The following is a 71542-nucleotide window of genomic DNA, read 5'->3' on the forward strand; positions in this document are numbered from 1 at the left end:
AGGTCACAAAGATCCAAGAAAATCTCAGGCCACCAGGTTTCAGGGACAGTCTCACTCGTGGTTCTGTTGAAGATCTTTCCATTGTCAGCACTGATCACTGCCCAGGTCACCTGATGAGGTTGGTGTGAGTCCCTCTGGGCCGCAGCCAGAGCCAGGAAGAGCAGGACGGCCACCAGCTGGAGTACTGCCATCTGGCATCAGGATAGCACACAATTGCAGCTCATGCAGCCAGGTCCACTCTCACTTCTGCAGTTTGTGCTGCTGAATCTCATGTACTAGTGTGTAGAAAGCATCCTCCACAGTCTGTTGGGTCTTGGCTGATGTTTCAGTGTAGGGGATGCCGTAGCAGCGGGCAAGGTCCTGGGCTTATCGAGACTCAACAGTACAAGCAGCCTGGTCAAATTTGTTCCCCACCATTGGCACATCATCTGAGTCCTTCACCTGCTTAATCTGTTCCCTGTACTCACGGATATCTTCAAAGGACTTGTTGGTGGTGTTGGCAAACACACCGAGGCAACCCTCCCGTGTGCACATGTACTGGTCCCACATGGAACTATACTCCTCTTAATCTGCTGTGTCTAAGATGTCCAGCAGACATGTCTCCCCATCAATGACCACCTGTTTTCAATAGGAGTCCTCTATGGTGGGGTCCCTGCGGGTTGTAGGTGTTATTTTACTGCGCTTTTACCCTGCGAGGAAATGTCACAAAACATGACAGAATCCTCTAATAAGAGTTTCATTAAGATGAAAGGGACAGAATGCCCAGGCCTGTGGGAGATACGTGTGTAGAGAAGAAGAAAGAGCGGGGAATATGGGGCCGGCTTATAAAGGCTGGGCGTGCACAGGTTGACGTAACTACTCCATGCATGCGCGTAGATCACATGGCTATGTTGCGCGCTTGCGTAACCATGTAACGTCATGGATCCTGGTCAAGTGACATGCCTTGACCTGGAAATGGCTATTTTGACCTGGAACTGGTTAGGTGGAAGTGTCCAGGTCCGCCGGGCATATGCAAACATGCCCAACCGTGGGGGCGTGTTGTGAACCCTTCATCCCTGACTCTTTTTAAAAAAAAAAACGTGGTTGAGTGTGTATGGGGCAACGTTTCTCTCAAAGACTGCTTCCAGCTGAATAGTGGGCGTCAGTTGGCTCTTGGTGGGGAATGGGAGGGTAGCTTGTGAAGTCCTGGGATGATGGTGGGGAGGTCCTGGAATGATGTTCTACCGTCCCCTTGTTCTGCAGCTGTCCATCCATGCTGTGGCTGGGAACCTTCTGTTTGACAAGATACTGTTGACATAGAAAAAGCTTAGAGAAAAAAGAATCATTATTTATTTTTTATTTTTTGGAGTTGGCATTTATCTGAGGGGTAGATCTGGCCTGCCCAGATGGATACATGTGACATTTATCTGAGGTAGATCTGGCCTTAGTACTCTGCCTAATTTTTTTCTGAGACAAGCCTTATTAGAGGTAGTTTATTTAAGACACCTGTTTCCCTTATTAGGTTAGCATTTAGGAAATGCAGGTGATCAGTTACTGAGTATTCAACAATGATAGATTGTTGAATTATATTTTTCCTTACCACCTGAATATTTTTGATGGTCCTTTTTGCCTCCGGCTCTGTGTGGCCCTGGTTGCGAAAGGAAGGGGTGATACCTTATTCCTCTGGAATTGGTGACAAGGCAGTGGATCCTGATATCCTCTGGAGTTTGAGAGTGAGAGGCCCTGTTTGTTTCACTGTATATGAAGAGAGATTTTTTTTGGGGGGGATAGGGGTGAGATAAAAGGTTTTAGATGAGACAGATGGACCCAGTGAGGAAAGCCCTTGAGTTTAGCAGCTGTAGGAGTCACAAGAATTACCTTGAAGGGTCCCTGCCACTTAGGGGAAAGGGGTGAAGGGCGCTGGCCTGGAGGGAAGAGAAGAACCTGATCCTCAATGTGGATAGGAGGTGGACAATTATTGTCACACGGCTGAGGTAATAAACAGTCTGCGTAGCTCCACAGAATAGACCTTAGTTGACATAAAAGCAGAGTTAACAGGCTATCTGGAACAGTTGGAGGGTTGGATGAAACACCTGGTGTTAGAACTGGCCTTCCATACATTAGTTCAAACTGAGAAATTGAAAGAGGCTTTTTAGGAAGAGCCCTGAGCCTGAGAAGAGCTAGAGGCAATAATCTTACCCAGTCGAGATGAAGTTCCTGTGACATCTTAGTAAGAATAGTTTTTAAATACCGGTTGGTATGCCCCACCTTTCCTGAGGATTGAGGACGGTATGGGATATGAAAATGCCAAGGAATGTTAAGATCCTTAGCTAGTGTCTGAGAAATCTGAGAGGTGAACTCTGGGCCATTGTCACACTGAAGAACCAGGAACCCCAAACCGAGAAATAATTTTTTGGAGAAGGAGGTCTGCAACTGTCTGAGCCCGCTTATTAGAAACTGGATATCCTTCCACCCAATTTGAAAATGAGTCTACCATCACAAGGAGATATTTAACTTTCCTGATGGTGGCCATATGGGTAAAATCGAGCTGCCAGTCAGTCCCTGGAAGGGAACCTCTAGCCTGGTGGGTGGGAAAAGGCTGACTCTTGTACTTAGTATTGGGATCTGTTTTTTGTCAGATCTCACAAGAGGCAGTAATAGTTCTTAAGAACTGTAAGTCCTCACAGGTGGGCTGCAGGTGAGCTTTTATGAATTGAGACAAAGCAAGATTATTAGGATGAAAGAACTGGTGTAGATAGGAAAGAATTTGTCTAGTGTCTGGTGTTCCCTGTGAGGGTGTAGGCTGTACTGTATGGATTCCCTGTGGTGGGTGAGGTGAGACTTGGCCCTGGAGAGCCACTGTCCTGGCTGCCTGGTCAGCCCGGTTGTTTCCCCTGGAGATGATCGAGCTATCAGTCTGATGAGACCGGCAGTGGACAATTCCTATAGCCTTGGGGAGGTGGGAAGCCTCCAGCATGGCCACCTCCCCAAGGCTATAGGAATTGAGTTAGATATGGATCCCCCTTTTGCTATGAGAAGGCCATGCTCCCTCCAAAAAGCAGCGTGGGACAGGAGGATATGAAAAGCATATTTGGAGTCAGTGTAAACATTTAGAGATTGTCCCTGTGCCAATTGGAAGGCACAGGTGAAAGCTATCAGCTCAGCCTGTTGGTTAGTGGTGTGTGTGGGTAATGCCTGTGCCTCTATTATCTCAGTATCTGACACTATGGCATAACCCACTTTACGAGTCCCTTCATATAAAAAGGAGCTGCCATCTGTCTACCAGGTATAAGTAGCCTGAGGAAATGTGCTCTCCTGTATGTGTGAAGGGGGAGGTAACAGTTCCTCTAAGGTTTCAGTGCAGGATTGAGAAGAATAGTCAGCATTAGGTTGAGGGAGGAGGCTTGAAATATTAAGAGGTGGACAAGTCCAGAAAGTGTGGCATCCTCTAGTAATGCCACCTGGAGAGAAAGAACCTGGGAAGGAGGTAAAGTTTGTAAGCCTTTATAAGTTAAAAGATGAGACAGATTATAATGAGAGAAAACAGTAATGGATGACCCAAAGCTTAGCTTTGATTCCCGAATAAGGAGCTCTGCAGCTGCTAAGGCATGGATGCAAGGTGCCCAGCCCTGACTTGTAAGGTCTAGCTTCTTTGACAGATAGGCTACAGGAGCAAAAGAGGGTTCCAGCTGATGCCCTAGATTTCCCAGGGCAAATCCCTCTTTCTCTGCTATATAGAGGGAGAAGGGACACGTTAAGTCTGGGAGATGGAAGTGCTGGAGCCTGAAGAAGAGCCTGTTGGAGCTTTTGGAAAGGTTTAGTGACAGGATGAAGGAGGGGTTTATGTGGCGAGCCCTGAGCTGCCTCTTATAAGGGGCGAGCAAAGAGAGAAAAAGATGGAACCCAAGACCGTAGGAAGCCAGCTATTCCTACGAAAGACAAAATCTCCGGTTTAGTAGAAGGGACTGTGAGGGACTGGATTAGACGCTTCTATCTACAGTAATAGCCTTGTGAGTTGGAGTAATGGATAGACCCAAATAGGTGACCTGGGGAGTTGACAGCTGAACTTTAGAAGGAGATACCCTGTAACCTCAGCTGGATAAGAAATTTAGGAGAGCAGAGGTGTTAGTTTGACTAACCTGTATGGACGGGCTACAGAGTGAAATACCATCTACATACTGTATTAGTTTAGATCCAGGGAGAGACAGAGAAAGCAGGTCAGAGGCCAGAGCCTGACCAAATAGGTGTGGACTGTCTCTGAATCCCTGTGGCAGAACAGTCTAGGTCAGCTGTGTGGACCGGTGAGTGTCAGGATCAGTCCAGGTGAAAGCAAAGATATTTTGAGACTGAGGACTGAGAGGAATAGAAAAGAAGGCGTCTTTGAGATCTAGAACTGAGAAGTGAGAGGTTCCAGAAGGGACAGTGGACAGGAGAGTATACGGATTAGGCACTACAGGATGGAGGGGGACCACTGCAGAGTTAATGAGCCAGAGGTCTTGGACCAGGTGGTAGGTTCCATTAGACTTTTTAACTGCAAGTATGGGGGTGTTAAAAGGTGAAGAGGTTAGGCGGAGCAGCTTTTTCCTGAGAAGGTCAGAAATGATAGGCTTAAGTCCTCTCAGGCTCTGGAGTGAGAGAGGATACTGAGCTTGGGTGATATACCTGGCAGGATCTTGTAGCTGGATAATAACAGGCTGATGGTGTCTAGCAATAGAAGTGTTTTGGGTATCCCAGACTTTTGGGTCTACCTGAGAGGCTGGTAGGGGAAAAGAATTGTTAGAGTCAGAAGAGTGAGTGGCTAGGAGGAGAAGCAAAGGAGCTGCTGGCGTGTCTGGGATGAGGCAAGTGTGTGGAGCGAAAGAAATGGACGGTCCTACCTTAGCTAGAAGATCGAGGTACAGGGCAGCTTGGCACCCCTAAGAATGTGTGTGTGAGAAGGATGCCTCTGAAAATGCAATTGAGTGGTGGCGTCTGATGAGGTAGGTAAGGCTGCCCCCCAACTCCGACAATAGGGAGATGAGCAGGAGAAGTGGGCCCCCAAAACTCTCTCAGGACTGAGTAGGTAGCTCCGGTGTCCAAAAGGAATGAGATGGGGGTGCCCATTTACTTTTATTATTACCCTTGGTTCCCTGTGTGAGATGGGAGTGGCCGGGGCAGAACCTGGGCAGTGTCAGTCCTCGCCGTAGGCCAAGCCTAGAAAGTCAGCCAGAGGGTGGTCTTTGTCTGGCGTTCCTATGTCACTTGGGACATTAGGACAGTCAGCTGACCAGTGACCCTTTTGGCAACACTTTTCACAAGGCTTTGTTGGTGCCCTTCGTGGGCCAGTGGTGCAAGCCCGGGCCAAATAGCCTTCTTTCCCGCACTTGAAATAGGGACCAGACAGCTTTCGGGGAGCTGGTCGGATGGTGCTTGCCAGCATCAGGCAGTTCCTTTTCTGGGCTTTTTCATCCCTCCCATGGTACCCCTTAAATGCTTTTGCCAGCACATCTGCCTGTGGAGTCAGAGGGCCATTCTCCAAGCGTTTAAGTTTATCCCTAATGTTGCGGAAGCTCTGTGAGACAAAGTGGGTCATTAGGAACCGCCTGCCCTCAGGGCTTTCCGGGTCTAAGCTAGTGAACTGAAATAGAGCCTTGGTGAGCCGCTCTAAGAAGTGAGACGGATTTTCGTCCTTACCCTGAATTATCATCTTTAGTTTTTCATAGTTTACTGGTTTTAGGGCAGCCTTATGGAGACCTGTCAGGAGACAGGTAACAAACCTATCTTTGGCTAGACAGCCACCCTGGGTGTTATAGTCCCAGTGTGGTTCTTGGTCAGGAACCGCCTCAGCTCCTGGGGGGTGTGAAAGGTTAGTCTGATGAATTTCATCTGCATGGGTCCTAGCCTGTTCCCATACCTGCCTGCGCTCCTCAGGAAGTAAATTATTAGAAAGTATTATGTATACATCATGAAACGTGAGACTATAAGATTGACTTATATATTGAAACTGTTTGATAAAGGAAGTAGAATTAGAAGTATAAGAACCCAGCTTACTTTCTATCTGAGAGAGTTCTTCTAGAGAGAATGGAACATGAACTTTAGTCAGTCCATCCACACCGGCCACCTCTCGCAAAGGGAGAACAGTGGAAGGTTTTGGATGGCTGGAATCAGGCAATTTAGCAGTTTGAGAACAGGTGGTAGGAGGAGTAAAGGTCGGAGCCAGGGCAGGACCTTTGGAAACAACCACTGCCGAGGGAGGAGCAGCCGCTGCCGAAGGAAGATCAGCTTTAGAAGGAGAAGAATCCGGAAGAGGAGCTGAAGGAACAGTCGCCCTAGGAGTAGGAGTGGGAACCAGAGGTCGAATAGGTGGAGGTTTTAGAGTCAGAGATTCCGGAGTCAGAGAATCCTTCGGTTTAGCCATAGCTAGGAGCATATGAGCAGGAGAGAAGGAATCCAGAAGAGACAGTTTAGCACTGAGAAAGAAGAAAGCAACTGTTTCCATTTGCCTGCTTGCTGACAGAAATTAGATAACTCCCGTAAAATATCGGGATTTAAGGAGCCGCTCAGCGGCCAGTTTTTGTTGTTTTCTAAAGCATATTTGGACCATTTCTTAGTACAGAGACAGGTCAGCTTAGGAATCTTTATGTAAGGCATTAAGCTGAGAGGTTTTAAAGCTTCAAGAAGACAGCCTAACGGAGAGGAAGGACTAATAGGGTTGGAAGCCTTGTTTGCCATGTCTGCAGCGGAGAGGCAGAAAAATAAAAAAATTAAAAAAAAACCAAACGTGATCTGGAGCCAAGGCCCCAGGTGTCCCCAAGGCCAAGGACAGATACCAGGCACAGGCCACTAATTGGCTTGTCAGCCACAGAAGTGGTGGTGGTGGGGGCCGCCACGTGAGGCAATGATTCCCTCGAATCCGGACAGCATTTGCCGCTTCGTCAAACCGGGTGAACGTGTCAGCCTCACGTGAATCCCAGGATGCACCCAACAGCGGTGGTCCCACTGTGAGAAATATCTCAGGCTGCAGACATGGGAGACGGCTAGAAATTTAGGCCTGTGATAGGGGCCAACTGTAGCCAATAAGGACCATGACCGGGGGTTCCCCTGGTTTCAGGAATACTTGTGAGGCGCCGGGCGCTCAACGGTTGTTCTCACAGATTCAGGAAACCGTTTAAGCTGGCCGAAAAGTGGGGAGACTCACCAATCGGAGAAGCGGTGTTGGATGTAATTTATGTGCAGCCAGGCGAATGGATAGCGGTCTGTCGCGTACAGAGCAGAATACCTGGTTTGTGTGTAGCAGTCGTCCCAGGTTTATGGGTTTCCAGGTGCAGGGTGCCCGGAAGCACCTACTTGGTCTTCGGCACCAGATGTTAGTTATTTTGCTTCACTCTTACCTTGCGAGGAAACGTCACAAAACACGACAGAATCCACTAAGAAGAGTTTTATTAAGATGAAAGGGACAGAGTGCCCAGGCCTCTGGAAGAGACACATGTGTAGAGAAGAAGAAAGAGCGGGGAATATGGCGCCGGCTTATAAAGGCTGGGCGTGTACAGGTCGACGTAACTACTCCACACATGCACGTAGATCACATGGCTATGTTGCACTCTTACGTAACCATGTAACGTCATGGATCCTGGTCACGCGAGACGCCTTGACCCGGAAATGGCTATTTTGACCTGGAACTGGCTAGGTGGAAGTGTCCAGGTCCACCAGGCATATGCAAACATGCCCAACCGTGGGGGCGTGTTGTGAACCCTTTAGCAGGGAATTCTCGTATGTTTTATGTGCCATTGTTCAAACAATTCTGTCTTGGTTTTACTGATGAAGCAAGGCCCATTGTCTTTCTTAGCATGGGTCCTAACAGGGTGGCCAGTATTGGTGAAATTATTAAGGCCACTCCACGTAGTTAAAAGGAGATTTATTTAATGGTGTAACTTACAAATTAAGGGATAGGTAGGTCGTGGGGTCTGGGGAGGTTGTATCGCAGTACAGCGGTGTTCTCTGGACCTCTGCTTGGCCCACCTCCACCGTCCAGGGTCCCGGAACAGAGAGAGTGCTGGCCCATCCAGATCTTGTGTCTCCAGGTGCCTCCGTTGGCCCTTCCTTGTAGGCGTGACAGATGGCCGAAGTCTCAATGGGGGTTGGAACTTCCAGATCAAAGCTGGAATGGCTACCCACTACAGGCCAGGTATTGTTGGCAGAAGGTCGGGCTATTAGCTATTGGTGAAATTATTAAGGCCACTCCATGTAGTAAAAAAAGGAGGTTTATGTTTTCGGGTAACTTACAAGTGAAGGGATTGTTTACAGGGTCTGGGAAAGGTGTGACGCAATCTGGCGGTGTTCTCTGGAGAACTCTGCTTGGTCTACCTCCAGCGTCCAGGGTCCAGGAACAAAGAGAGCTGGCACATCGGGATCTCAGGTCTTCAGGGTCCTCTCTCAGCCCTGCCTTGTAGGCGTGCCTGTACCGAAGCCTCAATGGGGTTTGGAACTTCCAGGTCAAAGCTGGAGTGGCTACCAACTACAATTAGCCATTCTCTGAGGTAATACAGTCAGTCCATTCAAGTCTTTGATCAGGTTGGGAGAAATTAAGGGAAGGAATAGAGAAGGCAAACTTGGCACAATCTGTGGGTTCCTACCCCACCGGGAACTTAGGTCTCCTGAGAAAGGAGACCTGGAACTGTAGCTAGAGTTTTCCTGCCTGGCCCACAGTCAGGACAAATCTCTCTCACCCGCCAGTCCCACAGCCGCTCAGACCCAACCAAGTAAACACAGAGACTTACATTGCTTACAAACTGTATGGCCGTGGCAGGCTTCTTGCTAATTGTTCTTATCTCTTAAATGAGTCCATTTCTATAAATCTATACCTTGCCACGTGGCTCATGACTTACTGGCATCTTCACATGCTGCTTGTCATGGCGGGTGGCTGGCAGTGTCTCTCTTCTGCCTTCCTGTTCTCTCAATTCTCCTCTCTGTTAGTCCCGCCTATACTTCCTGCCTGGCCACTGGCCAATCAGTGATTTATTTATTGACCAATCAGCAACACATTTGACATACTGACCATCCCCAGCATGGAACCGAGAGGTAAGTGCACTGCTCACCTGTTCTCTGGCCTTCCTTTTTCCCAGGAGACAATCGGACGTGGCAGGGAGCCAAGTCAGGCCAGGACTCATTTATTTTAAAACAAGCTCTTGTTAAAGTATAAAGAACAAAAGACCCAGGTTCTGGTGGGGGGGGGCAGCAAATCCCCCATTGGGCCGATCAGCTTAAAGGTTACCTAATCATGTGCCTAGTCTACAGTATTTACAGTGTTGTTATGAGGGAACCATGTACTGACATTTTTCTTTTGTTTTTTGTTTTGTTTTTTGTTTTTGTTTTTTTTTTTTGAGCTGAGGACCGAACCCAGGGCCTTGTGCCTTCTAGGCAAGTGCTCTACCCCTGAGCTAAATCCCCAACCCACTGACATTTTTCTTGACCCGAAGCTCCAATCACATTTTTTTGTAAACTTGGGTTCCAGCATCTACACTTTCCCTTGTGGCAGCTTTACTAGCCCCTGGCTCCATTGGCCCTTCCCCACAGACTCTCCTTTTTATTTTATGCCCACCTTGATTTAGGTTTGGGCACAAGGCACCTCTTAGGAGGTTCGCCCATGGCACCTCGGTTGAGGTTAGCCTTATGTTTTAGGGGGAGTCCTCTGAGTTGACCCTATTGTTATGGAAATGGAGAGACATAAGCTGTATTTCTTGTTTTTCGCATCTTGTGAGCCCAAATATCTTTCTCCAGATGCAATGCCCAAAGTTAAATAATAGAATTAGCAGGACTATTGGACCCAACAATGTGGAGACCAGGGTGGTTAACCAGGGGGACCAGTTGAATATTCGCTGATGCCAAGAATTCTGTTTATCTCTGTGTCTATCCTCAGTTTCCTTATGAATCTCATCTAAATTTTTGGTGACCTTCCCAGAGTGATCGACATAAAAACAGCACTCTTCCCCCAGGGCCTTGCATAGCCCTCCCTGTTGCAAAAACAAAAGGTCTAGCCCCCTATGATTGTGTGAGGCCAATTGTGCTAGCGAATCAAGGAACTTTTGAAGAAACCTAACAGGGGTTTCTAACTTAGCTAAGTTTACATCCATTAATTGTCTTAACTCTTGATATTTTTTGTTGTTGTAACACCATAGAGGGAGCCCCCAGGCCCGCTCTGGTGGCTCCCGTCCCTAAGAGGGTGGTCACTGTCAGGGCTGTCATTGGTTTTCTCTTAACATGAGGGCTCAATCGCGCCATGACCTTCTCATTATCGTGGTACAATACATGAGGAAGCATCAACACCATGACACAAGAATCATTCCATTGTGTTAAGAGTTCAGTGGAAACGCAAATGGACAGCCTGATCTGGCGGCAGAGCCAGAAGACACCTGAATCCTTAGGCCTCAGCCAGAGAGGGGTTGTGGCATTTATCTCCTTGCATCCCCTCCAGTGGACATCCGGAGCCCCCTCTGGTGTAATACAGGTCATAGTTGTAACCGCAGATGGGAAAGATAGCCCCCTGTGGTCCTCCACAGTTGGGTCACCCCACCTGCATCCAATAAGGCTATGCTCTGTCCAAAATTGTCCTTCTCCCTCTGCCTCAAAGAAGGGGGGCCGCCGATGTAATCACATCCAGCAGGAGGCAGTGAGATCTGGCCGGGAATAGTTTTAAGCCCAAAAATGCCATTTGTACTGCTGACAGGCCAAGTCCCTCATCCTTAGGTAGTCCAGGGGGCCTGAGAGGGGCCCTTGTTGCAGGGGAGAAGGAGAGAGAGTTAATTCCTTATGTGGGTCCAATGGGGGAGAAGTGATCAGGGGTAGGATGGGTTGCGTGGGCCCTATTACCGGGGGCTCCTAAATTGGCCAGATGGTTCTCCTTGTGGAGAAGAGTAGCCCCTGGTCATCTCCCTGCCTGTATAAGTGAAGGCCTCACATTTTCCCTGTGTCCCAATCGACCGCTCTCTCTCTCCCATATCTGTAATAGTCATCTGCATGGGATTACTTCTATACTTGGAGCAGTGGCCATACAGGGGTTTGGATGCCAGAGGAGTCTGGGGAGCCCATCGGACCCTGATATTACCTCTTTGTTTTATCCAGTACCCTGGCCAACCTAAAGCCTTTTGTTGGCCGTCAGGAGGCTGTTGCAGAGGACACACTCATTTGAAATACCCCTCCTGTCCACATCTGAACCAGGCCCCCTGGGTCACAGGCTTTGCTGTTCCTTGACTCTGGGTTGCCAGGGCCTGTGAGAAATCCTCAGTCAGGGCAGCCATCTTGGATTGCAATGCTAAGGCCAGTGTTTGGGTCTGGTGATGTTGGGTGCCAAGATCCTAGGTGGTCTCTTTCATGCCTGTGCAGGCATCACGGTGTTCTGAATTCATTCCAGCCCAGCCAGAATTTTTTTAAGTTGGTCCTGGAGGGGTCCAGTCGGTAGTTTGTGATTAATCCTCTGTTGAACCCAGTCTATAAACTCTGCTAGGGTCTCATTGGGCTTCTGCCTGACTCTGGCTATGAGGGATTCTGTAGGTTCCTAATCTAGCTCACCCAGGGCCACTAGCCCCACATGTCGCACCTGGTCTTAGTATGGTGTCAGGACTGCAGTCTGCTGGACCCCCATAGGGTACCCATCAGCATTTCCCACCAACATCCCATAAGTAATCAGGATTGTGTACTAAGCAGCTCGATTGGCCTCTGTTCAGACTCTACATTCCTCCTTATAGTGGGTGCACCATTTGATGTATTGAGTGCTTGAAAGGACAGCCTTAGCCAGGTCCAGCCAATCCTTGGGGACACAGGGATTATATGCAATATCCTGCTGTAGGGTCTGGGACCAAGGGGCATTTGAACCATCCTCTGCCACTGCCTTGTGGAGTTCCTTAAGGTCTTTGGCCTCCCATGGGTACCATTCTTGTGGCCTATTAGGGCTGGGGGCCAGATTAATGGGAAATGACTGGGGGATTGCTCTTGGGGCCCTGTGCCTTGCCTCCCTTGGGGCCCTATCTGGGTAATATAGGCCTCTGTATAATTCAGTTCATTGGCTGTCAGATTCCTGGCTGATCGCCGGTCCCAGGTACCCCAGTCACGTAGGTCCCTTCTAAGGGTAGTGTATGGCAAGCATTCCCCTATTTCTAGGATGTAAGGTGGGGGGCCCTGCTCCTTCGGGGAGCATGGCTCACAAGGCGTGGAGCGGGTGACTGTAACTTGTTCTCTTTACCTTCCTGGTCCTCTTTGCCTTCTTTGGCCTCCCCTGGCTCTTGGGGATTTTTGGAGAGGTTTCATTACCCATACTTAGGGTTTCATTCACTCTGCAAGAATGCTTGGCCTCAGCCAAACGTACTTTCGAGCCCCACTTTGGCCGCCAGCTGTGGGTTCTCACCCCACCAGGAACTTAGATTGCCTCTGAGGAGGTGGTCTGGAACCAAGGAAACATAAGTGTGCTGCTCTCCTGTTTCCAGCCTTCCTCTTGTCTGGAGACAATCGGATGCAGCGGGGAGTCATGTCAAGCAGGAACTCATTTATTAGGCAGTAAGCATCTTTTGAAGCTGGAAACTGCAGAACACAGCAGGTGGGGTAGGGAGGTGGAAGGAACCAACCAGTCGTTTTAAAGGTCACCCTCTACTCATTTTTTTCCTATGAGCTGTTTATGTACTGACATCATACTCATTCCTTTGTCTGATTTTTGCATCCAGTCTAATCTCAGTGTAAACAACTTAGGCTCCTTTTTTGTGGCCCGTGTGCCCCTCATGGGGCCACAAATCTAAGACCAAAATCCTCCTCCTTACCCTTCCTCCTGTCCTCCCCTCCTCCCACTGCTTCCCCATATCTCCCAATGTCTCAACCTACACACACTGGCCTAACACCCCCAAATCTTCGCTGTTTTCTTCTTATAGTTGGTCTCACCAGACTCCTGCCTTCCCACCCATTTCATTTCTTAGCACAAGATGTTAGAAAAAAATTTAAAAGGCTGAGGAATATCCCCAAATTCATCTACAGGAATTGGTGGAAATGGCTTTTACAGTTTTTAATGCTCGAGAATGACAGCCAAGTCAACCTGTTAGACAAGGCTGCAACAGAATATGCTCTAAGCCCAAGCCTTAGCAGCTGCTCTGAGGCCCCCACACTCCCCACAAGGGGTACAAGGGAAGTCGGCCACAAGGCTCCATCCCACTGGAGCTCAGTCCAAGTCAACTCTGCCAAAAATTGCTTCAAATGTGGCAAGCAGGGCCACTGGTCACAGTATTGCCCTGACCCCTAGCTGCCCAGGAGGCCCTGCCGACAGACTGGGCACTGGAAATCGGAATGCACTCGTGCAGGCTCGTCCTCTATGCCATGCCACGGAGGTTGAGACTCACCAACACTGGCAACTGAGAACTCCTAAGCCTGGCAGAGGACTGATGTGGCCTAGACCTGCTGACACCCATTGCCCTCTCTGAGCCTACGGTGATGCTGCAGGTAGTGGGTAAGTCCAATGACTTTTTTTTTTGGACATGGGAGCTACCTATTCTGTTTGGACATCTCAGTTCCCTCACCAGTTTCTGTTGCAGGGGTGGACCAGATCCCTTCCTTCCCACTTAAGACCCTGACACTTCCCTGCATTCTTGCAGGGCGATTCTTCTCTCACTCTTTTGGGGGGCCACTCTCACCTTGGCCCCCACACTCTGCTGAGTATTTCACAGGTCCATAAATGGGTTGCTCCAGATATATGTCAGCCTCTGCACCAGCTTCAAGGACACCAACCAGGTGAGGATTGGCAGGTGGACTTCAATCACATGCGCAAATCTCAGGAATTTCATTACCTCCAATGATTGACACCTTTATCCTCAAGAAAGGTTGAGAAGGCCAATGGACTCATCGAATGACAGCTCACCAAGCTCTTCATTGTACTCAGGTTATCTTGGCCCTCCCTTCTCCCCATTGCGCATACCCACCTCCAGCCCACCCCACACTCTCCTACAGTTTTTAGCCCTTTTGAGCTCCTTTATGGAAGGCTCTTCATCCTCAATCACCACCTCCCAGCCCAAACTCCTCCATTGGCGGGTATCTCCCCTACCTCTCTTTTCTGAGGTCCCTTTTCCATTCATACTGTGATCCTCACCACCCACTCGGCTGCCAAGCTTCTGGGATATCCATGCTGGTATCATCTCTCAAGCTCAAGTGGGCACCTATTCAGGATACATGGTCTGTCCAGCAGCTGGGACCCTCCACCCTCCAGTTTTCTAAGATGTTCCAACAAAGGGCCTATCTGCTCTTCTGCTTTTGTACATTCATCTACAACTAGGGGAGATGTTAATGATCTATTTTTTTTTCCTAAAAACTTGCCGCCTTTGATTCCTCAAGAAACAGATGCTTGAGGTCTCCAGGATGACAGTTAACCAGATGCTCCTCCAATCACACCTCCTGCTGAATGTGAGCTCACCAATTCCTGACTCTTCCCCACGTCGGCCCTTGCCCGCAGGAAGTAGTCAGACTTGAACCAGCGTCCCTATATCTGAAGAATCTGGAATGTTCTGGTGGAAGATCCACCTCAACTCCCCTCCCCCATCTCTTTGCCCAAACCCACTCCTCCTAAGCCCACCAAACACAGCTCCTCCCCCAGAGAGGCTCAAGACCACTCCCACAGTTATATACTGTGCTGCATTCCAGAAAACAAACACGTGGTTCTTCCGGGCTCTTGTCCTGGTCTCCTCTCTGTGGGCCTGGGGAGTCACCCAGGAATGCTTCACCCATTAAACCTGGGCTTTTCCAATTCAGTCTGATTCAGTTTAATTTGGATTGCTGCGTCGCTGAAGAGGCCTTCAGTGTACAGAGACTTATCACCCCTCAAGCTTAGCACCTGTGGGGGTTACAGTAATTACCTAGAAGGGGCCCTGCCATTTAGGGGAAAGTGGTGAGGGACCTGGTCTGGAGAAGAGAGAGGGACATGATCCTCGATGTTGATCAGGAATGGACAGGGGTTGGCGTATGGTCAGAGTAGAGGAACCTCAAACTCTTAAGGACACACATGCTCCATTATCAACAGAAACTACCATTCTACATTCGGACACAACCTTTGACCATTATCCCAAGCCCTCATAACTCATAACCACACTTTGTCCTTTCTATGTAACTTTAGGGGCCAGAGCTACTCTGGAACTGGGTAGGTGTGAGTAACTAATGATAGCCAGCCAGCCCTGATCAAAGTAGGAGCTGAGTCAGAATAAGCCTTGAGAGATGTTTTCCTCACAGAGTAAAGCACAGCATCTCCTACCAGGAAGCAACGTGTCAACAGTCTGATGAACAGGTCGAGCCTGCTTTGAGTGAGCCACCACAGCTGGCTTCACAGCTCCCCTTGCTATGTAGTCATCATGGGTGTTTAGAGGGGAAATACAGACCCGTGAACCCCCACCATAAGCACAGGCTACTCTCCCTCTGCCTCCATGACCATGGCACCTGTTGAAGTGCAGGTCTGGACTCCCAAACCATAGAAGAGCAAGGGCTGGAGACTGTCTTGCCCTGTTTTCATCTACAGCAGGAGTGTGTGCTCACTGCTGATGGATGGGGGGCTTCTTGTGTGATGCAAATGTTCTAACATTGAGCCAGGGTGATACCGGCATCCTGCTGTAAATCTATACTTAACACGAGTGAGTTTTAGACTACAAGCAGTAAAGCTTTTTAAAAGCGTACAACTACACACACACACACCACCTCAAGACTCAGGAACTAACATGGAAGTGGGGTGAAAACATTGTAAAACTCAGGGCATCTGGAAGACTGCAGTGAGACTCTTCTGGACACCACAGGCCTGAATCACGGCACTAATAGACTCAAAGCAGCTATGATTGCCTGCACATAATCAAGCCAGTCAATATTATAACACGGAGAAAGGGGGCTTATGACTTCCCTCCCCTTACTGAGGAGGTTCTGACTGTTAATGGTTCCCAGGGAAGGGAGTCGAAGCTTTCTTTTGAGGGTGTGACCCCTTGGAGGTCAACCACCTATGCCTCATCCTCCAAGATTATAACTTAATTGGCTGAGGGTGGGTTTTGGTGAGTCAGGATCTTCAGTCAGCACCCCAGGTGACTCTAAGCTGCAAACCCCTTCCCAGACCACCTGAGTTGGGTGAAGGAGGATGCTATTGTAGGAAATTAAAAATATATAGATTTTATTTTCTTAGACAAAGTCTCATGTAGCACAAAACTATGTGGCCTTGAAGCAACTATGTTCAAAAATGACTTTGAACCTCTGAAGTGCTCCATGTACCACCATGCCTGATTTATGTGGTTCTGGGGTGTTGAACCATAGTACTAGGCAAGTACTTTGTAAACTAGGCTAACTCCCTCCCATGTAAAATTGATGGGTTTGTGAATGGTCTCTGACTCTCTGTAACATCCACAGTGGAGCAACAGGAATATCTTCTGTTAAAATACTTGATCTTGGTTTCAGAAACCTTTCTGAAGTGTAAGACAAAGATAAGCAGACAAGTCCAGCTACACTTCAACTTGACTTAGGGTGACCACAATACTGAAGGGCTCATTACCACAGGAACCAGCCACGTGTTGAACTTTTCAGTCCCACTTCCACTTGACCTCCACGGAGGGAGGAAGGGCTGTCACTCAAGTGGATCACTGGTGACCAGTGGTACAATCACCCTTGCCCACCTAAAGAAGCCTTCATAGAACCTCCACCCCAAGTATGAAGCTTAGGATTTTCTTGTCTGTGAACTAGAATACTACCATATGCCAAGGGAGTAGAGTACCTCAACTCCTTGAAAATAAGAGACTCTGGCTGGGGGACCCATGTGAATCTTAGCATGCCTCTTATACTGGCCTTCCTCTGGCCGTCATGTGTCCTTGAGTACACCATAACCAGTTGGTAAATGCACACTAATGGGTTTGCTTGAGTTCTGTGAGCCATCTAGCAAACTCTGAGTACAGGAGGGCATTGCAGAAGCTTCCAAATTGCAAGCAACTAGCTAGTCAGAAATAGAGATTGCAGCTTGGATGTGTGGTTGATGCTGGAAGTGGGGGAGATTGCACAGATTCTCTGTTTTCCCAAAGTTCCTTGCATATCCTTTAAAAATAAAATGTTGGCAAGAATGAAGTTGCTTGCAGAAAAATGGATGCAACCAGGCTAACATAAGTGAGTCATTCTCAGAAAGGAAAATAATGAGTTTTCTCCTACTTTGGATCTTTTATAGCTACATAAACTTGTGTACATACTAGTGCCATGAAGTGAGAAGTAGAGCTGTCTGGAGACAAATGCACTGATAGTCGGACATGCAGGCTATGCACCGAGAGCATTTGTATACTTGCATAAAAGTGGCTTTATGTAGTCCTGTACAACAATAATAAACTGTTAATTAAAAACCGTAATACTCATCATGGATTCCAGTAAGCCAAGCTAAAACCCAAACAGAGTCATGCATGATAAGATTTAAATGGACATGATGACACCAAATTGTTCATCAGACTTTTTAAGAAATCAGTGTTGAGAAGAAATTTCTGAAGGGGGGCAAATTGATTTGAGTAATAGTAAGTTTCCCTCTATCTTAATTCTGCCACAAAAGAGATCAACCAAGAACTGGGATTTGACAAAAGACAGCACATCTGCTTGCCCTGCATAAGGCCATACGACTAATTGCTAACACAACAGCAAAAAGTACGAAATTCCCTAAATATAACTGGAAAATTGATAGTGTTTCAACTAATTCATTGAGAAGTTTATGTTCAAAAGCACTGCAGAACTGGACAAAAGTCTCAGAACCAAACTGGTACAAGGAGTCATGCTTTGCATTTAGGAGGCTGAGGCTAGAAGATTGTTATGAATTGGATGTGAGCCTGAGCTATAGGGTGAGTTCAGGTGATGAACATAGACTACAAAATGAGACCATAGCAAAAGCCTATCTAAGGTTTGGATGCATTTGGTCTCAGCACTCAGGCAACAGAGGCAGGTCGATCTGTGTGTGTGTAAGGTCAGCCTGGTCTTGATAGTTCCAGGACAGTGAGGAATGCATAATGTGATGTCTCAAAAAAAAAGTTCTAAGAACTGTCAGAATAAGCAAAATCTGGAACATAGATACTGAAGTTTGTTTTTTTTTAAAAAAAAAAAAAACCAAATCTCTAGTGATGGACTGGATCATGTGCTATAAGGGATTCCTCAGGATTTCCCAGATGAAATTCAGTAGCTTGATAAATAAATGACTTGAAGGATAGTATGACAGTAATAGGACACTTGCTTAGCATGTGTGAAGCCCTAGGTTCCATCACTTTGTCTGTCTGTCCGTCTGTCCATCTGTCCATCTGTCCGTCCCGCACACATCAGAAAGCCAAGACTGACATTTTTAGACAGGGTCTCATTTTGTATCTCCTCTGACCTAAACTTTAAATCAGCTTCATAATGCTTCAATTACAGGTGTGTGTTGATACACTCAACCAGAAGTTCATCTTAAATGTTTGTGTTCACTGGTGTGTGTTCATTTAAATGTAGCTTCCTGGACCAGTAAGATGGGCCAGCAAGTAAAGATGCTTTCCACCAAACCTGATAACCTGAGTTCAATTCCCTCTCCCCAGGACCCACATAATGAAGGAAGATAGCTACTCCCACAGGTTGATGTCTGACTTCCACCTATGTGCAGTCTCTCTCACTGTCTCTGTCTCTGTCTCTCTCTCACTCACACAAACACATAAATGTCATAAAATTTAATCTAGATTCCTATAAGAGAGAAAACACTTGTCATTCTTATTTTTCATTACTGTCTCTTGTCTTTCCCTCTCTTAAGTCCTCTTTGACGTTCATTGCTCTTTAATGTTTGGGAGCAACCTGACCTAAAAACAGACACTTGGGACATTAGCACTGTGAAATAACACCCACCCAACTCCCCACCCTGGAATGGAGAAGTCTAACTGCAATCAAAATTGCAAACCACTGGTGTAGCTAGGAATAGGATGGAGCTGGGGTGGGGGTCAGACTCCAACTATCCCTTTCCTAGATAGAAATTTCTCAGTGATGCGATTGATTCCCAGTGGCCAATCTCAGAGCTTGGGTGGGAAGGCAACCACTTTTAAGAGCACTTTGCCACACCTGTAGCACTATGAGCCTAAGTAGATGCTGGCCTTGGAGAGATGACAACAGTCTGGCTACTCAATCTTGTGGGTGTCTCTGTAGTTCTCTCATCCATTTCTTCGAAGATTTGGATGTCTTGACAGCAAGAATTATGAGGTTTGGATTGGCACTCAAATGTAATTCTTTGAAACTGGGTCTTGTGTAGTCCAGGTTGGTCTTCAACTTGCCCTATAGCTAAGGATGTCTTTGAATTGATCCCCTGCCTCTAGAGTTCTGAGATTACAGGCTTGTTCCTATACTCAATTTACACAGTAGTTTGTGCATTCTAGGCAAGCACCAAACCATATCCCCAGCCCTCAGAACTTCTCTGTGCAAAGGTTGTAGTGAACTTGGAGGAGACATCCCCAATGACTCCTCCTAAGACTTACAGCAGCTTTTCATCTGCTGGAACCCAGGTCCATGATAAAGTTTGGTTCAGAGACTTAGAGAGGCAGGTGTGGTGTTGATCATAGTTAAAGTCTGGTGTCAGGGTCTTTCTGAGGGGATTTAGAGCAGAGATACACAGAACTGCAAACACCTGAGCCTACCAGGTGTCATGCCAAGCCATGGGTTGAGTCTGGAAAATGCTGTGGTTTTCTTCTGAAAAGAGGGCCCCTTCTTCCCTTCTCCCTTTTCCTCACCCCCTTTTTTGGGACAGGATCTTGCTGTAGATCAAGCTAGCCTCAAAACTCAAGGTAATCCTCCTGACTTAACCTTTTTTAAAAAGATATTTTACTATTATTGTGTGAGTCTCTCCCTACCCCGTGTGTGTGTGTGTGTGTGAACACAAGTGTGGAAGCAGAGGACAACTTTGGGGAGTGGGCTCTGGGGATCTACCATGTGGGCTCTGAGGCTCTTAACTCAGGGCATCAGGATGAGTGGCAAGTGCCTTTACATACTGAGCCATCTCACAGGTCCAACAACTTCTTAAGTCATGGTTTCAAGGCCTCTCTCCAAATATAGTCTTAGAAATTGGGGGAGGGGACACACACCTCAGTCCATAAGATATTGTCACCAGTTCCTAAGCACAGTTCTCTGGTCAAGTTGCATAAAAATACTAATGGCAAAAAGAAATGGTTTTGTGTCTTTTGCATATAACCCCCTTTAAAGGCTAATTGATCATTTTTTAAAATGAAAAGTTGGACTAGCTGAGGGGATCCCACTGATAGTAGCTTTTGCTATAAGAGCTTCAAGCCAAGTTGCTGATTGAAGGCCTGTGTGCACAGGGTGGGGAAGTCGTCAGGTGGTAGAGCACTCATCTAATAGGCCAGAGCTGCGGTGCCTGCCTTCCCCAGAGCTTGCCCCACGCCACCCTTGTCTGTGTTGCTTTTGCTTTGCAAGCTTTTAACAAACCACAGCAGCCAAACCTAATACCTGTCCAGTCCTGTGAGTAGAATAGTAGGATTGGTAGAGGTGGTTCCCAGGACCCAGCAGCAGTCACGGGGGACTTCTGGTGTGTTGGTAGTGCCTTCTTTTTCAGTCTGTATACTCTTTATACAGTATGTGTCCAGCTAGAGGAAACTCAACATGTGTAATTATAACCAGACCATTTTTCTATAAACACACCATATTTCAATGAAAAGTTTAAATAAGCCAAGAGTGGTGACATACTCCTGTAATATCAGCATATAGAGTCTAAAGCAGGACTGCTAAGTCCAAAGCCTATCTAGGCAGCTTAGAACATTTTTTATTATTAAATTATTAAAAAATAAGTTAATTAAAAATTTAAAGAGTGGGGATTGCTGGAAAGATGGCTCAGCAGACAGGGCACCTGCTATGAGTTGGAATCCCCAGAAGCCACTTCAAAGCCAGAAGAAGGTGCTAGATCCTCACAGAACAATGAGGCACAGGTGAACCACATGAGCACTGTGTGACTGAGAAGAAGAAACCAGGACCAAATCTGGTCAGGCTTACAATCTCTGCGTATCCAATTAGTTCTTGGTTTCCCAGGCTATCCCATGAGCATTCAATGCTCAAGTCCCAACCCTGCAAGTTTCTTGCTCACAAGATACAGGTTTTAAAAGGAGCTGCACCATTAGAGCACTCACATGATGCAGAGTGCTGGGTGGCTTCCATTTTAAATCTCCGTGGCCAATCAACAATGTGCAGGCCTTTGAAAGATTCCCAGCGCCTTGTTTGAATTCGAGGGGGAGCAGAGCAAGTTTAGGAGCATGAAGACAGCAGCCAAAGCTGGAAAGCTGGCTCCAGCACCAGCTGACCTCTGGAAAGCCAGGGTCCAGGGAGATGCAGGTCCCAGTGCCCCAGTGGCCACCCCACTGTTGAAAAAGATTCCAGAGGTCTTAGTGGACAAAGGCAGCAGGCGCCTTTATGTAAGGGGACGCTTTCTGAGTAAAGCAGGCTTTGTCAAATGCTTTGAGATCTCAGACCAAAACACAAAGGAGGTGTTCGCAGCCAAGATCGTGCCTAAGTCTTTGCTCACACCCTCCCAGAAGGAGAAGCTGTCCAAAGAGATTTCCATTCACCGCAGCCTCTCACATCAACATGTTGTAGGCTTCCACAGCGTTTTTGAGGACAGCGAATTTGTGTTTGTGATTTTGGAGCTTTGTCGGGAGAGGGTGTTTCTGCTGCGGGGCTGGGGTGTTCATACAGGGAATTTGCTGGCAAAGAGCTACTGATGCCTTGGAGTAGCCTAGAGGAGTGCTTGGGTTTCAGGACTCTGGGTAAGGGCACGCATTAACAGAAGAGGGTCCTGTGAATGATAATGACCAGTGTATGGGCAGAATCATTAGGAGTCTGCCAAGACCTCCCTTTAATCCCGAGAGCTTAGTCCTGGTCCCATCCAGCTGGTCACCCTTTCCGTGGGCTTCAGTAACTTCTTCCTTCTTCCTCAGTCCCTCCTGGAGCTGCACAAGAGGAGGAAAGCCCTGACCCATCTGGAGGTGCGCTACTACCTAAGGCAGATAATCCTGGGCTGCCAGTACCTGCACCACAATCAGGTCATTCACAGGAACCTTAGGTTGAGCAGCGTCTTCCTGAACCAGGATCTGGAGGTGAAAATAGGTGAGGTGCTGTTAGCAGGCTATTAGCAGCATCAACCCATTCCTTGTTCTTGCAGCCTTCAGAAGTAAATGTATTCTATTCAAAACAATTCTTTTCAGGGTAAGGGCATGCCTCAGGGTTGGAGCACAGGCCTAGGGTCCCCCAGTGAGAGACTTGGGGCATGGCTAAGGGTAGATCCCCCACCTAGAATCCCCCTGTGAGGGGCTGGGGTTGTGGCTCAGGGGTAGAGCCTCTGCCTAGAATCCCCCAGCATCACCCAGGTGTAGACTTTTATCAATTTCCAGACATTACTCTCAAGCTATTATTTCCTAACTCCCCGACTCTTCCCTTATCAATGATACAAAACTCCTTTCAGGAAAGAAAACCTGACTTCTGAGAAGAAAGGATCAATGCTCCAATACATCCCAAGCTCCCTAGCAAGGATGAATCACATCAGTGCTGTACTGTAGAAAATTGGGACATCAGCTCCGGAGCATGCACAGAGGACCTGAAAAAGAGTCCAGGCCTCCAGTCTGGGAGGGGTTCAGGGAGTTGCTCTAAGGACCCCATTTCTCTGGCTCGGATGCCTGTCAGCCCAGGCTCTAGCCTTGACCAGCCCTCGAGGGTGCCCCTAAATTTTGCCCTGCTGAAACCGCAACTCACCCCACGCCCCACTCGGAGGAGCATGCCAATTTTCTGCAAGGTTCTCAGGGCCTAGGAGGCAGAGAGGACCATGTATTGTCACAACTGGAGGGTGTTTCTGCAGGCAGCATGCCGGGTGAGTACCAAGCTCGCACTTGGTATCTTCCAGCAAAGGGCGGTGTAAGGGGGCGTGCCTTTGAGACTTCTCTCAGAGGCTCAGGCTTCCAGCCCCACTTGGAAAGCACTAAATGCTAGCAGGAGGGGGGCCAGGGCTACCTTAGCGCCCCACCTCTCTCAGCTCTATGGAGCTGGGAAATGGGAAAGCACCAACCACAGGAGGTGTCTGTGGTATGCCCTCAGATGGGGTGTGGCCTCAATACTAGAGGCAATCCTCCTGACTTAACCTCTTGGGGACTGGAATTCTAGACATGATCCACCATGGCTGGTTAAACATCTCCCCTTAACAGAGGATATCAAATTTTCTTTATAGAGATGATGTAACATTTTAAAGTCATTTAAGTTGAGTTTCACGATCAAATCTATGATGATCTTTCCCAGTTACTGTCCGCACGTGATTTACATTTGTCTCCTGGACGCATGTGTTAGCCTCTCTGTCATTCAATGTCTTTCCAGATCAGGCATTTTCAGTGCCTCCTAAACACCCCGAGTTCCTCATATTGTGGTGATCCCCGACCATAAAATTGTTTTCATTGCTACTTCATAACTGTAATTTTGGTACTGTTTTGAATTGTAATGTAAAAATTTTGGAACTAGAGGTTCATAAAGGGGTCAAGGCCCAAAGGTTCAGAACTGCTTCTTGAACTCCAGCAAAGTACTGTGGCCTTGAGCTTCACCCACTACCTTATTCCAGCATAGACTACGGTTAGTGTGAGTTCTTTCTGTTGTCTTTCCTCCCAGAATCTGCATGCAGTGGGTAACATTAATATGTTGAAATTGGTCTTGTTATTGCCACTGAAATATAAATGTAAGTTAAATTGACCTTTGCCAAACAAGAACAATATCAAATAAGGTACTTTAGGAAATACCTTGTGCTATTCACAGTGTTAGAAGTAAGAATAGCTATGTCAAAGTAATGAGCAAGTCTATCACCTAAAATTGGTATCTAAACCCTTTGCTAAATTCAAAGGATATTTTCTGACCTGTTTCCATGGTGTTGTTGAACCACTACTCTTTAGACACAATCTCACCATGTAGCCCATGCTGACCTCAAATTTGCACAAAAACTCATATTAAAAATTAAAGGGTTTTATCTAAATTTCATATTCCTCCCAGGGACTAGAAGTGTAGCATGCATGAGGCTCTGGGTTCAATCCTCAGCACCCACATAAACTTGGTACCTTCTACATGCCTGTAATCTCCTACATCAGTCTCCCAAACCCTGATAACCAGGTGTGAGGCAACAGACCCAGGGAACTGTAACTACTGCTGTTCTGGCGTATGTAACTTGTTCCATACACGATTCACCTGGCTGTTAAGTTGTAGCGAGGTCACACATGGACATTTCTTCCTCTGTAATTATTCATCCAGCAAGTCCCTAATGACCATCAACCGGGAAAACCCATTCAGTCTCATTTTCTTCTGCTCATGGTGTCTCCCAGCTTGCATGCTTTATTCAATTAATCAGTTCATTCATTCGGGTCCATTATGAGCACTGAAATCACAGGTTCTGCAGATTAAGAAATGGACATCAGCACCTAGTGAAAATTGTAGCTTTGTTAACCTTTGGATCTCCAGCTTTTAAAGGACCAGCCTTACAAAACCTCCTCATTGACTCTTTCAAGGTCTGCTTCATTCACAGCTAAGCCTCTTACTGCACTGGCATGTAAATGACATGGGGACAGTATCCTTACCAACATCCTTTTATCTTTGTTTCATTTTTAATTAGCTTACAAAGACTGGATGGTCAAAAGGCTTCCTCCAACATCTTTAGTTTTTGTTAACTAACCCTTGCACAGTTTACCCTCCCCGCCCCACTCTCCCCTACCAGCCTGCTGCCAGCCGCACTTATGCCTTTAACCTGGAGTGTTCTCCCCCATTCTTTCATGCAACCTGTGTTTACCATCCCTTCTGATTATATTTTTTACTTTGGCCGCAAGATGTAGGTTTTCTTATAGCTTTTTCATATGCCCTTCATTCTAGTTAAGTCTTTTCCAGTGCGTCACTTTCCCATCCATGTTTGAACCTTCCCACTCCAAGCAACCCCCTCTCTACCTTGACTTTTTAACTATATTTTACTAAATCCACCTGCCCTCATGAATCCATCCCCAATGGCCTGTCTCTAATTACCTGGCTTCCACATGTACTCCAAAAACACACAAAAGAAAATTTTCAAAGCAAGGATACCTGTGTGAGAGACAGTACATTTGTCTTAATGAGGCAGGGTCTCGTGTACTCCTGGTTGGCCTTTTACTCACTGTGTAGCAAGGATGTCCTTCAATTACAGGCAGGCAGCACCATGCCCTATTTGTGTGAGTGTTGAGGATGGAGCCCAGGACCAATTGACCTACATCCCTAGACTAGGGAAGAAACATACAATAGGAAGAAAAAAATTATGTGAACACTAAGTTTATCTTGTGTATTTTTTGAGGCTGATCTTTACTATGATGCCCAGGATGATCTTAAAACCCCAAGTTCAAGTGTTACACCTGCCTGGGCCTCCTGAGTAAATGACACTGTGGGTATGCACCTCTACATGAAATATGTTTCTTGAGCAGATTCTTGGCATGGCTCCTCTGCACATGCATCTTTGTGAGCATTCATGGAAAATGCTTCTGTGTATAGAAAAGAGCAGATGAATGGGCCCCTGCTGGAAAGGTGGCAACAACTTCCCACTGACCTATGAACCCAATCTAGACCCTTCATTTAACCTGAAACTGCCTCCAGGAGCTGACAATGTTTGACCCTTGGTGCTGTGCTGTTCCATGCACACCTCGGCTTCATTTTTGTTTTGTGGTTTTTTTTTATATTTAGCATAGAACTGAGCTTCTCTGACATTTTTTATATGTTATGTTTTCATTTATGCTCTCACTACCTTTCCCACTCCTTCAATTAGACCTTCCCTCTCTCCACCCCAAACAGATTGACTTTCTGCGTTCATCTCATATACACCATTATCCTCTTTGCCTCCCTCCTCCCGTTAGGTCTCCTCCTCCTGTCTCATAGTCACCTTTCTAGATGTGCACGTGTGTGTGTGTGTGTGTGTGTGTGTGTGTGTGTGTGTGTGTGTGTGTGAGTGTGGGCGGGGGGCAACCCCTAGATGGCACACTTTGTCACATCCTTCCACTGTCTGCCTCACTGTGGTCACTTAATCCTTTACATGACAGACAATATATAATTTACTGTCTCTTGAAACTATGAGAGAAAAGGGAGTTCCTAAAGATTTTAGTTCCCAGTTTCAACTAGTCATGACAGGCTAAGGCTAGAGGTTATCTTCCTGATACCTGAGTCAATTCGCAATATAATGGTAAACAGATCTAATAATACACCTACTTTATAACTAAGCAGTCTGATGCTAAGATGGAAAAAAATCAGTCTTGATCTTAACTCCCAGCACAATCTCTTCATACCACATTTAATCCACGATACAATTTCAGAAATGAACAAACAGATGCCAAGTTCTCCTTTCACAACCTACTTCCTGTTACGCCCACATCATGAGCCTCAGAGACCACCAGGAGTCCAAGTTCATATGCAAAAGCAAAGAACCTTTCATGCAAGATCCAGCTTGGGCTCTTCATCCATTCCGACACAGTGGTTGGATCAGGGAGAGCATCGACCTCAGTTGAGGCAGAGTTTTTAAGGAGTAAAGGATGGGGGTTAGGGGAATGCTGGATTCAGATGGGGGTTGAACTCCTGATTGGGCAGGAGTGAGGTAACAGAAGTTTTGTCAAACAGTGGTTGGTACTGGCTGCAAGGAAATTGGCAATCTATATACAAAGTAAGTAAGCTATCTTTAATGTTCTAGAGCACTTAGTACTTGTTTATCTCAATTCTGATTGGTCTCCTGCAGGGTACATTTGTAGCTTTTCCTGGTTATTGTAATGGTGAGACCTAGTTCTAATATTGTTAGTTTGCAGCCTGTCATGGCTGCCCTAATGTTAAGTTAGGCCTCTTCGCTTCTCTATAAAGAAAGTAACATTCAGAGGTTCCCTTGCCTAGCAGCACTAATAGACTTTCAAAGCAGCAGCCAAGGTCTGGAGGAGTTGCATGTGTTTACAAGGGAAGCTGTCAGGAGGTGTTTAGGAAGGCATTTAGGAATCAGAATACAGATGCTTTAGCATCAAAGGAGCATTGGAAGGAAATTAGCAGCTCTAGTGTTTGTCTGGCTTTTCAGCTTGCTACCCCAAGATTGAACTACCAGCTCCTCCCCAGCCTCCTCTCTACTTGGCAAAATAGAACACTTTTTAGATTGAAGGTATTGATTTGTTATAACATGGTGTCTTTCTTTCCCTTATTTAGTTTCTACTCCTAATAATAATCTTTTTTTTTTTATTTTTATTTTGCAATACAATTCATTTCTACATATCAGCCACGGATTCCCTTGTTCTCCCCCCTCCCGTCCCCCTCACCTTCCCCCCAACCCCCCCCCCCCATTCCCATCTCTTCCAGGGCAAAGCCTTCCCCACAGACTGAGATCAACCTGGTAGACTCAGTCCAGGTAGGTTCAGTCCCCTCCTCCCAGGCCGAGCCAAGCAATCCTGCATAGGCCCCAGGTTTCAAACAGCCAACTCATGCAATGAACACAGGACCCGGTCCCACTGCCTGGATGCCTCCCAAACAGATCAAGCCAATCAACTGTCTCACCCATTCAGAGGGCCTGATCCAGTGGGGACCCCTCAGCCATTGGTTCATAGTTCATGTGTTTCCATTCATTTGGCTATTTGTCCCTGTGCTTTATCCAACCTTGGTCTCAACCATTCTCGCTCATATAAACCCTCCTCATTTTCGCTAATTGGACTCCCAGAGATCCACCCAGGGCCTCGTCATGGATCTCTGCATCATCCAGATCCCTCAGTAGTTGGATGAGGTTTCTAGCACGACAATTATGGTGTTTGGCCATCCCATCACCAGAGTAGGTCAGTTCGGGATGTATCTCGTCCATTGCCAGCAGTCTGTTGTGTGGGTATCTTTGTGGATTTCTGTGGGCCTCTCTAGCACTTTGCTTCTTCCTATTCTCGTGTGGTCTTCATTTACCATGGTCTCCTATTCCTTGTTCTCCCTCTCTGTTGTTGATCCAGCTGGGATCTCCCGCTCCCCCAAGCTCTCTTTCCCTCGACCCTCGCCTTTCATTACCCCCACTCATGTCCAGGCTGTTCATGTAGATCTCATTCCATTTCTCTGTCATTGGGCGATCCCCGTGTCTTTCTTGGGGTCCTGTTTTCCAGGTAGCCTCCCTGGTGATGTGAGTAGCAGACAAGTCATCCTTGTTCCACATCTACTATCCTGCTATGAGTGAGTACATACCATGTTTGTCTTTCTGAGTCTGGGTTACCTCACTCAGGATGATTTTTTCTAGATCCATCCATTTGTCTGCAAACCTCATGATGTCATTGTTTTTCTCTGCTGAGTAGTATTCCATTGTGTATATGTACCACATTTTGTTTATCCATTCTTCAGTTGAAGGGCATCTAGGTTGTTTCCATGTTCTGGCTATTACAAACAATGCTGACATGAACATAGCTGAACAAGTGCTCTTATGGTGTGATTGAGCATTCCTTGGGTTGTCAGAATGGCTAAGATCAAAAACACTGAAGACACCTTATGCTGGAGAGGATGTGGAGCTAGGGGAACTCTCCTCCACTGCTGGTGGGAATGCAAGCTTGTACAACCACTTTGGAAATCAATATGTTGCTTTCTTAGAAAATTGGGAATCCATCTCCCCCAAGATCCAGCTATACCTAATAGTAATCTTAACTATGCAATCCAGCTCAACTTCAGGGGAATGAGAAAATTACAAACCCAAAGCAAAGCAGCGGGACTCAAGGACAATAAGATATTAATGCAGAAGGATGGGTGCCACAGTTGGATGGGTGTCCTAGGAGCTGCAGATGGGAGGGTCTGGTGTTTAAGGTGTATGTCAGTCGGAACTGTCACAGCTGTCCCATAGTTGGCAGTGGTGAGCTTCTTGCTGAACTTGCTCTTCTTGGACCCAAGGTGCTCATGGCTTCAACAATGCTCGTGTCTTCTTTAGCATTCCCAAGGACCATGTGTTTGCCACAAAAACACTGAGTCTCTGCAGTGCAGATGAAAACTGGAAATTGTTTGTCTTGGTTCATCATTTGCCATGGACAAAATACCAGGACCTGAACGTTCAGGATGACATTCGCATCCTTAAATTTCACCCCATGGATTTACTTCAAATGAGTGACTATGGCACATAATGTCACCACCCAGACATGAATCCTGGAATAATTCAGTTTAAGGAGAAACACTCGTAACCAAATACTTCCTTTCAAATGCTCAGAGCAGCAAAGTTTTCTTCTACCTTGTGAACTTTGCAAATAGCTAGAGGAAGACTCAGCTGAAGGGTGGCTGTCTATACTGAGGTTGAAGACCACTGTGGACTTGAGCATAGATCTGGTGGCCACAGGGCACATGGGCAATCTGCAAATGATCTTTTTTAAAAAGTTAACAGAGAGGCACTGTTCACCAAAGGATGGAAACTGATGCAAACTCACAGCCAAATACTAGAAGGAGTTCAGTGAATCCTAGAGAACAGGAGGAGAAAGGATTGTAGGAGCCAGAGGGGTCAAGGACACCACAAGAAGACTAACAGAATCAACTAACCTGTATCCAATTAGTTCTTGGTTTCCCAGGCTATCCCACGTGCATTCAGTCCTCAAGTCCCCGCCCATCAAGTTTCTTGCTCACAAGATACAGGTTTTAAAAGGAGCTGCACCATTAGAGCACTCACATGATGCAGAGTGCTGGGTGGCTTCCATTTTAAATCCCCGTGGCCAATCAACAATGTGCAGGCCTTTGAAAGATTCCCAGCGCCTTGTTTGAATTCAAGGGGGAGCAGAGCAAGTTTAGGAGCATGAAGGCAACAGCCAAAGCTGGAAAGCTGGCTCCAGCACCAGCTGACCTCTGGAAAGCCAGAGTCCAGGAAGATGCAGGTCCCAGTGCCCCAGTGGCCGCCCCACTGTTGAAAAAGATTCCAGAGGTCTTAGTGGACAAAGGCAGCAGGCGCCTTTATGTAAGGGGACGCTTTCTGAGTAAAGTAGGCTTTGTGAAATGCTTTGAGATCTCAGACCAAAACACAAAGGAGGTGTTCGCAGCCAAGATCGTGCCTAAGTCTTTGCTCACACCCTCCCAGAAGGAGAAGCTGTCCAAAGAGATTTCCATTCACCGCAGCCTCTCACATCAACATGTCGTAGGCTTCCACAGCATTTTCGAAGACAGCGAATTTGTGTTTGTGATTTTGGAGCTTTGTCGGGAGAGGGTGAGTGTTTCTGCTGTGGGACTGGGGTGCCCATACCGTGAATTTGCTGGCAAAGAGCTACTGATGCCTTGGAGTACCTTAGAGGAGTGCTTGGGTTTCAAGCAATTATGAAAAGGCTTCTAGTGAGGGTGCTGAGTGGGGTTGAGAAAAGACTCTCGGTAAGAGCACGCATTAACAGGAGAGGGTCCTGTGAGTGATAATGACCAGTGTATGGGCAGAATCATCAGGAGTCTGCCAAGACCTCCCTTTAATCCCGAGAGCTTAGTCCTGGTCCCATCCAGCTGGCCACCCTTTTCGGTGGGCTTCAGTAACTTCTTCCTTCTTTCTCAGTCCCTCCTGGAGCTGCACAAGAGGAGGAAAGCCCTGACCCATCTGGAAGTGCGCTGCTACCTAAGGCAGATAATCCTGGGCTGCCAGTACCTGCACCACAATCAGGTCATTCACAGGAACCTTAGGTTGAGCAACATCTTCCTGAACGAGGATCTGGAGGTGAAAATAGGTGAGGTGCTGGACCTTCAGGTGCCTGGTGCCAGTACAAGAGGAGGCAAGGAGAGGAAATCTGGGAGAATGGGAGCCAGAGAAATGGAGGGACGGTGGGACATGGAGGTGCTGCCCTCCAGAATGCCCTCTAGTTTAGAAATGGAGGGTGAGGGGCCCACACGCCAGTGTCTTGCCTTTAGATGCATTTGCTCTTTTTGTTTTTGTGTTTGCTGTTGCTGTCTAGTATACCTCAATACAGTAGTTCTAAAAATAGTTTACTTGGGGGTGCCTCCCCCAATTACTACCCTATCTCATAGCACTGAGCCAGGTGCTCCTCAGTCAGTTTCCTTTTTAAACTGGAGGTCTAGACGTATGCCATGTAGCAAGGCTGGCAGCATTCCCTCAGCTCTTTACTGAGCTGAAAAGTCCTGTTCCCTTGAGACTCTGATTTGCCTCAGTCCCTATTCCCATGTCACCTTTCTTACCTTGTCCATCAGCAGTCACGAAGAGTATTTACTTGGTTCCCTAGTGCCTCCAATTCTGTTTCTCATGTGGTTTAAATTTCATTTATTTATGTGAGGGGTGGGGATAGAAGGTAACTTTCAGGAGTCAGTTGTTTCCTTGCACTGTGTGGGTCCCAGGGTCAACTCAAGCCATCTGTCTTAGAGGCATGCACCTTTACCTACAGAGCCATCTTGCCACCCTAGCCCTGCTATCTAAAAGAGCAGTGTAAAGGGCAGTGGGAAGCCAGCCATCACCAGCAAAGTAGGAAGGTTCCTGGAACAGAGACTTTGGAGTCTGATTCTCAATGGTCAGACCTCAGGCAGCTGTCTGCAACCACAGATGACCCAGACCTAGCAGCTGAGCATCCTCTCTTCTTTCCTCTGTCCCAGGGGGTTTCGGGCTGGCAACCAAAGTGGAATATGAAGAGGAACAAATGAAGACCTTTTGTAGCCCCCAAAACTTCACAGCTCTCGAAGCGGTGAGACTGGGAAGTTTTGAGGAGGATGTATGGTCCATCGGGTGCATCATGTAAGTTGGGAACGGACTCAGGAGCTATGGGCCTCAATGGGGCTTTCTGAGGCACTTCACCCAGTTGACCTTACCCTCTGGATCCTTCTTCCTTATAGAAAGGCTATTTCAGGGAGCAGGTTGCCCACATGAAGCCCTATTTCCTTATTAATCTGGTGTAGGATGTAGGATTTCCTGTAGCTTGGACTTATGGTCCAGAGAAGGGACGAGAAAGTCTCTACAATTCTTCCTCCTGCTCTTTGCTGTTTACTAAAAGCATGCACAGACCCAAGCCATCAACACCTGAGGGCTTGTTAGGACTATGGAATCTCAGTTCTGAACCTGGGTTTAATTGTGTCCTTGGCTGACTTTCAAGAAATCTTTGGAAGCACTGATGAGCACTGATGGGAGAATCACATCACCAGAAAGGCTGATGGTAGGCAGAAGTCCCATCATGGTGGCCTGTGGTGGATAGCAGTGGCCTCTGGGGTCCTTGGAGTCCTCTATTACTGCAGCCCAGAGCTGGGGAATTCCTGGCCCCTTAGTATCCAGGTGTTATCAGCTACATTCTTCTGAGGGCTTGTCCTAGCCAAGGTTACCGTGGCACTAGGCAGACTTGGAGACCATCCCCATCTCTTCCTAGTCAGTGAATCCAACACAGCCCCCTTCCCCTAGACAATGACTTATGCATTTGGACTTTCCTGGGAGTTTGAGCAAAATTCTTCCTTGTACCTCCAGGTACACCTTGCTAGTGGGCAAGCCACCTTTTGAGACCTCATTCGAAAAAGAAACCTACCTCCGGATGAAACCAAATGAATACAGTGTTCCCAAGGTGACAGCAACACAATTTTATTTTGTTTCACCCAAAAGCTATTCACTGAGCCCAGCTATATCCTGAGGACAGAGCCTTGCCTCTAGTATAGCCACAGAGAATGTATGTGTGAAGGCTGGCCTTGAACTCGCTGCATGTTGAGTTTGAATGTCAAAGTCTCCTGCCTCTACCTCCCAAGTGTTGAGATTATAGGCATGCAGCACCATGCTGGCTTTATGGGGTATACTGGGAACTGAACTGGGTTTTGTGCTTATAGGCAAGCACTCTGCCAACTGAGTCCCATGCCCAGCTTCCTGAATGGATGTAAAGTGCAGGGAGAAAATGGAGAAGAGGCAGATGTGCTTAAGCTTGGGACATGGACCATCTCCACCTAGCTGAGCTGTGTTTAGCAGATGATGGCTTGACTCTTGTGAACCAGGTTTCCCATCTACAAAGTATAAGTTTCCCCAAGGGCTTCCAGTGACAAAATGACATCTTTTTTTTCCACAACCAATGGCATACATCCGTTTGAAGGGATAACCCATTTCTGGGGACTAGGTCTACCTGGGACATATGACCACTTTCAAATTGGTGTCCTTGACTTGTATATAGAGCAGCTATGTCACAGAGAATCAGCTCACTGCAGACAGCATGGACTGGCTTGAGCCAGCTGGACTGCTGTGGTATAAGTTCTGGCTTTATCACCTAGGCTGTGTGTATTCTCAGACAGGGGCACTTTCTCAATTCTGAGCCTGCTTCTTCATCTAAAGTGAGGCATAGTAGTGGAGTGAGTAGTCTTTACTTTTGTGAGGCTGAGGCAGGGGAACCTTAAGTTCCAGGCTAGCCTGAGCTACATAGGGAGATCCTGTCTCAAACTATATAGGGGGAGGGAGTCTTTTAGGAGTTTTTGTGAGGCCCAAATGAATTAATATACAAGACTGCATTCCTGATATATGAAGCCTAGAGTTAATGCTCTGACTGACAGGCCTGTTCTAGGTTTTATCCCATATACCAAGTGTCCCATGTGGTGGGGTCCCAGGTATGGTACCGTTCCCCCATTCTACAGATACGCCTTGGTGGGCCCAGAAAGCCCAGGCTATTTGTCAGAGCTGGAATCATGGGGGTGGAACTGGGATTTAAACACAGGTCTGGGGACCTGGAGGCCCCTCTGGTGGTAAATAATTAAATGTGCTTTGCAAGGGCAAGCTGGGGAAATCGTCCCAAGTTAATGTTGAGTGCCTAGTGGCAGGAAATGATCCTTCTCACAAGCAGGGTGACACTGGTCCTTGCTAAAGCTGGGGTGGAGGACCTGCTGGTGGAGCTTACGGCCACTGAACTATGGTATATTTGCGATAGGAGCAGCCACATGTCAGGTGGGGTCCCTGTCTCATCTCACTTAGGCTCTGCTTCTCCCCTCCAGCACATCAATCCCATTGCTGCCTCCCTCATCCAGAAGATGCTTCAGGCAAAACCCGCTGCCCGCCCCACCATTGAGGAGTTGCTCAAAGATGAGTTCTTCACTTCTGGCTATATCCCTGCCCATCTGCCCATCACCTGCCTCACCATCCCACCAAGGTTGTCAGTAGGTCCCAGTGGCCTGGACCCCAGCAGCAGGAAGTCTCTCATGGTCCTCGAGAAAGGTGAAGCTTGGTCTTGGTAGGGTAGACTGCAGAGAGCCTATATTTCCAGGGTGCATTTCAGGGTGCATGTACCTTACTCTGCCCCCAGAGGTGGGTCCTATCCTTGAGGTCTGGTCCCTGGGTTCTTCTGACTCTTGGGCTTGGCAGGAAGAACAGACTGAATCAACACATTTGATCTGATAAGGAAAAAAATGGACTGAACACCAAGCCCAGGAAATTCTTTTTGATTATGTTTATAAGTCTCTATCGTCTCCTTTGCATGTTTTTGTTGAATGCTGGAACTTGTCAGGTATAGACATGGAGTATAACACGGCACCCATCCTCATTCTCATTCTCAGCCATGGTTCACTCTGCACCTTTCACCCCTTTGAGTGCTTGTGCTTTGTCTGTCAGGAGAAGGTCTCTCACTGTCACCAGGCTGCTCTGGAGTCAGTCCTCCTGCCTAGGGCTCTGGATTACAAGTTTGTCAGCACATCTCACTTTTGAAATGTCACTACAGCCAACTCCAGCAGTCTGCCATTTTACACTTAAAGTACATCTGTGAGTTCGAGGCCCGCCTGGTCTACAGAGCAAGTATCAGGACAGCCAGAGCTGTTATAGAAACTGTCTGAAAAAGAAAACAAAGGATTAAGTAGGTAGAAGAATGAACAGGAAGCATCTGACCCTCTTTTCCCAGTCTGTTTACATTTCTTTTGATGTTTTCATCATCAATCCTCTATGTGTTTCTCTTAACTGATTAAGAGCAAACTTTGTTTTTTTTAAATTTATTTATTTATTATGAGGACACCAGATTTCATTACAGGTGGCTATGAGCCACCATGTGGTTGCTGGGAATTGAACTCAGAACCTCTGGAAGAGCAGTCAGTGCTCTTAACCTCTGAGCCATCTCTCTTGCCCCAAGAGCAAACTTTCTTCTGTTAATGCTTCTGTGTATACTTCTTGAAAACAGACATGACAGACATCAGCACAACCTTCAGGACTGTGAGCATTAATCCAACCCCATATTGTCTTCACAATTTCTTTTTCTTTTTTGTTTTCTTTCTTTATTCCTTCCTTCCTTTCTTTTTTTTGAGACAAGATCTCACTATGTAGCTCAAGCTGGCCTCCAGCTCACAGAGATCAACCTGTTTCTGCCTTCCAAGTGCTAGGATCAAAGTCGTGAGCCACCTCACCTGGTAGCATTCTTTTTTTTTGACTCCCTCCCTCCCTCCCTCCCTCCTTCCTTTTATTTATTTGTTTGTTTATTTATTTATTTATTTATTTATTGAAACAGACTATGAAGCCAAGACTGGCCTCAGGTTTGTAATCTCTGGCCTCACTACCCCCTCTCCCCCCAGATGCTGGGCTTATAGGAGTGTGCCACTGTATTTAGAATTACTATTTTTTTCTTGCAGTTTTATTTGACCTTCACATATTTCATTAAGGGTTGTAGTCTTTGAGAAGTAACTTGAAGGACTTTGTTTCTCTGTGTGGCTATACCACCAATTTATATAAAGTTCTCAGTTTGTCTGCTCAATTAGATTTACATTTTTAGGCAAATGACTTGCGATGATTTAGTTTCAGTTTTGGTGCTTTGAGACAGAGTCTCATGTTGTTCAGGCTAGCCTTGAACTGCCAAATGCTGGGGTTACCAATGTGTGCCTCACCCTGACTCAGTGACTTGGATTTTTTGGAATAATTTTAGGGCTATACAAAGTGTTATAAACAAAATAGAGCTGACTTCCTATGTGCCCTTCCCCCAGCTTCCTACACTATCAGCATCTCTCTACCACAGAGTAATTACTAAAACTAAAACGTTAACCACAAGATGATCCTGTCAACAAACTCCAGTCCTCATGTCAATCACACAGATTCCCCATTAACATCACCTTGTTCTGTACCAGGGTGCAAGTCAGTACCGCACATGGCATTTAGAGGCCTCAGCTTCTTAGTTTCCTCTAGCCTGTGACAGTCTCTGGGTTTTTCCTTGTGTCTTGTGACCTTGACACTTTCAGAGGGTGCTGATGAGTGTCTTTCCTGTTGGGTTTGTTGCTTCCTCGTGAATTAGTGGAGATTCTCCATTCTGAGCAGGAATGCTGCAGAGGGGATGTGCTCTTTTCAGTGTGTCGGGGAGACAAGGCTGTCTCTGCTACAGATACTGTTTTTTCGGTCATTGATAAGTATCTTGCAGGAAGTTGTTTGAAAAACTGCTGCCTATCAATTTTGGCACCCACATGTGGGTCTTGGTGTAGTAATTATTGCTGTAATTATTTTCCCCTTTAAATTTTTGAGGCAGTGTCTCATGTGGCCCAGTCTGCTTAGAATTCCCAGTAGCCAAGGATGACCTTGAGCTTCTGTTCCTTCTGCCTCTGTCTCCTGAGTGCTAGGATTACAGGCGTGGACCACCATGGCCAGTTTATAAGGAGCTGAGAATGTTAATTCAGGGCTTCACACTAGACAAGCACTCTGTTAATTGAGCTATTGCTGAGCCCCCTTTTCTGTTCCCCTTTCCTGTAGTGCTGGACTTGTGGATCCTATCTTATGGGGAGGTATTAAAATACTGCTCCTTTAGGATTCTTTTCTTAGTAAAGTAGCAATAAATGAAAATGTTTTATAGACATTTTCTAGATTATCCAAAGGTAGAGAATTGTATCATGTGATATGTGATCCTGGAGTAGTCGTCCTCCATTTTCAATAGTTTTATTTGGACAAGTTTGATTTTACATATTCTGTAAACAGTCTCATTTTGTTTTTCCTGTGAATGGGTGTTTTACATGCATATGTGAATGCCTGGTGACCACAGAGGCCAGAAGATGGTCTTGGATCTCCTGGAACTGGAGTTACAGGTGGTTGTGAGCCTCCATGAGAATGCTGGGCACCAAAGCCAGGTTTTTGACAAGAATAGCCAGTGCTCTTAGTGGCTGAGCCATCTCTCCAGCCCCTTTATGGCTAGTTTTAAAATCAGAGCTTGGATATTTTATTTCACACTTAAGTTCTTAATACAGAATGGTGGGATTGTTGTTTTTAATTGAAAATTTAGGGAATGTCCTGTTTCACTGGAGAACTGATACATGCTGGTTTGGGGAAGTGAATTGTTCAAGAATAAAGACAGCAACAGTCACCAGCACAGCCCCGATCACCATAGGCCAACTTAAGGCTTCAGTGTGGATTTCATTAGACTCACTTATCTGTAAGCACACAAAGCAAAAGGCTTACACTGCGCTTCACCCATCCTTCTGCCTTCCTGGATGCACAAAGTGCCCTTTGTTCTTTGCTTGAATTGGTGCCTCCAGGCTCCCTCCCTGAGTGACAGCAACAGCAGGTGTCCTGGAAGGGCAGGCTGTTGGAGCAGAGGCCTGAGCTCCTGAAGCTTTGTGGCCTCTCAGTAAGCACCATATCCCTGACACACCAACGCGGTCCTGACTCAGTTCCCACAGCAGTGAGAGCTGATGGGACTGTGGGAAGAGTGCTGGCTGTGCCAGGCAGGCCTGTGCTCCCTCCAGCGGTTTTGTGCCTGGCTAATGGCCATGTCACCTTCTTAGGTGTAGAGAGACCCTTGCCTGACCTTCCCTGGGAAAAGGAGGAGCCAGTGGTTTGGGGGACAGGTGAGGCCATCGAGTGGCACCTCAGTGACATGCTGCAGCAGCTGACCAGGGTCAATGCCTCCAAGCCCTCAGAGCGAAGGCTGGTGCGGCAAGGTGAGTCCTGCAGGGGGCTTCCCATCTGGAGAAGGCAGGGTATCTCAGTCAGCAAGCAGATCCCCCATTTCCTGGAGATCAACATTCAGATGAGTTAGCCTGACACCCAAGGCCCTCCTGGTGTGCCTTCTGCCTGTTTCTGCCCCATCTCACTCTGTAGGTGACTGATAGGTCACCTCTGCACAGCTGTGTCTGTTGTCTCCTTTCTGCCCAGGGAATTAATCCCTTGGTCCTCAAGAGACTCAGGTCAGCTCCAGCCTCAGGGCTTTTGTGCCCACTGCCACCACCCTGACTCCCACTGCCAGCACTTCCTAACCTGATGAAATTCTCCATAACATTTCTTCCCAACACATTCATGCATCTGCAGTTGGGACTCGTGTGCACTGAGGTGGTTCTAGCGTTGCAGGAATTGTTGGGTCTGCTCCTTTCTTCAGCACTTTAATCTGGGGCACTAGGCTTTCCACCAGCCCTGATGTTAATGACTTTGATTACTCTTCATCCCTCTGGTTGGTATGTGGGTCCTTCTATAAGCCTAGGGTTTTCTTTTCCTATCCACACCTACCACAGTTCCTGAGACACAGTAAAGGGGCCCACTTAATGAATTGGGACTTGACGTTCTGGGCTGCAATTTGGGTGTCTAGGTTTGTGCTGTCAGAGCCCTCCACAGGCTTCATAGGGTGCCCCCCCAGCTCTGGGGAGGATTATCTGAGAAGACAGAAGGAGGGGCTGGCCTAACCAGTTCTCTGTTTCTATCCCAGAGGAGGCTGAGGATCCTGCATGCATCCCCATCTTCTGGGTCAGCCAGTGGGTAGACCAGTCAATGAAGTATGGACTTGGTAGGTGTCTCCAGAATGTATAATGGGCAGGGGATGGTGTTGCCATAGTAGCCTTTGAGTGAACAAGTGAGTGATGTCTGTAATTGTGTGGCTGTGTTGGCAAGAATTGTTAGGGCCTAATACATGCAAGCACTCTACTACTGAGCTATTCCCAGCCTTTGTCCACCTCCTCCTGCCTTTCTAAGATAGGCCTCCCCCTGCCCATTAGGGTATCAGCTCTGTGATAACAGTACAGGGGCACTCTTTAATGACTCAACATGCTTCGTCCTCTACAATGATGGCGACAGCCTCCAGTACATAGACCATGATGGGATGGAGTCTTACCCCACCATGAGCTCCCACCCTGACTCCTTGATGAAGAAGGTGGGAACTGGCTACTGTAAGAGGATGTGGCAGGGTATGGGGGCTGCCTCAGGGTCAGGCTCTCATTCTGGAATCCCTGCCTCAACTCTCCAACCAGATCACTCTCCTCCAGCATTTCCGAAGTTACATGAATGAACACCTGCAGAAGGCGGGGGCCAACAACTCGGAGGCGGGGGCCAACACCACACCCCGGGAAGGTGATGAGCTGGCCCGGCTGCCCTACCTGAAAAAATGGCTCCGCACAAGCCGAGCCGTTGTCCTGCACCTCAGCAACGGCACTATACAGATTAATTTTTTCCAGGTGTGTAGGGGCCTGTACTTGAGGTGGCTGGGTGGGGTGGAAGTGCTGTTCCTTTCACCAGGTGGGGAGCCTTCCTCCCCTTTGCCTCAACCTCAGGCACCAGCTGAGCTTTTCACTCACTCCCTTCTTCCCTCCAAGGACCACACCAAACTTATTCTGTGCCCCATGATGGCAGCTGTGACCTGCATCAAGAACCAGGACTTCCACACATCCTGCTTGAGCCTTCTGGAGGAATATGGCTGCTGCGAGGAACTGGGTAGACAGCTATGCTATGCCCACACCATGCTAGACAGGCTGCTGAGCTCAAAGTCTCCCAACAGCAGACTCCAGGACAACTCCTAGGCCTCCGTCCTTTGGGCTGGTGCCCCTTCACTCTGCAAGCTCTGCCTGGGGCTGCATTGCTGGACTTCTGGGACTGCTGTTCAGTAGCCCTATCCATGGGGCTGGGTGGGGAAGGGGCTGCTATGTAAGTTATTTTTGTATATGTTTGGATCTGAGTTTATAACCTCTTCCCCTGCCCTCAGTCTACTGTGTAACTTGTATAGATGTATTTCTATTGAGTTTGAGACTGTTCTTTCATTGGCTTTATATTTATTCAATATATGTGTATATCTTTTCTTATCCTGTGTTTTTTTTTTTTTTTTTTTTTTTTTTTTAAGATTTATTTATTTTTATTAGGTATGCAGTGTTCTGCCTGCATGTATGTCTGCAGGCCAGAAGAGGGCACCAGATCTCATTACAGATGGTTGTGAGCCACCATGTGGTTGCTGGGAATTGAACTCAGGACCTCTGGAAGAGCAGCCAGTGTTCTTAACCTCTGAGCCATCTCTCCAGCCCCCCTTATCCTGTGTTTTTGTGAGTATCCCGAACCCAGTGTATTTCTCTGTTCCAACAGCCTCAGGCTGTTAAACTGCTGTCCAATATGTTGATGCTCCCTAGACAAGGTTGAGCCACAGGCTTAACTCCTTGGTCCACCTTTGGGGCACCTGGTTGTCTCAGCTCTTTGACATCTGGCAGGACCTCCCAGCATCCAAAGTTGGTGACTAGTAGGGCAGGAAAAAGCGCTCAGAAGCACAGGTTCTCAGGGCATGGTGAGTGTGTAGCAGCAGCCTCGGGAAGCGGTGTGAAATAATGGATGTAGCCAGCAGGGACTTGGCCCACAGCCTGGTGTACTTCAGTTGGGAGCTTCCTATAGTGGTGCTTCTGGGGATGGTCAGGACAAGGACACTGACTCAGTTATGACAAGCCATCCCTGATCCATGTCCCACCTAGGCTCTAGAACACAATTTATTCTTCATGACATGGAGCATGTCTTGCACTGATAATCCTCTTTTAGGACTGGAACCTTTTCAGAGATGTGGGTGGAGAAATGGGCTGTAGGGATAATTCACTGGGTCCCTTCTCTCAGGAAGAGGCCCCTCCAAGCCTGCTCATCTATTCCCAGGGGACAATCCACTCCCTCTTCCCCAAGGCACTCTCCATCAGGGGCTGATCTGCAGCTGAGAGGACATTAGACAATGTCTGGAGGCATTTTGGCTGACTTGCCTTGGGAAGAAAGTACCTTTATCAACCTGTGAGGCCAGGGATGCTGCTAAGCATGCCACAGTATAACATGGCATAGGCTACAGGGCACTACCCACCCTTTCCTGACAGTTTTCTCTTCTGAATCAGTACCGCCCAGGTTGAGAAACCATGACTTAGAAAAGGATTTTGTTGACATGGGGTCTTACTCCCTAGTTAAGGTCAGCCTTGAATTCTCTACTTCCCACTTCCTGAGGGCCAGGGTTACAAGCATCATGTCGGGTTTAGAAAATGATTTTTTAACCTTCACTATGCTTCACATGATTGTGACTGGATAGGTAGCTTGTAATTGTGGCACTCAGGAAGGTGAGGCGGGAGGATCCTGAGTTCAAGCTACATAGAAAAAAAGGTGCTGGTTCTCATCTGTTCTGACCTAATGAGCTAGGTAGGACACAGTGTCAGTGTTTACCTAAGGTTAAGAATGTGGGGAAGTGAACTAATGTCATGGCAGTACAAAGGACAAAGCAGCACCTTCTGATCCTCCTGCCTCCGCTTCTCATGTTCTGAAGTACAGACATGCACCACCACGGGAGGTTCTGTGCAGTGCTGGGAATAGAACCCAGGGCATCATTTACACTAGGCAAGAACCCTACCAACAGGATTACTTTCCCAGTCAGGCTGTGGCACACCCCTTTAATACCAGTACTTAGGAAGCAGAGGCAGGGGTATCTCTGTGGGTTTGAGGCCAGCCTGGTCTGTAGAGTGAGTTCCATGACAGCCAAGACTACAGAGAAGCCCTTTCTCAAAAAAACAAAAGTCTCAGAAAATGATTATGAAATACAAAGAAAACTCAGAACTAAGCTTCTACAATGAAGTCACTCAACTCCAGAAAGTTTATGTATAATTACACTAGATTTTTATAAAACTTGAGAGAAAATTGTCAGATATTCATACATACAAGCACTTATGGATTGGGAATACTCAGTTTGAGACCCATAGGCTTCAAATCCCTGAAAGACACCCAATCATCAAACACTCTAAAATAGCTCTATAGGCTGGGCTAACAATCTGAATACAGGTTCACACATGTTTTGGAGGGAGGCTATTGCCAAGTGGTAGTGACACATGCCTTTAATCTGACACTCAGAAATGGGGATGGTTATACTGGCATTTGTGTTAAGGGTACAGTCATGGAAGCCATGTGCTTAGCTTTGGAAAATTGCCCCAGGATTCCCTAGCAGATTGAGAATGCAGCCAACAGGGTGTTGGCAGCCTCCAGCCTCAGGTTTCCTGATCATAGGAAAGTCACAAGGTTGGAGGCTGACTTAGCCATCTCATCCGGGAAACAGGAACCCCTCCGATCTGCCCTTGATGGGATACTGTTGCTGTGCTAGGCACCAGGGTGGGATGGCAGCTGACTTTGCTGCCATCAGCTGGCAGGTGCCAAGGATTCTGCATGTCTTGTGGCAGACACAGGTGTCCATACACAGTCTATGCTAACATCAGGAGCCTAAGAAGAGTGGGCAGAATGCAAGTGGTGACATGTAGCTAGAGTTTTCCTGCCTGGCCCACAGTCAGGACAAATCTCTCTCATCTGCCAGTCCCACAGCTGCTCAGACCTAAACAAGTAAACACAGAGACTTACATTGCTTACAAACTGTATGGCCGTGGCAGGCTTCTTGCTAACTGTTCTTACAGCTTAAATTAATTAATTTCTATAAATCTATACCTTGCCATGTGGCTCGTGGCTTACCGGCATCTTCACATGCTGTTTGTCATCGTGGCGGCTGGCAGTGTCTCTGACTCAGCCTTCCACTTCCCAGTTTTATTCTCCTCCTTGTCCCGCCTATACTTTCTGCCTGGTCACTGGCCAATCAGGGTTTTATTTATTGACCAATCAGCAACACACTTGACATACAGACCATCCCACAGCAGTGACACCCTGATCCTTGCTCCCTCATGCATCCCTGGCTTCAGGAGCATGTTCAGACCCACCTGGGCATCCAGGATGGCATTCTACTCCTGGTCTTTCTGCTGGAGCAGCAGCTGGTGCTGCATCTCCAGCACCTGTCCTGTAGCCTCTCCTCACAGCACATGACTGCCAAGTCCTTCTCATCCTTCTCCAGCAGAATCATGTTCTCTTCCATCTGTGGGTGCAAGACCAACTCAGGTGGGTTGGGGAGATGACAGAAGACACGCTGGTGCTCACGAAGTCCAGCTAAGCTACTCACACAGCAGGGTCAGCAGCATCTGTGACTCCATCATGTCCATGGTCTGCTGCAGATCCTGCAGGGCCCAGCTGTTCAGTTCTCAGTAAGCCATGTTCACCTGGCTCTTCCGGGTATGGCAGAACCCCCAACCTCTGTGTACTTTATAGGTTCAAATGGAAATAGTGTCAGAGGGGTTGGGGGTGGAGCCAGGTCTATACTTGCCTGGAAATTGTATGGGTATCCCCTACCCCACTCAGTATATGAACACACTCACCTGAGCAGGTCTCGTGGGCAGCACAGTCCTGGCCTCTGTCCTAGAGGAGGACTGGCTGCCTCTGACCTGAAGCCTTAGGTGCTGAGAGTCAGAACTACCCACTGCCCAATACCTCTGTACTTACCTGTGTCTTCTTGTAAAGGGTTCTCTTTCTCTGAGGGGTGGTAAAGGACTTGAAGTTGGCTTTCTTTGACATTATCTTGTCTAGCTGGGGAGCCTCCCTGAACATGCTTTTGTCTAAAATAGACCCATTTTATTTATTTAAAGAAGAGTCTTTCACTTGGTTTTTGGAGATGTAGTCTAGGTTGGCCTAAGACTCAATCTTCCTGCCCCAGCTTGGGGCTTCAGGCTTGTGCCACCATAAGTGACCAAGAACATAACAGGTGCCTCTTGACTCATGACTCAGATTGTCACAAGAGGAAGATGTCACCCTCAACCCCAGCACCCAGGCCATCATGCCCTTTATGACAGAAGCACTGCCTGGGACCTGTTCCTGCTGCTGTCACTCTGCCTGGGACCTGTACTTGCTACCTCCACCCTGCCTGGGACCTGCACCTGCTGATGCCACCTCATCTGAGACCCATACCTGCTGCTGTCCTCCCACCTGGGACCTGCACCTGCTGATGCCACCTCATCTGAGACCCACACCTGCTGCTGTCCTCCCACCTGGGACCTGCACCTGCTGATGCCACCTCATCTGAGACCCACACCTGCTGCTGTCATCCCACCTGAGACCCGCACCTGCTGTTGTCATCCCACCTGGGACCCACACCTGTTACCACCACCCTGCCTGGGACCCACACCTGCTGCTGTCATCCCTCCTGGGATCCACACCTGTTACCACCACCCAGCCTGGGACCTGTACTTGCTACTGTCACCCAGCCTGGGACCTGCACCTGCTGATGCCACCTCATCTGAGACCCACACCTGCTGCTGTCATCCCACCTGGGACCCACACCTGTTACCAACACCCAGTCTGTGACCTGTACTTGGTACAGTCACCCTGCCTGGGACCTGCCACCCCACCAGGCAGGAGGGAACTGGCCCACACTGTCAGTTGAGAACACACTGGGACCCACAATCCTAGGCCTGGTGTGTATGAAAGGCACAGATTCTTCTCACAGCAGTGAGTCAAACTGGCAACAAGGGCTTTCTAAGGCTGTGGACCATTCTTACAACCTCAGCTGCTGAAGGGCTAAAAGAAACCACTTACCATTGATGGCTGAAAGGTCTAGGTCAGGTGGAGCTGTGCCGTGCCCATCCAGCATGGTGGACCTCAGGTTTCCTCTTCCCATCATCACCCGGCTGTCTTCTGCCCAAAGAATGCCACTGTCAGTGCCATTGGGCCTGCACCTCTTGGTACAGTACTGCTTGGGGCCCCCAGGACTGTTTCTTCCAGGGTGTATGGGTGCTGGACTCTTGTGCCTGTGAGCCCCGTGGCTGAGGTGAGGGGCAGCTCCTCAATTCTCTTGTCCTTGTGCACAGACTTACAGAAGCATGAGCTCAATAAGCCTCTTTAAGTGTCTTGTTTTTAGGAAGTTATTTACTGTGGTGAGTGAGACTGTTGTGGGCTGAGGTCCTTCTAGGCTGGTCCTAAGGACTGAACTCAGGGCACCAGGCATGCAGCCAGTGCCTTTACTGGCTGAGCCATCTCACAGGGTGGGAGTTGGGTGGGAGGGGGGAATCTTTTTATTTCTTTAAGATCTATTTTTTTTTTGCCAGGTGGTGGGCACACACCTTTAATCCTAGCACTTGGGAGCCAGAGGCAGGCAGATCTCTATGACTTCAAGGCCAACCTGGTCTATGGAGCTAGTTTCAGAACAGCCAGGTGTCATGAAAAACAAGCAAGCAAGCAAACAAACAGAGACTTACCCTTCCATTTTTTCTAAGATTTTATTATTAGATATACAGAGTTCTGCCTGCATGTATCACTACAGGCCAAAAAGGGCACCAGATCTCATTATAGATGGTTGTGAGCTGCCATGTGGGTTCGACAAGTTGAACTCAGGTCCTCTGGAAGAGCAGCCAGTGCTCTTAATCTCTGAGCCATCTCTCCAGCCTTCTAAGAGCTGCTGAGCCTTCTCTCTAGCCCCAACAAATTCTTTCTCAGAAGAGCAAATTACTGCCAAGCATAATTTAGTGGCCCACACCTTTACTTTTAGAGGACTCAGGAGGCAAAGGCAGTTGGATCTCTATGGGTTACAGGACAGCCAGGGCCACACAGTGAGACTTGTCTCAAAAACAAACAACAAACCCTGTCAACTCCCCAGGCACAGGCATTCTAAACAGACTAAAGGAACCATGGGTGCCATTAGGCTTAGTGTTTCTTCTTTGTGGTGCTGAAGATGGAGCCCTGCTAGCAAGTCTTGGGATGATCATAACCCGTAAACCACAATAAGTAATTCCTAGATATAAAGATAAATCTGTTCAAAGTGGTGACCTATCAGAGAGGTAGAGAGGGGCTCTATTTTACTGCTTTTACAACCGTGCTATGCAAGGAAACAGTTAAGAAACTTCACAGTACCACAGGAGCTACTGACTTCTGGAGCTATGAAGTAAGTAGCTCCTGTGCTCAAGACCCAACCCAGCACTCAGGAATTCAGAGCTGCCCTCAGATGCAAGGCAACTTCTGGGCCAGTCTGGGCTACATGAGACCCTGTATCAAAACAACAACAAACAAACAAACCAAACAAACAAACAAAAAACAAAACAAAAGCCAAAAAGCACTGGGATGGGTTGGCTGGCTCAGCCCATAAAGGCCCTTCCTTGCCTGGTAAGCCTGATGATGGACTCAATCTGGGGAATGCACAGGAATCTGGAAGGAGAGAAGAACTCCACAGAGCTGTCCTCTGATGCCACATGTGCCAAGGTGCCAGGAACAACTACCTATGATGACAAATGAAATAAAATAAAAGTAGTTCCTCAGCTTTGATACTGCTGACCTCTGGGCTAGTCAGGGCCTATCCAGGGTTGCTGTGTGTACTAAGGGCTCAAACAGCAGCTGTAATTCCATCCACCAATGACAGAAATCCAAATAACATGTCTGCATACATCCCTAACCAGTCATCATCATTGTTAGATGAGCACTCTGTTTAATCCAGACAGGTCCTGGCCCCTGACTGGCCCAGCTTTAATCACAGCCCTCACTCAGTGACATGAGAAAATCCTAGCCAGACTCATGCGCTGCTCTCATCCCCACCTGGAGAATTTTTTGTTGCTTTTTTTTTTTTGAGGTAGGGTCTCATGTGGCCCAGACTGGATTAAATCTCCCCAGTGTGGCCAAGGATGACTTTGAACTCCTGATCTTCCTATCTCCAACTCCTAAGTGCCCAGATGTCAGGCACCCAGTGGGCTCTAATTTCTGCAGAGCCCCTAAACCAACAGAATGCAGTAGTCAATCCCCACCTGGTCCCTGGTTCTGCAAGTAGTTCCTTTGACATATGGCTGTGCCCTCAGACACACTGCCCCATGCTCCCATCACAAACACTTGAATCATATCCTTTCTGACAGAGACCCCTTGATGGTCAGTTTTCGTTGCCCACCTGACACAATCTAGGATCACCTGGGAAGTGAGGGGTTGTCTCGATCAGGCTGGACTGTGGGCATGTCTGTGAGAGGTTGTCTTGATTGCTCTGGGGGAGGCCTGGCAGCTCCTTCTTTGATGGCAGAATGCCAAGCGCCAAGCCCCAGCCAGGCCCTGCCTTTGGTCCTTGGCAATATGCTGGTCCTTCCTTCAGGTGGCTTTCCAGCAGCCAGTACAGAAACCTGTTATGGAACAGTCAGAGATCAAGCCACTTGACCTTTGATGTATTTGCTTAGAGGTCAGAGAGAGATGCAGGAGTCTTGAAACTGTGTATACAGGACAAGCAGGATTTGTTTAACAGTCACATTCATCAGACATGGGAAATTAATGGCACATCTGCTGGACTGCCTTCAACACCCAGCCATCTCAATGGGCCTGTGCTCCTGTGTGCTGTGGAGGTGCTGGCAGCTGACTTCCTATGGCATTCTCAAGATATGCTTGTTTTCTATACATATTGCTTTGGACTTAAGAGGACACCAAATTTCTACACTGGCATAAGTCTTCAAAGCTTACAAACAGCAACAGCACAACAAGCAACAGTGGATGCCTGGCTGCCAGTTATCCCAGGTAAAGCAAGAAGGAGCACGATGGGGGTGATGTGTGGTTCATGCCCTTCTCATTCACAACTGAATGAGACCCTCCCTAGGAAATAAACAGACAGCAGGGTGTGTACATGTAACGGTCTTATTAAATAAGAAACACAGAGCCAAATGCAGAGTTAAAAGCCCAAGAGGTCAGAGCAGTAACTAAGAGCTGAGACTGAAACCGTCTTCTTACCCATCGCTGCCCCTGCCATCCTTCCCCTGAGAAAGAGGACCTATTTCCTGTGTGTCTGTCTTTTTATTGATTTTCTGTTCTGCCTTTTCATTGGTTGTAAACCCAACCATGTGACCTTCTCGTCACTACCTGTCTGTACAGACCTCCAGGTCTTCTATGGTTGGTATTGAGATTAAAGGCATGTGTCTCCATGCTGGATGGTATCCCTGAACACACAGAGATCTGCCTGTCATGTGATTGGGATTAAGGGCGTGTGCTACCACTGCCAGACTTCTGCTATGGCTTGCTATTAGCTCTGACCCCCAGGCAACTTTATTTATTAACATACAAATAAAATCACATTTCAGCACAAATAAAATATCACCATAAGGGTGGAAGAGGAAAACTAAAACCTACTCCTTGCAGAAACTACCCAAGCAACCACAGAGCTCCCTGAGGTCTAGGAAAAGGTCTGTGTGAGGACTAAAGTCATGCCACCATGTTGGATCATGTTTTTCTTTTAAAAAAAAGAAGGAAAAAGAAGATTTACTTTATGTGTACAAGGTATTGCCTGCATGTGTGTATGTACACCATCATACTAACATTAGCTAGATCAGTGTTACATCAAATGCAGAAGACAAAAATAATTAAATCTCAATTATAACAGAGTTAATGGGGGGGCTGAAGAGATGGCTCAGTGGCTAAAAGCACTGGCTGCTCTTGCAGAAGACCCAGGTTCAGTTTCTGATGGCTCATGGCAGCCTGTAACTCCAGTTCCAGGGGCATTGCTGTGAACTTCATAGGCACCAAGCATGCACATGGTGCACAGACACACATCAGGCAAAACACTTGGACACATAAACTAAGTAAATAAAAATATGGGGCTAACAGATCTATAATTCAGTGATTTCTATCTCAGTGGCTTTGGTTATCACTTCTCTCTCCTGACAATTCAGCCCTAATGGCTTCTACGATATCACCTAGCTCCATAGGGCATGAACTGGTAGACACAGTAGGCCAAGGTTCCCAAAGCAATCTGCACCTCACTTTTACACCTTCAGCATGGTTGTCCCTAAGTGTGCAGAGTTGGAAGGGTACAGGTCCAAAGCCATAGTCAAATCTATTACTGTCCTCAGTATACAACATAAGGGATTTTTGTTTTTGTTTTTCTGAGACAGGTTTTCTCTGTGTAACAGCCTGGCTGTCCTGGAACTCGATCTGTAGTCCAGGCTGGCTTTGAACTCAGAGATCTGCCTGCCTCTGCCTCCTGAGTGCTTGGGGCTGTAACTCCATGGTAAGTATCTGCCCAATGCTGAGTTCCTGCATTCCATTCCCAGTGCTGAAGAGAAAACAAAAACAAAACCCAAAAACTCTAGTGCTGTGTACACGGAGTGTGCCATCATGCCAGTCTTGTGTCTTCTAAGAGTGGCAGACATTGCATTTAGGGCTTGTTCTAATTTCCTACAATATGTGCTCTACTCTCAGTTTCTGTCAAGATCCTCATCCCAAGTAACCAAGGCTCTCAGTGGGTGTGGATGCCAGCAAGCAGCCCAGACAACTTCCTGCCTGGCCAATGGTGCCCTCTATGCGGGCTTACATTGAGAGTTCTGGCTAGAAGTTTCAGACTCCTGCTTTGCTCCTAGGCTTGTGGCCTTTCAGCATCTTGGAATGTAGCCCTTCAGCAGTGTCTGGGCTTCTAGACACCCACAGTTCTCCTGGTGTTCCATGTTAGACTTTGGCTGGAGTCCAGTCAACCCATGATGCATTCCTGGGGCCACCTACACTGTTGTTATTTTCTTTATTATTTTCAGTGCTGGGAATGGAAGCCAGGGCCTTCTGCAAGTAGCCAAGTGCAGTAGCACTAAGCCAGGCTTGTAGCCCCCTTCTGGGGGATTCTAGGCAAGGACTCCACTGGCGAACCATACTGGCACCCAGCCACTCACTGTGAGGTTTTAGGCAGGGACTCCACCCATAAGGCACACTACCTCCACTTGGGAGAGGGAGTTCTGTGGTTGATATATTTGTACCTTAATAAACTTATCTGAGGGTCAGAGAACAGAACAGCCAACAGATTAGACATAGAGGCCAGAAAATGGTGGTACACACACCTCTAATCCTATCACTTGGGAGGCAGAGATCCTTGTGGGTCTCTGTGAGTTCAAGGCCACACTGGAAAACAGCCAGGCATGGTGACACACACCTTTAATCCCAGCACTTGAGATCTCATGTCTTGCTTGGGAAAGACACACGCCTTTAATCCCAGGAAGTGATGGCAGGAAACAGGAAGGTATATAAGGTGTGAGGACCAGGAACTAGAGCCTTTTCAGCTTTTAGGCCTTTAGCAGCAGCAGTTCAGCTGAGATCCATTCCGAGGACTCACAAGCTTCAGTCTGAAGATTCGTGGAAACAGGATCTGATCAGGAGTTGTCGAGGAAACAATTACTCTTTGTAAGAAATCACAGTAGAACGAAAATTTACAGTATCTACGTTTATTTCCTAGTGTGTTATTAAATGGAACTTTGTGTGTCATCATAACACAGTAGAAGCAGCGACGGTCAGATAACCGTTTGTGAGGATGACACGGCACGGTAAGAACTGTACTGCAGGGGCTGTCTACACCTACCATGAGAAGAAGAGGGACTCAGCGGCCTCAGGCTTTGGGACCCAGAACATCCGACTGAGCCGGGACGCCGTGAAGGACTTTGACTGCTGCTGTCTCTCACTGCAGCCCTGCCATGATCCTGTGGTCACCCCAGATGGCTACCTGTACGAACGGGAGGCGATCCTGGAGTACATCCTACACCAGAAGAAAGAGATTGCCCGGCAGATGAAGGCCTATGAGAAGCAGCGAGCAGCCCGGAGGGAAGAGCAGAAACAGCTTCAGCGAGCTGCAGCCCAGGACCAAGTTCGAGGCTTCCTGGAGAAGGAGGCAGCCATCGTGAGCCGGCCCCTCAACCCCTTCATGCCCAAAGCTGCCACCTTACCCAACACAGATGGTGAGCAGTCAGGGCCCAGGGCAGGTCCCCCAGGCAAGGACAAGAACAAAGCGCTGCCCAGCTTCTGGATTCCCTCACTGACGCCTGAGGCAAAGGCCACCAAGCTGGAAAAACCATCTCGCACTGTGACCTGCCCCATGTCTGGGAAGCCTCTACGCATGTCGGACCTGACTCCAGTGCGCTTCACGCAGCTGGGCGACTCTGGAGACCGCGTGGGACTCATCACACGCAGTGAGCGCTACGTGTGTGCTGTGACCCGAGACAGCCTGAGCAATGCCACACCATGTGCAGTGCTGCGGCCCTCTGGGGCTGTGGTCACCCTGGAGTGTGTAGAGAAACTGATCCGGAAGGACATGGTAGACCTGGTGAACGGGGATCCGCTGACAGAACGTGATATCATCTTGCTGCAGCGCGGCGGTACAGGCTTTTCAAGCTCAGGAGTGAAGCTGCAGGTAGAGCTGTCTCGGCCAGTGATGCAAGCCTGAGCTGTGACCTAATAAACCTGCCTGTGAATGGGAAAAAAAGAAATACATTTTAATGCCAGGTGGTTGGAGAGCATGCCTCTAATCTCAGCACTTGGGCGGACAGGCAGATCTCTGTGAGTTCAAGGCCAGCCTGGGCTACAGAGCGAGTTTCAGGAAAAGTAGAACTGTTGTTACACATAAGTTAAAGTTCATCAACACAGTAATGTTAAGAACCAGGAATGGAAGTAGTCATAAGAAGATCCTGGCTTCTTCTGGGCATTTGAGTTGTTCTTCTCCTCAGGAAGGGCCTCTTACAAAACCTAAAGATTTCATAAGAATCTATTGGATGAATCTTAGGACTCACCAGATTTTCATTGCCAAAGGGCAAATACTGGAATTATCTGGAAACATAAGCTCCAGAGAACAGCAAGGACCCCATTGATAAATGATTATCAGGAATAGAAGTGGCCAAGATGAGAAGGTTTTAATCTTTCATTTTATCTATCTATCTATCTATCTATCTATCTATCTATCTATCTGTCTGTCTGTCTGTCTGTCTGTCTGTCTATCTGTCTATCTATCTATATATCTGTCTGTCTATCTCGTTCTCTTTCTTTTTGTTTTAAGTCTAGCTACCCAGGCTGATCTCAAACTTAAGTACTTCTTTCTTCTATGTGTGCTACTGTGCTTGGCACAGAAGTTTCCATACCCTGAAGCGTGTCTGAAACCTGTTAAATAAATCTCCTCAAAAGTGAGTACTGACATAATTCAATTCACTCTGTCTACATATAACTAAATTTACCACCCCCCACCCCCCCACCCCCGTGCACCCCATGCTTACCTTGCACTGGTTGATTGGGCATTTCACATCTAAAAACATCTGAAATACAAAATGCTATGAAATCTTAAACTGTTGATCCCAAGCATTTCATATAAGGGACATTCAGGTTGCAATTAGCATGTAATTAACAATTAACAATGGCCGTCATTTGCTGTTAAAACTCTTAATGCTCTTCACAAGCACAAAGAAGGAAGGTGGCCAACTGTAACAATTCTCATCTCACCATCTGAAATGAAAGCTGGGAGGTTGAATGAATGTCTGAGAACAAGGCTAGCAAAGCCCTGGCTCTGGACACCCTGCCTTACCTCCAGGCTCTGAGTTCTGTGCCATCAATCACGCTGTGCTGCCTTCATAAGACCCAGTGACCTTGACCTCACCTTGAGTTCAAAGCATTTTTGTATACTTGCTCTAGTTAGCTCCTGGGCCTTAATGGATTCTTTGGAAAGATGCTGGATTTTTGTTTGGCCCCAGTTTCTGACTGTGCACCCTGCAAGTCTTCTGACAAAAACATTTGTTTTAGAGGCAAGTGTTAGTACTGCATTATAATCTCTGTAACTAGAGTCTGGTGCTCTTTTTCATGTTTAGACATAGGCAGCTAATAACAGAGCACAACTGAGTTAAATAAATTTAGAAGCATATTTGTTATTTTTTAATCTTAATACAAAGTTAACACAGATTTTGGGTTTATAAAATATAGAAATCAACATAATTTTTATTGACATACAGCTCCAGTAACACTTAAAATTCTGTGAGATAGGCATAACAATATTCTCCATCAATTTTAAATTAGATTTATTATTGCTATTATTATTTCTGTGCACTTGTGTGACATGCATATGCAGTACATGTATAGAGGTCAGAAACTAATGTAAGGGATTGGTACTCTGCCCCCCAAATGTGGGTCCCAAGGACTGAATTCAGATCATCAGGCTTGGTGGCGAGTGCCTAATTTACCAGCTGAACCATCTTGTCAGCTCCTCTATCAAGTCTGAAATTCAACAATAAGGCAGAAAAACTTTACTTGGAACTTAAATAAAATTGGGGAAAAGAGTTCTTCTTCAAGAAACTGTTTGAGGACTAGCAATGTTCATTGGGAAGAGGCATTTCCAAGCAGACCAGAGAATTTATGTTCAACCCTGAAATCCCACAAGGTAGCAGGATGGAACATGTTGTACCTTGAGTCCCCCAAGGGACCAAATTCTGCAAAATCTTTTTATTGCTGCCAGTTAACTTGGGCGTCTCCATCCATCTGATGCAGCAGAGCAGGAGAGACCCTGAGTAGCACTCAAGCAGGGTATTTCTAATGGTTAGGGTAGGAGATCTAGGAGAATTCCAACTCTATATCATTACAAGCTCAAGACTGGTGCTTACGTCAGGTTAGAGATGCTTGGTTTGAATTGATTGGAGAGTTGCAACTGAAAGGAAATGGCCCTATCCTCTAGCAATCTATGTTACTGTATCCATTTGACCAGCAGATCCATTTCCTCTGATGGTTAGGCATCCCATTTTTATCTGCAGGAAACTCATTCCCTATGACAGCTATGGTATACAATCTATAACAGCAGAAAACATCTCAGAGGACATATCTGGTGCTTTGTTTATTATGCCAGTTATGTTACAGCATATCCTTTCGGTTATGGCAGGAAATGCCTGGTGTGCATCTCCTAACTGTCTAGGGGTGAAGGGGCAGCAGATCATCTGGTGGGTTTTTAGGAACAACTTACCCAAGGGCCTGCTGTCCCCTGTCTGACCCTTCTCTAAGATGGCTACAGCCCTGGCATCCTCTCAGAAAGACTTCCAAAGAGTTGTCCTCTTAACTCCACACGCACACCTCTCCCTACCCCACACCCACAGACACATGCACTAAATTAAGTAATTGGTGAGGTGATGAATAAAAACGAAAGCGAGGTGATACTGAGTACCTCTCAGCAGGTCCTGCCAAGGTATGCCACTAGGCAACACACAGCACCAGCAACAGTTACTGCAAAGAGGTTCACTGGGGAATGGTGAGTGGAAGTGTGAAGGGCTGTGTGGGAGTGGGGACTTGAGAGGGACAGAATGACAAGAGGAAGAAGAGACGCAAGAGAGAAAAGACAAGAGAGGAGAAGCAAAGAGATGTGAAAAAGGCAGAGATGGAAAGGGAATGAGCTGTGCCTGGCGGGCATTTTTAAGGCTGCACGTGTGGCAGAGCTGAGGGTGGAAAGAACCCGATGACAAGTGATGACGTAACTGCTGTGGTGGCAGCAGCAGATGCAGGCTGCTGCGGCGTGACAGAAACTAACAATTGGGGTGTGTGTCAAACACTGCGTCCTGCCTCTGCCTCCCTCATGCTAGGACTAAAGACATGCACCACCACACCTCATGATATGGATTGTTTTTGATGTCTAAATAGGAGCTGATGAAAACATTTTCATATCTTTGTTCCTCAATCATCTTCATTGTTTCTAACTTGCACATGGTCCATATCATGGTAAAGTAACCACAGCTATATACCATAGGACCTTCTGACTACAAAATAGAGGGAGATAATAAAAGTGTCATAAATATGGGGAGTTGTTTTTGTTCTATTAAAATAAATTGCATAATGAGGAGCAAACAATGAATGAGAACTATGAAGTATATCCCATCAAACTCATTTTTTCCCCTGTGGTTCGACTCTATCTCTTTTGCTACAACCATTAAAATAGCTCCACACTACCACTTTAAGAATTTTGACAAGTATATACACGTTCACATTTTTTTATCGTTAATCTGCCTTAGCATTTTTGTTTCATTACTGCTCTAGGATATACCATTTGGGTAGGTTTTAGAATTTTTTTTAACGTAGGCAGCATATAAAAGCAGCAAACTTGCTGGATTCACTGTGGGCACAGTGAGTGCTTGCAGGGGTTTTCTCGGTGCAGCCTGCCCTGTGTGGATGCTGCTGCACGTGGAAGCTATTGCCCAGAAGGAAATGTGTTTGGTTTTCACAAGCCAAAGGTGCACTGAAGAACAGAGGACTGCTGTATCTGCAGAGCCAAGTCTTCCAGCTCTTGGTTCATGGACAGTAAACATTACAAAAAGGATTTTCAGAGCTCTTTTGGGTTGCACATGACATCTGCAGTGTCTGTGTGTTGCTTGTGGAAAGATGGAAGAAGTTGCCAGCTGATCCAGAAAAACAAAGCAAAACAAAAAACAAAAACAAAATAACAACAAAAAACCAACAAAACTGGAATCATGTGGTAGATGCAAGGGCAGGACCCAGTCTAAAGGCAACATTTAAAACAAAAAAAAAAGTGAGAACTCTATCTGGAAACAGGATGAAAAGCAATCACATGAGTAAACTGTGGAAGGAATTTAAACACCACAATCCTGATGCTCATAGCACCTCCAGTGCCTCTCCAGCCCAGTCTCTGCTTCAGTAACCAGTCAGATCAAGGCTCAGATACAGAGATGGCTTCCAGCTCTAAGAGGACTCCAGTTTTTCCTTTTTAGATATTACCTACTGGAAAAGACAGAAAATACATTGTGGGATCACCTCTAAGGGCAGTTTTGGCAGAGTTCTCATTGACACCCATCTCTTCAAGCCTTGCTGCAGCAGAAAGAAAGCAGCTGCTGTGAAGTCTGAGGAGGAGGGGCTGGCACCTCTGCCCATCTCCACTCAGGAGTAGTGACTGAGGTAAGTAGAAGGGAACAAAGATTGATTTCAACTTTGAAAAGACCACAAAGTAACAAACTGACCCTCCTATTTTTAACTTGGATACCTATTATTCTGCCAAAAGACATTTTATATAACAGTTTTAATGTGTTACCCATTCCCCATACAACAAACTCAGAAGCCAGTGTCTAGCTTACTGCAAGAAAAAAAAGTATACATAATATTTAAGATGCTGAGTATTTCATTGGAAAGCTGAATGGTGTTGTAAAGTACTATTTAAGTGTTTTTGCTTGTTTAATACCTCCAAATGAATGAAATTAGGGGATTTCAGGGGCCAGAGGTGCCATTATTCTATGATAAACCATATGTAGTTTAGTCTTTCTGTGGAAAGGTTGTGGTTGAGGCATTTAAAAATGTCTGGCTACACTTATTTTTCCTCATGATAATTTGTCATAATTCAGTAGCATGGCCTGCCTCTAGAGACAGCTAAAAATTTTGGAATGCTTCAGCATTACCAAACTTCTGATGATTCAGACCTGTACTACTGACTATTAAGCAGGGGAGACTGAGATTTCTCCAAATAGCTTGGAGGAGGAAGCAATTTCTGAACACACAGGTAGCATCGTGTCACCTCCCTTCATCTTAATATTTGATAAGAAGACTTTATGTGAATCTTCTAAAACAGAACCAGAGCTCCTTCGGGGGAAGGCAAGTCTGTAGGATGGGCAAGGTCCTATACAGATAGTATCAAAACATCACCATACAGTAGAGAACACGTGGTTAGAAACCACTTATTAGAATGTGGAAGTCCTGGGGATGCACGGAGCATAGCTGATGCTGCTTGAGGGACATTTCTTAGAGAACTTGCAGTGTATAAATAATTGACATTGCTGCTACATGACTGTCTGCGACTCACTGAAATCTGTATGATTCAGTTCTATCTCTGGATTTCCTCAGTTGACCTTTGTGGAGGTTTTATCTATAGAGTAGCCCTTTGCCTTGTCTTGACCTTATTAGGATTTAGGCTTTTGTTGCTTTTCTCCCACTATTTAAAGTAGGCTAAAGAGAAGAGTTGTATATTGAGATTGAATTGGTTAGTTGAGTTGGTTTCTTGGAGTTGGGCTTCTGAACATCCAGGTAGCTGAATGGAATGCCTCACATTAAGATCTCAGAGAGGGTTTCTCCGTAGAACACTCCTGAAGCTGTCCAATGGCTTCTTCTCAAAATTCAGGAAAAAACAATACTGCCATGTCAGACATCTAGAGGGAAGGGTACATGCTGACTTAGTATTCTGTCACTCATGATTATTTTGAAAACTGGATTGTTAAAGTCTGTTAGTGTTTCACAACAAGGAGAGCCACAGTTTTTATGACAACCTTTAGTTTTATAGTTTTACATTGTGTGCTTCTCCCTTTTGTGAAAAATCTATCTAGTACAAGCCACCGTATGCACAGAGTGCCCAATGATTGAGCATCTCTATTTCTGCATTTATATATTTATTATTAGACCTCAACTGCAGTCTTCTCCCACTCAACTCTCTGCCTGTAAACATACTGTATTTAGGCATGCACTTTGTATTAATATACTAACTCTACAAATATGTCTTAAACTTTTTATACACTTGGATAGTTATTATCAAAACCATTACTGTAGGGTATTGAATAAATTTAGTTTTATTAGAAAAAATAAAATAAACAAACTTGATATTTGAAGCCAAAGTAGGATACTGAATTCTGATGTAGCCTGAGAAAAATCTGGAGATAATATTTAAAAGTAAAAGTAGATGAAGTAGCCAGGCGGTAGTGGCGCACGCCTTTAATCCCAGCACTCGGGAGGCAGAGCCAGACAGATCTCTGTGAGTTCAAGGCCAGCCAGGGCTACCAAGTGAGTTCCAGGAAAGGCGCAAAGCTACACCGAGATACCCTGTCTTGAAAAAAAAATAGCTGAAGCTTTTCATCTGCCAAGTAGCATTAAGTTAGTTGGTAATACTTACCTATTTTACTTTAATGTATACTTGTGTGTGAATGTTTTGCTTGCATGTATATCTGAGTACCAGAGGCATGCTTGGTACGGAGGTCAGAAGAAGTCATTGGGTCCTCTGGAATTAGAAATTCAGATGGATATGAGCCCCCTTATGTGTGCTGGGAACCAAACCCAAATGCTCTTAACTACTGAACTATCTCCACAAGCCCCAAACTCATACTTCTTAAATTTAGCAGATGGAATTGGTATTCTGAGTAACCTATCTGAGACAGCCTTATGGAATTTTATGAAATGTTTTGTGTCATAAACCAACGGGAAACACCATTTCAGAGATTGGAATGAATCCTTCAGGCTTTGTTCACAATATTCCTAATGGAAGCAGATGACAGTGCCAGAGCAGGTCATTACTCTACATCTCCCCAATGCAACAGTCATGCTAAAGGGGTGAGAGGTCAGAAGGCATCTCCAGTATTCATACTTGCAGCTCAGCAGTTCCCCTCTGCTGTGGGTAGTGGTAAACTTTGTTCATGCATTTCAAGGCCACTTTCACTGTTTTGCTATCCCAGAACCACAATGGACAATTGGGAAAGGGCATGTGGAAAGGACTAATGTAGTGCAGAAGGGAGATTCCTTTCTTTCCAGAAGCTCATCATTGTTACATTCTCTAAATCTGGCTGTTAACATAAAGGCTAGGTCATGAAGACTGGCGTAGACCATGCCATCCACATTCAAGGTGTCAACCCCCTATGTAGCCCTGGTTAGATGGGAATTCACTTTGTAGCCAAGGCTCCTGGAACTTGCAGAGATTCATCTCTGCCTCTGAGTTCTGAAGTTACAGGAGTGCAACACCATGCCTGAATAAAGAAGAGTTGTAAAAGTAAAGAGTTGGAAATTGCTTTTTTATTCATAAAAAGTCTTCAGTGGGGACTTTTAAAAGGCAGTCAGTAAATGCAGTGTATATATTTACCAACTATTAAAACACTGACAAGAATAAAAGAATTAACAAAAAAATAACAAAATTTCTAACTAAACTAAACTAAAAACACCAAGCAAACAAAACCCCAGCAAAGAAAAGACCCCTCCAAAATCTTAAGCTACAAATGTTCTTCTACTCTAGACTCAACGAATCAATGGAGTACATTTGGCTTTCCAAAGCACCAAAGATGACTCAGACCTCCTCTATAAGTTCTTTCTCAGGACCAGTCATGCCAGTCCAGGCTGTGACACTGGAGAATCCCTAGTCATTTTCTTGATGGAAGATCCGATGACTGACTAACATAGGTGTGAGGGAGTGCTGTAGTATCTGCAGTGCGTCATCTTCAGCAACACTTTCACGTGACATGGAGTTGGCTTCAGCATTGCCCTGGGGAGGGAATCCTATTCTTCTCCATGTGGTATGTAGAGATAACAGCATGACAGCCATGCAGGCTTTCTTGTCAGATTTCTCACCACATGTGGAGGACTCAGACAGCTTACTAAAGACATGGAGAGTAAACTGACAGAGTAACTCTGGTTCACCAACATACCCTCCCCATGCTGCTGTGTCCCGTTTGAGGGCCACTTGTTAATAGATGTCTGGGTTCTGAGTAGTCTTGGCAGGTCCTCTGTAGCTCAAGCTTCTTTCTGATGATTTATTTTCTCCTGGAATAATGCACCAACCTTATTTGGTAGGTTGCTGGTAGATTGGGATTTTCCTCACTGGTTAGTTCACAGCTACAAGATGTCTTTTGTTGAGGAGGTGTTGATGCTAGAGTGGAGTTCTCTTAAGTGGTGCTGTCAGAGAAAGAATGGCAATTATTCCTATAAGCAGCCTATCTCTGCCATGGCCTAGACAAAACCAGGGCCTATTCACTCACAGGACACCAATGTGAAGGAAGAAAGACCACCCTACGAATGCCATGGTTGCAGGGGATAGGAGTCCATGGTGGCTCTTTTGCCTGGTGCACTTAGTGTCCCTGCTGAAGCAGGTTTGTCTTCAGCAGGCTCTGACCCTGGGCTGTGGCCTGTTCTAGATCACGTTGGAGATTTTTAAACCTAGGAGAGGAAGGCAGCTGAAACATAGGCCTGGTGCGGACCTACCATGCCAGCATTTGACATTCAACTTTACCTTTCAGCTGAGCTTATTCCTTTCTTCCTAAAGAGAGAAGGGCCAGAGAGCAGCTGGCCCTGAATTTTTTCTCAGCCTTTAAAAATTGCTAGAGATTGAACTGAAAATTATACACCTAAACTAAAAACAAAAACAAAAAACAAACAAAAAAAAACCCAGCACATTTCTCCAAAAGTTCAGATACAGCTTGCCCCAGGCCCCATCCCTGGGCACCAGCCACTCCAGGAAAGACCTGCCCAACTCGGCCCCAGGTTCTGGCCACCGGGCAGGTTCCCTGCTAGCCCCACCGGGAAGGATCCCCTTCTCCAAGACCCCTGGCAGACCCTGCAGTCTCCACGCCCTGCCCCCACGCCCATCCGCCTGAGCCCCAAGCCTCTTCCTGAGACTTAGAGGCTGGCCCCCAGCTCCCATCTTGCTCCGGACGTCCCTTTTGGAACAGTCGTGAGTACCCTTCCTTGCCCCAGACCCCATCCCTGGGCACCAGCCACTCCAGGGAAGACCTGCCCAACTCGGCCCCAGGTTCTGGCCACCGGGCAGGTTCCCTGCTAGCCCCACCGGGAAGGATCCCCTTCTCCAAGACCCCTGGCAGACCCTGCAGTCTCCACGCCCTGCCCCCACGCCCATCCGCCTGAGCCCCAAGCCTCTTCCTGAGACTTAGAGGCTGGCCCCCAGCTCCCATCTTGCTCCGGACGTCCCTTTTGGAACAATCGTGAGTACCCTTCCTTGCCCCAGACCCCATCCCTGGGCACCAGCCACTCCAGGGAAGACCTGCCCAACTCGGCCCCAGGTTCTGGCCACCGGGCAGGTTCCCTGCTAGCCCCACCGGGAAGGATCCCCTTCTCCAAGACCCCTGGCAGACCCTGCAGTCTCCACGCCCTGCCACCACGCCCATCCGCCTGAGCCCCAAGCCTCTTCCTGAGACTTAGAGGCCGGCCCCCAGCTCCCATCTTGCTCCAGACTTCCCTTTTGGAACACTGACTTCCCTTTTGGAACACTGGTCTGTCTGAACCAAGTGTGCGGATAAGGCCAAGAACGAACCACAAGGAGATGGGCAGACGTCAAGGCAGAAACATATACAACAAAATGAATAGCAATACAGCATCACCAGGCCCTAGCCCTCCTCCAACACCTAGACCTGAACATCAGAAATTGGAAGAAGCAGAAGAAAACAGCCTTATGAATGACATCATGAAGAAGCTAGAGGCTTGCGTAGAGGAAAAGACAAAAAAATGTGAAGAACGCTGTAAACAACTAGAGGAAAGGGCAAACAAATTAGAAGAAATCAATAAAGTCCTGGAAGAAAACAATAAAATACTGAGAGAAAATCAAGAAAAATCAATGAAACAAATGAAGGAAACAGTCCAAGACCTGAAAAGGGAAATAGAAAAAATGAAGAAGACACAAACAGAGGGAATGCTGGAAATAGAAAATCTGAGAAAACGATTGGGAACTTCAGATGCAAGTATAATCAACAGAATGCAAGAGATGGAAGAGAGGATCTCTAGCGTTGAAGATACAGTAGAAGAAATACATTCATCAGTCAAAGAAAACACTAAAACCAACAAAGTCATGAACCAAAATGTCCAAGAAATTTGGGACACCATGAAAAGACCAAACCTAAGAATAATAGGGGTCGAAGAAGGAGAAGAATACCAACTCAAGGGCACAGAAAATATATTCAACAAGATCATAGAAGAAAACTTTCCCAACTTAAAGAAGGAAATGCCTATGAAGATACAAGAAGCTTATAGAACACCAAACAGACTAGACCCCCAAAAAAAGTCCCCTCGCCACATAATAGTTAAACAACTAAACGTACAGAATAAAGAAAGAATATTAAGAGCAGCAAAGGAAAAAGGCCAAGTGACATATAAAGGCAAACCCATCAGAATAACACCCGATTTCTCAATGGAGACTTTGAAAGCCAGAAGAACCTGGACAGATGTAATGCAGACACTAAGAGACCATGGATGTCAACCTAGACTAATATACCCAGCAAAACTTTCAATCACCATAGATGGAGTAAACAAGACATTCCATGACAAAGCCAGATTTAAACAATACTTATCCACAAACCCAGCCCTACAGAAAGCACTAGAAGGAAAATTCCAACCTAAGGAAGTCAGATACACCCTCGAAAACACAGGCAACAGATAAAGCCACAGCAGTAAACCCCAACGTATAGAAGTACCCACACATCACCACCAAAAAATAACAGGAATGAACAATCACTGGTCATTAATTTCCCTCAATATCAATGGACTTAATTCACCTATAAAAAGACATAGGCTTACAGAATGGATACGAAAGCAGGACCCATCTTTCTGCTGCATACAAGAAACACATCTCAAATTCGAAGATAGACACTACCTAAAAATAAAAGGCTGGGAAAAGACTTTCCAATCAAACGGTCTTAAGAAACAAGCGGGTGTAGCCATCCTGATATCCAGCAAAATAGACTTCAAACTAAAATCAATCAAAAGAGATCAAGAAGGGCATTACATACTCATCACAGGAAAGATCCACCAAGATGAAGTCTCAATTCTGAATATTTATGCCCCAAACACAAGGGCACCCACATATGTAAAAGAAACATTACTAAAGCTTAAATCACATATAAAACCCCACACGTTAATAGTGGGAGACCTCAACACCCCACTTTCACCACTGGACAGATCTCCCAAATTGAAACTTAACAGAGAAATAAAGGACTTAACTGATGTCATGACTCAAATGGACTTAATCGATATATACAGAACATTCCATCCTAACAAAAAAGAATATACCTTCTTCTCAGCACCCCATGGAACCTTCTCTAAAATTGACCACATACTTGGCCACAAAACAAATCTAAACAGATACAAAACAATTGGAATAACCTCCTGTGTTCTATCAGACCACCATGGTCTAAAGTTGGATTTCAACAACAACAAAAACTACAGAAAACCTGCAATCTCATGGAAACTGAATAATACCCTACTGAATCACCAATGGGTTAAGGAAGAAATAAAGAAAGAAATTAAAGACTTCTTAGAGATCAATGAAAATGAAGACACCACATATCCAAATTTATGGGACACTATGAAAGCAGTACTAAGAGGGAAATTCATAGCACTAAATGCCCACATAAATAAGTTGGAGAAATCTCACACTAGAGACTTAACAGCATACCTGAAAGCTCTAGAACAAGAAGAAGCACAGTCTCCCAGGAAAAATAGACGCCAGGAAATTATCAAAGTGAGAGCTGAAATCAATAAAATAGAAACAAAGAGAACAATACAAAAAATTAATGAAACAAAGAGTTGGTTCTTTGAGAAAATCAACAAGATAGACAAGCCCTTATCCAAACTAACCAAAAGACAGAGAGAGAGCATCCAAATCAACAAAATCAGAAATGAAAAGGGGGACATAACAACAGACATTGAGGAAATCCAGAGAATCATCAGGTCATACTTCAAAAACCTCTATTCGACAAAACTGGAAAACCTAAAAGAAATGGATAACTTTCTGGATAGGTACCACATACCTAAGTTAAATCAAGACCAGATAAACTATTTAAATAGTCCAATAACCCCTAACGAAGTAGAAACAGTCATTAAAAGTCTCCCAACCAAAAAAAGCCCAGGACCAGATGGTTTCAGCGCAGAATTCTACCAGATCTTCAAAGAAGAGTTAATACCAATACTCTCTAAATTGTTCCACACAATAGAAACAGAAGGAACATTACCAAACTCCTTCTACGAGGCTACAATTACCCTAATTCCTAAACCAAACAAGGATACAACAAAGAAAGAGAACTACAGACCGATCTCCCTCATGAACATTGATGCAAAAATACTCAATAAAATACTGGCAAACAGACTCCAAGAACACATCAAAGCAATTATCCACCATGATCAAGTAGGATTCATTCCAGGGATGCAAGGGTGGTTCAACATACGAAAGTCCGTCAATGTAATACACCATATAAACAAACTCAAAGAAAAAAACCATATGATCATCTCACTGGATGCAGAAAAAGCATTTGACAAAATCCAACACCCCTTCATGATAAAGGTATTGGAGCGATCAGGAATACAGGGAACATACCTAAACATAATAAAGGCAATTTACAGCAAGCCAACAGCCAACATCAAATTAAATGGAGAGAAACTCAAAGCAATTCCACTAAAATCAGGAACGAGGCAAGGCTGTCCACTCTCCCCATACTTATTCAATATAGTACTTGAAGTTCTAGCCAGAGCAATAAGACAACATAAGGAGATTAAGGGGATACAAATTGGAAAGGAAGAAGTCAAGCTTTCCCTATTTGCAGATGACATGATAGTATACTTGAGCGACCCCAAAGATTCCACCAAGGAACTGATACAGCTTATAAACACCTTCAGCAACATAGCAGGATACAAGATCAACTCAAAAAAATCAGTAGCCCTCCTATATACAATGGACAAAGAAGCGGAGAAGGAAATCAGAGATACATCACCCTTTACTATAGCCACAAACGACATAAAATACCTTGGGGTAACACTAACCAAGCAAGTGAAGGACCTATATGACAAGAACTTTAAGTCCCTGAAAAAAGAAATTGAAGAAGATGTCAGAAAATGGAAAGATCTCCCATGCTCATGGATAGGCAGGACTAACATAGTAAAAATGGCAATCTTACCAAAAGCAATCTACAGATTCAATGCAATCCCCATCAAAATACCAACACAATTCTTCACAGACCTGGAAAAAATAATACTCAACTTCATATGGAAAAACAAAAAACCCAGGATAGCCAAAGGAATCCTGTACAATAACACAACTTCTGGAGGCATCACGATCCCTGACTTCAAGCTCTACTATAGAGCTACAGTAATAAAAACAGCTTGGTACTGGCATAAAAACCGACATGTGGACCAATGGAATCGAATTGAAGACCCTGACATTAATCCGCACACCTATGAACATATAATTTTTGACAAAGAAGCCAAAAGCGCACAATGGAAAAAAGAAAGCATCTTCAACAAATGGTGCTGGCAAAACTGGATATCAACATGTAGAAGGCTGCAAATAGATCCATATCTATCACCGTGCACAAAACTTAAGTCCAAGTGGATCAAGGACCTCAACATAAATCCAGCTACTCTGAACCTGCTAGAAGAGAAAGTAGGAAGTAGTCTTGAACGCATTGGCATAGGAGACTACTTCCTAAATAGAACACCAGTAGCACAGACTCTGAGACAAACAATCAATCAATGGGACCTCTTGAAACTGAGAAGCTTTTGTAGAGCAAAGGATACGGTCAACAAGGCAAAGCGACAGCCTACAGAATGGGAAAAGATCTTCACCAACCCCACATCTGACAGAGGACTGATATCCAGAATATATAGGGAACTCAAGAAATTAGACATCAAAATGCCCAACAGTCCAATTAAGAAATGGGCTATAGAACTAAACAGAGAATTCTCAACAGAGGAAACTCAAATGGCCGAAAGACATTTAAGGAACTGCTCAACATCCCTAATCATCAGGGAAATGCAAATCAAAACAACTCTGAGATACCACCTTACGCCTGTCAGAATGGCTAAGATCAAAAACACTGAAGACACCTTATGCTGGAGAGGATGTGGAGCTAGGGGAACTCTCCTCCACTGCTGGTGGGAATGCAAGCTTGTACAACCACTTTGGAAATCAATATGGCGCTTTCTTAGAAAATTGGGAATCAATCTCCCCCAAGATCCAGCTATACCACTCTTGGGCATATACCCAAGAAATTCTCAACCACACCATAAGAGCACTTGTTCAGTTATGTTCATATCAGCATTGTTTGTAATAGCCAGAACATGGAAACAACCCAGATGCCCTTCAACTGAAGAATGGATAAACAAAATGTGGTACATATACACAATGGAATACTACTCAGCAGAGAAAAACAATGGCATCATGAGGTTTGCAGACAAATGGATGGATCTAGAAAAAATCATCCTGAGTGAGGTAACCCAGACTCAGAAAGACAAACATGGTATGTACTCACTCATAGCAGGATACTAGACATGAAACAAGGATGACTTGTCTGCTACTCACATCACCAGGGAGGCTACCTGGAAAACAGGACCCCAAGAAAGACACAGGGATCACCCAATGACAGAGAAATGGAATGAGATCTACATGAACAGCCTGGACATGAGTGGGGGTAATGAAAGGCGAGGGTTGAGGGAAAGAGAGCTTGGGGGAGCGGGAGATCCCAGCTGGATCAACAACAGAGAGGGAGAACAAGGAATAGGAGACCATGGTAAATAAAGACCACATGAGAATAGGAAGAAGCAAAGTGCTAGAGAGGCCCACAGAAATCCACAAAGATACCCACACAACAGACTGCTGGCAGAGGTCGAGAGACAGCCTGAACTGACCTACTCTGGTGATGGGATGGCCAAACACCCTAATTGTTGTGCTAGAAACCCCATCCAACTACTGAGGGATCTGGATGCAGAGATCCATGACTAGGCCCCGGGTGGATCTCTGGGAGTCCAATTAGCGAGAATGAGGAGGGTTTATATGAGCGAGAGTTGTTGAGACCAAGGTTGGATAAAGCACAGGGGACAAATGGCCAAATGAATGGAAACACATGAACTATGAACCAATGGCTGAGGGGTCCCCACTGGATCAGGCCCTCTGAATGGATGAGACAGTTGATTGGCTTGATCTGTTTGGGAGGCACCCAGGCAGTGGGACCAGATCTTGTGCTCATTGCATGAGTTGGCTGTTTGAAACCTGGGGCCTATGCAGGATTGTTTGGCTCGGCCTGGGAGGAGGGGACTAGACCTACCTGGACTGAGTCTACCAGGTTGACCTCAGTCTGTGGGGAAGGCTTTGCCCTGGAGGAGATGGGAATGGGGGGGGGGTGTTGAGGGGAAGGTGAGGGGGACGGGAGGGGGGAGAACAAGGGAATCCGTGGCTGATATGTAGAACTGAATTGTATTGCAAAATAAATTAATAAAAAAAAAAAAAAAAGAAATGAAAGTTAGTAGTTAGACATTACAATAGAAGTTGTAGTCATATTAGATATGTTTTAAAAATTGAGCAGATATATTTTAGACAGGTCATCTTCAAACCCTTCAGAGATCTACAGAATATGGCATTTAAAATGTTTTAATAACTTAGAAAATTTTTCTTTTTTGTTATGATTATGAGACATGTCGGCTCCTGGCAGTACCAATCTACTTCAGAGAAAATATGGGCATTGAAGAAACTGCATATGGAGTTAACTTTCATTGTGGCAAAAGTTAGCCACTGGACAACAAAGTATCCTTGAATCAACTGCTGACAAAATGGACAGACAGGACATGAAACAAAGGACTACTGATTCTTGCCAAAACGAGTGTGGTTATGGCTTTATCAAAAGGCATCTTCTGAGGCCAGGACAATATGGCACCATCCCTGAAGTGGCCTTCGCAATTTGGAAAAGGTACAGTGCCCTTTTCTTCGAAGGCAGCTGAATAGGCAGTGGGCCGATGGCTTCTGATGTGCAATGGAACAGCAGCTGAAACAGTTATTCTTGAAGAGTAACTAAGCTCACGCCTCGCAATAGTAAACTGGCATTTGACAGAGGGATGTGGAGAAGAATGGGATGTTAAGATGAAGCCATATATACACAGCCAAGAATGGACAGCTGAATTAAAAAATCAACAACAATTTCCAGAATTTAAAATCCTGAGTCATGACATGACACTAGTGGAATTCAGGTGTTTCTGGTACATGGACTGCTCTCACCCAATGTGAGGTTGAACTGTCGACCTTGTGTACATCCTACCTCACAAATGAGTCTGTCAGATATGCTAAGCCTATAGGCTGAAGATGATGCCCCAACACTGTGGAGAAACCTCAGGTGACTGTCCAGGCAGCTGGCTGTTTCTGTCAACTCACAAATTTTTTGGAAGTTGCTTGCATGCACTTTCTGTTTTTATTTTGTTAGCTAATATTATTTCCTTCTTGGGTCTCTGAGGGAGTTGAAGATTAGTTAGTTATAGTTGAAGGTTAGTTAGTTATAGTTGAAGATTAATTAGGATAGAAAGTGAATTAGATACATTTTGGACTTAACAAAATAGGATAGATAATGAAATTATTTTCTCTGAATTTGTCAAATACAAATGGACTAGACATTGTTTAGACATTTATTACTTGTATATATTGTATATAGTCATTGTACTTTTGTATATAATTTTTCTTTTGTTAGTTATAACCTTTTTCTTTTTTTTCCTTTTTATTAAAATAGAAAAGGGGAAAAAAAATAAATAAATTTTAAGATTGAAAAAAAAAAAAAAAAAAAATTAGGCTTTGTATCATTTGACAAGCCAGAATACATAGAAGATAATCTCTATTTTATGTAAAGTGAACAGTTATCCTTCCAAGTGTCCTTAAATATAAACTTTCAATGAAAAAAAAAAAAAAAAAAAAAAAGGAATTTTCTTCAAAAAACTGTTGCTAAATGATGTCACCTTAACATCAAGGCCATAAGGTCACCAAGCTCAATGTTCATTAACTGAACTGACCACAGAATCTGAAGAACAGAAATGGCCTCAGTGGTAGGTCTCCCTGTGGAGGCTCTTTGATGAGAGTGGCAGATCATTAATCCTTGTAAATCAATCTCCCCACTTAGTGCTAATGAATTAAGAACCACTTCACAAAGGCTGTCCAGTTTCTGGCTAATGAAGTGACAGCTGACAGGCTGGGCCTGCTGTGGAGGAAGGCTCTGTCATACAGTAGATGCATCCTCAGATACTTCCCTGTCATCTTTAATAAGAGCCACCACGGATGGATTGGTGTGGATCGTTGGGGAATCAGCATAATGAGATGCTTTATTCTCTTATGTTTGTGTTTCCCACCACTCTCTCTGGAACTATAAGCAGAGAAAGTCAAGGGTTTCCCTCAACTTTCTCTCATTTGCAGAAACAAGAATATCACTTCATGGGCCTCTAGAGAGTTAACAGAAGAAGAGGGGCCATGTGCATCAGAGCCCAGATGTTCTGTGCACAAAGGCTACTGGTCCAAGGTCTGACTCCAAGATACATGAGCATGATACAATCCTTTAAAGAAAATGAACAGATTTGGGAAAGAATGCCTGCTGGGTGACTACCACTGTTTACTTCAAGTATAGGGGAGGCAGAGATCTGTGGATCTCCAGGGCTTGCTGGCCAACCATTCCAGTGTTTCATAGATCCCTGCTTCACACAGCTAATTGTAACAGAACAAATTGTAAGAGGCTTCCACCTAGGAGAACACACAGTCCCAACCACAAGCAAGCTAACTATGAAGTGACCAAGAAACAGTTTGTGATCATCTGGATTGGACAGTGCACCATGTAGTATGTAGCTTCTAGCCAAGTTCACAGCTATCACTTCAGCCTTTGTCCAGTATTGTCATGGCCCTGAAAAAAAACCCTTGATAAGGAAGTTAAATGACTTTTTCCTCTTGCATCCTTTTGTATCCCTCTCTCCCCGCCCCTCTCTTTTCTCTCCTTGCCCCAATGTCTCCCTTTTCTGCAATTCTTCTTAACAAAGCTTGCTTCTACCTTGCATACTGTAAGGAGAGTCTGTGTCTTTAACCTTCGCTGACACAAGACTTAAGACTCCTGGCAAACTTAAGACTCCTATCCCAAGGTAATCTTTGGTGACTGTGAATGGCCATCACCCTAGGTCCTTGAATTACACAAAGCTGGACCATAAAAGGTTCTGTCACACTCAAACTCAACGTGAAATAGGAAGTGAAATAATCAGGAACTAAGAGAATTAATAGAGACAGGGAGAGGCTAGCATGGTGTGGAGGTAATATGCTCAAAATGCAATATATATATGTTTCTGAAAATGGGTTCCTATAACCTTGAATGATAAGTAATAACTGCATTACAATAAAGGAAGGAGTGACTGCAATTAAACACACATAAATATGTGTTTACAAAGAGGAACAGTGATCCTCCCTGGGCCATCTCTCTTCATTTTGAATATATTCATAAGTCAAGGTAGGACAAGTTGGGCTCTCACTGGAAAGAGTCAGGATAGCTCCAGAGAACACATTACACAGAGCTCTGTTTCCACCCAGTCCCTGGCCGCTCATGCCATTTTCCACATGATTTGATCCCATGCAGTGACATGTAGGTTGCTTTTAAAGAGTGTAATTAGCTGAAGAAGCTGACTATGGGGAAGAACAATACCAGATATGAGGGCGGGGTGGTGCTCTGGCCCTGGTCTGTGGAGGAGTCACTGTACGTGCAGACTTCCTGACTCTCAAATGAATCCTATTCCCTCCACAGCACACAGATCCAAAGCATGCCCAGACCCCTCTGGGCAAACCATTCCTGTGAAGAAGATGTTGGGTTCAGGTTGCACCTTACAAGTCACGGCACACAAAACCTTGGGTTTGAAGGGGTGGCCCTGAACAGTGAATAAGATTTCTTGAAGCCATGATTGACTAGGATTCTATTTCATGCAGACACAGGCTCATGGGCCAGCTTGGTCACTCAGCCTGATCTTTCAACTCTGAGTGTCAAATGGGAACTCTTCTGTCCTACTCAGAAAGGGGGAATATGTGGTTGCAGAAATCACCAGGACAAACTAGAACACACTGATTCCAGGTGCCTCTGATCACAGAGGCCATGATGGTTGGAGGGTTCAAGCTTTGAATTCGGAACAAAACCTTATGGGATCCAGGGATCGCCCAGCTGCTGAGCCACCTCTGGGAAACTTTTTCCTCTCTCTGAGCCTGAGATATTTCCCCTTTACAGGAGTGGAGGAACAACTGTGGTTTGCAGGATCATTGCAAAATTAAATGAGGAAAAGTGTTTAATTATTCGGTACGTCCCACCAAAGTGGACCTAGCACTCACTTCAACTTGGCAGTTAGTACATGATTTATTCATTTCCAGCTATTTACAGCTCCCCTCCTTATTTCTTACTCACATTCTCAGAGTCTAATCACCCCATTGTTTTAAGCTTGTTCGCTTACATGAGATATAATAAAGCGAGCTCTGATTTGCTTCTCTCCACAGCACTCTGGGTCTTTGATTCATCCCACACAGAAGCAGCAAACTGGCAAACTGCAGGGCATGTATGCACTCCAGCTGTACAAGCCCAATGTGGGAAGCCATCCTCCATCAGACCACATTTAAAGGGAACATTCGGGTGATGGATTTGAGTGTTGGTAATTGATATTCTCTTATGTATACCCATTCATCTACTCAATGACTCTTTGATTATATAGCAGAATCAAAAAGCTTCAACGTGAGAAAAGAACTTATATATGACTTATTATACTGTCTGTTTGAAGGAGATTTAAGGAAGTTAAATGCAATTTTTATTTCTGCATTGAGAAGAAAATAAACAAAACAGACTAACACATCCTGCCAGGCAGTGGGAAACAGAATGAACAGAGCTTTGCTCCCTCTCTAGAATCTCAGAGGGCTCAAGGAAAATGAAATGTGTACAGAGATGATTTCAAAGTGAGAGACAGGCACTTGGAATATTGTCATGTGGATTTTAATAGGATATTACCTGCAGCTAAAAGAAAAGATTGAGGTACATTCTCAGATCTGTGCTATCCAAGCAGGCATTTCCCTTTCTTCTGTTGGGAGGACCCCACTTTTCTTTCTGCAGCCATCCTCTCTCCCTCTCTGTATACTATGGGTGGAGCTGATCTCATCCCCAACATTAGACTTCACTCAGCTGGTTAGGGTACTATACTGTTCAGCAATGGAAGTTATCTCCCAGATGGCTACAGGACCGAATAACCATTGTGGGAGCCCTACCCAGGCCTTGCTACATTGGCAAATGGGGTTTTTCATTTACTGAGGTTGGTAAGTTAGTAAAGCACACTGTCAGAGCTCTCAATGGCCATCTTTATACCTCAAAAGAA

The 71542-nt window shown here is 46.0% G+C and overlaps 2 protein-coding genes and 2 pseudogenes across 2 annotated transcripts; 3 read left to right on the forward strand and 1 right to left on the reverse strand.

Moving 5' to 3' along the window:
- LOC128110339 (GTPase HRas-like) overlaps positions 1–3528 on the reverse strand; it is a 6382-nt pseudogene extending 2854 nt beyond the window's left edge.
- Positions 3529–27392: 23864 nt separating this feature from the next.
- On the forward strand, positions 27393–39846 carry LOC128110340 (serine/threonine-protein kinase PLK1-like). The gene is made up of 10 exons (XM_052738125.1): positions 27393–30163; positions 30494–30662; positions 31537–31675; positions 32393–32486; positions 33886–34105; positions 37627–37782; positions 38541–38618; positions 38827–38981; positions 39079–39282; positions 39421–39846. Exons 1-10 carry the CDS (start codon positions 29759–29761, stop codon positions 39622–39624), a joined length of 1824 nt encoding a protein of 607 aa, XP_052594085.1. The 5' UTR covers positions 27393–29758; the 3' UTR covers positions 39625–39846.
- A 9941-nt stretch (positions 39847–49787) lies between these two features.
- Positions 49788–51393, forward strand: LOC128110338 (nitric oxide synthase-interacting protein-like). Its single transcript, XM_052738123.1, has one exon. The coding sequence runs from the start codon at positions 50202–50204 to the stop codon at positions 51105–51107; it is 906 nt and encodes a 301-aa protein (XP_052594083.1). The 5' UTR covers positions 49788–50201; the 3' UTR covers positions 51108–51393.
- A 529-nt stretch (positions 51394–51922) lies between these two features.
- LOC128110341 (SIN3-HDAC complex-associated factor-like) lies at positions 51923–60090 on the forward strand (annotated as a pseudogene).
- Positions 60091–71542: the final 11452 nt, after the last annotated feature.

Source organism: Peromyscus californicus, unplaced genomic scaffold (genome assembly GCF_007827085.1).
Source record: "Peromyscus californicus insignis strain IS unplaced genomic scaffold, ASM782708v3 Scaffold_152__1_contigs__length_87076, whole genome shotgun sequence".
In the NCBI taxonomy this organism is placed as follows: domain Eukaryota; kingdom Metazoa; phylum Chordata; class Mammalia; order Rodentia; family Cricetidae; genus Peromyscus; species Peromyscus californicus.

Excerpts from the sequence above, each read along its gene's own strand:
- LOC128110340 (XM_052738125.1), top strand. The coding sequence starts at position 29,759 with ATGAAGGCAACAGCCAAAGCTGGAAAGCTGGCTCCAGCACCAGCTGAC. Across the intron at positions 30,663-31,536 it reads GGATCTGGAGGTGAAAATAG|GGGGTTTCGGGCTGGCAACC; the intron begins GTGAGGTGCTGG and ends CCTCTGTCCCAG. Across the intron at positions 31,676-32,392 it reads TGGTCCATCGGGTGCATCAT|GTACACCTTGCTAGTGGGCA; the intron begins GTAAGTTGGGAA and ends TTGTACCTCCAG.
- LOC128110338 (XM_052738123.1), top strand. The coding sequence starts at position 50,202 with ATGACACGGCACGGTAAGAACTGTACTGCAGGGGCTGTCTACACCTAC.